This window comes from Panthera tigris, chromosome C2 (genome assembly GCF_018350195.1).
Source record: "Panthera tigris isolate Pti1 chromosome C2, P.tigris_Pti1_mat1.1, whole genome shotgun sequence".
NCBI classification, from domain to species: domain Eukaryota; kingdom Metazoa; phylum Chordata; class Mammalia; order Carnivora; family Felidae; genus Panthera; species Panthera tigris.
The window spans coordinates 75,845,169-75,917,257 of NC_056668.1; positions in this window are offsets into that span (position 1 = coordinate 75,845,169).

Sequence of the window (72,089 nt, forward strand, 5' to 3'; positions counted from 1 at the left end):
TATTTTTCAAGGAAAGGTCTTAATGATCTTTTTATCTCATGAGATAAAAGTTATTATTAATAGAATAACTAATATCTGTACTTTGAGTAGCATTAATTTTCTTGGAAGATCTCTATGCATCTGTTCCTTTACTGAAATACAAACTATGATATTCTGAGATCAGATTTCTGAAGAAAACGTAGACTTTCTAAGGAGACAAGGAGAAATGACGTGCAATGAGCCTTATGAACACCATCAGAGCTGATTGTTATCCTGACATACCGTCAACCTGTTACATGACCGTGAGAAGCCCCACTCATTTCTTTCTTTCTTTTTTCTTTTTTTATGAGAGGGGCACAAGTGAGCCATAGGCAGAGAGAGAGAGAAACAGAGTGAGCAAGAGAGAGAGAGAGAGAGAGAGAAGGACCCTCTCATTTCTGAATATTAGTTGCCTCATTTGTAAAATGGGCAGCTTGAAATCAATGATTCTAAATTAAGTGAATTAAAGTTCTAAGTTTTACTTTTTACTTTCTATGACTCTAAAATATTTGGAAGAAAGTATGCAAAACAAAATTATTCTGCACACATTGTATATGAAAATGCAGAAGAAAGGGGATTTTCCTTTCCTTTTTAGACAACTATCCTTGTGGTTTCAGTAGTTTTTTTCCCACCTGTCAGTACTTAAGCATGAAGATTAATAGTTGCATTATTTTTCTTGTGCTAGAGCTAATAGCCTCTTAATTGTTTTTAATGAGACATTTCAGAGGAGCCCCGTATTTCCCACACTACAGCATATTTTTTAGTATAAAGCCTCTGATTTAACACAGAGCTCAGCATCAGCTGGCAAAAGAGATTATTTTTAAAATAGTGAATGGTTTTAGTCAGGCAAATGTGTAATTATTTGCACTATATAATTTTGGCTCAAATGAGGATAACGTGTCCTTCCCAAGGGGACAGTTTCATACTCTAACTGGGATAAATTTTTCTTATGTATGTCGGCCCAAATACTGCTGCCTAATTTTTAGTGAATATCTTATAATGTGGAATGAAAGGAAATGATATCATAATGAAGCATACGAAAATCCTACACGGGTAAAGCAGATTGGCAATCAGATCATTTATTTTCTGCAATTTTAAACATAAATGTGCTCCCTGTCAATGAGCCTCAGCAGTGGATTAAGCCAAGAAACACAGTGGAGAGATCTAAGAAAACCATAGTCATATCTGAGTTGCACATAACAAGTATTGTGGTGGGAAAAGAATAGGGCTGAATGTCAAAGGGCTCCACTTATATTCTTCATTTATATAAAGAATATTATGGGAAATTACTTCCTTTCTTTAAATTTTTTTAATGCTTTATTTATTTTTGAGAGAGAGAAAGAGAGGGACAGAGCATGAGCTGGGGGGGGGGGGGCAGAGGGACAGGGAGACACAGAATCCAGAGCAGGCTCTGTGTTGACAGCTCAGAGCCTGATGCGGACTCAAACTCACAAACCATGAGATCATGACCTGAGCCAAAGTCAGATGCCTCACTGACTGAGCCACAAGGCACCCCTACTTCCTTTCTTAAAGCTCTTTCCCCTCATCTGTTATGAGAATTACAGTAAACCAACTTATCCGTGGTTTTACTTTCTTTGATTTCAGTTACCCTCAGTCAATCAAAGTCTGGAAGCAGATGCTCCAGATAGTAACCTAACATTATGTCACAGTGCCTACATCATTCACCTCACTTAATCTCATCATGTGGGCATTTTTTTCATCTCACATCATCATCTTAAGAAGGATGAATACAATCTAATATTAATTTTTTTTTGCATTTATTTATTTTTGAGAAACAGAGTGAGACACAGCATGAGCGGGGGAAGGGCAGAGACAGAAGGAGACACAGAACTCAAAAGCAGGCTCCAGGCTCCAAGCTGTCAGCACAGAGCCCGACACGGGGCTCAAACCCACGAACTGTGAGATCATGACCTGAGCCAAAGTCGGACGGTCAACAAACTGATCCACCCAGGAGCCCCTCTAATTAAGCTATTTTAAGATATAGAGAGACCACATTCACATAACTTTTATTATAGTATATTGTTACAATTGTTCTATTTTATTATTAATTACTGTTGTTAATCTGTTACTGTGCCTAATATACAAATTAAACTTTATTATATAGTATGTATATATAAAAAATATAGTATATATAAGGTTAAGTCATGGGGTTATGAGGTATAGCATAGTGACTACAGTTCATAATACTGTATTTCATGTTTGAAAGTTACTAAGAGAATAGTTCTTAAAGTTCCCATGACAAGAAAAAAATTTTTGTAACTATGTACAGTAATGGATATTAACTAGACTTATTGTGGTGATCATTTGCAAAATATACAAATAGCAAAGCATTATATTGTACACCTGAAACTAATAGGTTATATGTTAATATACCTCAATAATTTTTAAAAATGTTTTTAAGGTATATATGCTCCGTGAGTGTTAGAACTTTCTCTGTCTTGATCACTACTATATCCCAATGCTGAAGAACACTGCCCAGCATATAGTAGGAAATCAGTATCTATTTTTGGTTCACTAAGGGAGCAGAGTAACCTCTAAAGTTTTCTTTGGCTCTGACATTTTACAAGTGTTTGATATTTATATGAGAAGTAGAAACCATGTAAATGGCTATGTCTTTTCTACAACCATTCACTCTCTTAGTGACTCCTTAAGGTGGAATTCAGCTCTAAATTCTATAATTGTGCAAATACTTGCTATCACTTATCTTTTCTTTCTATAGTTATCATGCTTATTCCATTTAATCATTGTTTCATAATAAATCCAATCAATGTTGTAGTATAAAGGATAGGGAGACCAAGAGGAAGCAAGATCACAAAAAGATAAAACAGAGATGAGAAGCATGTCAGACCAGGGGAAGAGACTGAAGAAAGAGAACAGAATGAATGACCATGCCAAGATGGCAGCCACTGGTGAAAGGACCATCTTTCATGTTATATTTAAAGAAGGTTACTATTCTATTGAACCTAATATTGATATGCCTTAGAAAAACAGGTGATGAGGTACTTATTGATAGCTGGTAGTTTTCACAAGGTGACAAAATGAATCAAAAATAGTCTGGGAAGACAAAAAGACAGGGGTAGAATTCATTATTTGACCGGAACAGAGCTGAAAGTCACATCCTACCTTTTTCCTAGTCACATCACAAACCATAAAGTCCTGGAGACAATGCACAAAGCCTAAACTCTGGACCCAGTGCATCCCCAAACTTTATGTGCCATATAGAAAAATAACTAAAATGACAGTACTATGGTTTAGGTGAATCGATTCATAGCCCAAACAGACCCTGAATCCTCACTGTGTATATATGCAAACCACATAATGAAAGTTGGTGCTCTGTCCATCAAAATTGTTATATCACTGAGTTAAGTGAGGGACTATGCTACCTGATGGTATCCCCAGGAACAGCTTCCCCAGGGAATTATCAAGGACAACAAGAGTTAGTAAGCTACCTTATTAAAGAAATCTTAAAGAGGATGTGTCCCAAGGTTGCAAGCAGATCCACAGAGAGGTCATCAAACACTAATCATAGAGGGCTTTCCTGTGAGAAGAACAAAAATAACAGTTTGCTGAGGAGTGAAAAGAAATATGGGTCACATTTTATCCTTTAGGCCTAAGATTCTATTTTAGGCTAGGGAGCTTTTGCAATATATACAAATAGCAAAGCATTATACTGTCAAAATGTTCTATGCTTTGTACAGAAACATCTCTGTCGTGCAGAAGCTTACATCTTCATAACCCATTGGAAGTCCCAAAACAATTATAATGCTGAATGTTTGTATGTTTCTTTAATAAGAACTAGCAGTTACTGAGAGTCTAGTATATACGAGAATTTTTTTAAAAATATCGTATACACACTAACCCACTTAATTCTAAAACAACCCTTATATGTAGGAATATTATTTTTCTCTGCATTACAAATGAAGACACTCAAGCTAAAGAAAAGTGAATTATCTACTCAAATTTGCACAGCTCTCCAAGGCCTCCCTCCCTCTTAACTCTTAACTACCGTGCCAAATTTTCTAACATATTTTCTAATTAGATTTTTCTAATTTTATATATTTCTTATATATAAATACATGATAATATTTTCCATAATCCTTACAACATCCCTTAAGGGAATCAAAGAAGATTTATCCCCATTTTACAGCTATGAAAATGAAAACATATTTTGGAGAACTATACTGCCCTTCCTCCCCCAGGTAGTTACTGCCAGAGCCAGAAATCAAGAGTCCTAACTAAATAGTTTAAGTCTCTTTTTCCACAACATTAAGCTATAATATCTAGAAATCTGCTTTTCCCAATAAGAAAGTCAGCTATGTCAATGTCATGGGATTTACTCAGGAAAAACTAATAAAATGGGATTGTAAAATCCTGGAGAATTGCTGAACAATGCAGTCTACAGTGCTTCCCTTACTGGCATGCAATCTAGAAATAAATAAATCAGAGAGGCATCCTGTGTTTGTTTGTGGAGGAGAAGGGAGGGAGGTAAAACTGGTGATTCATTATGCATTGTTTCCCAGAGTAGGACACAGATCAGCCGGCAGTGCCAGAGCCAGATTTTAAAAATTCATGAGGGTGTGGGTGGCTTCCCAGAATAGGTCGCACTCCAGGGAAAGGCCTCCCACACCAGCTTGTCACAAGGTGCACTGCAATTGCACTGAGACACAGACTACAACACCCTCCAGCGGGGGAAACCCCAGGCCCCCTCAACATGGTCTTCCTAGGTTCTGCTCAGGAATAGCAGCAAAGCCTCGGAGAGATGATGGAATTAGTATTTAACACTGGGCTTTTTGCCTATGATTCTCAGCATTTGCTTTGCCTGAAAGTCGGATGCAGCTCTTTCGAAACAGCTTCAGTAATAAGCCCAGTGTTCATGATGGGTACACAAACATTGCTGTAGATATCACTTTTTGTCATTATTGTGATTTTGTTATTTTCCTAAAGGAAATTGCATTTATAAACACACACACAGACACACACACACACACACTTGGGTCCAAATAACAATTTATAACTCGGAAAAAATCCTTATGGGCATTTTATAGGAACTTACAGAATTCCAATTTGCTCAAGTAAGGTGGATTATTCTCAACAAAACACTTATATTCTAAGACCATGCAAACAAAGAAGATCAGAAAAAATTCTGCAATATACTAACTATCCATAGGCAGATTAGGTATCTTAAATGTCTTTTGAAATTTACTGATAGTGGCACACAGATACAGAAACACACACACACACACACACACACACACACACACACACACACACATTTAAACCTGAACAACAGAGAGAGAGAGAGAGAGAGAGAGAGAGAGAGAGAGAGAGGGAGAGAGGGAGAAGCAGGAAGACGAAGGAGAAGAGGAAGGTAGAGAAGAGAGATAAACAATTTTTTTCACAAAATGATACTACCATTATATGTAATGCACCCTGATATTTTCTATTATGTTCCATTTTATTCTCTTTGACTCTATTTTTCAAACTGTTGGTTATGACCTCATAAATTGTTGCATGATCCACAATTTGATCTCAATCTGCAATTTGAAAGAGATATAAAGAATTCTCTCAGGGCACCTGGGGGGCTCAGTCTGTTAAGCCTCTGACTTCAGCTCGGGTCATGATCTGTTTGTGAGTTTGAGCTCCGCATCAGGCTCTGTGATGACAGCTTGGAGCCTGGAGCCTGCTTTGGATTCTGTGTCTCCTTCTGTCTCTCTGTCCCTCCCCCTCTTGTTTTCTCAGTCTCTCTCTCTCTCTCACTCAAAACTAAACATTAAAAAATAAAAAAAAATTCTTTCAACTAAAACAAATAAAATACCTAATCACATATTAAAGGTAAGTACATATTTCTGTATGTGATTTTCCTGGAAAAGAAGCAAGTACCAAAGCTGACTTCTACCTTGAGTACATATGTATAACCCCACAGAACTGAGGTTTTATTTATATAAATTTTCAGGGTATAGATATCAGTGAATAATGCCAAGTGCCAGTAACAAGTGACAATAGAAGGTAAAATAAACCAAAAAGAACTTTGGATACTGGGTTGTTTTTTTTTTCTTTTCAGAGCTGTACTGTAAGGATAAAAATATGATAAAGACATGAAAAGAAAGGTTCAAACCATGACCAGATAAAAGAAGATTTGAAAAATAATAATTTAGAATTTCTGGAAGTTAAATATATACAATAAATGTAATTTTAAAATTTACTGGGTAGATTAACCAGAATATTAGACAAAGCTGAAGACAGAATTAGTGAACTAAAAAACAGATCCAAAGAAAGGATTCAGAATGCCAGCAGAGAGTAAAAATTGAGTTGGAAAATATGAAAGATTAAGAGACATAAATGTTAAAATGTAGAGAATGAATATATGTAATCAGAGTTTCATTTGAGAAGATAAATATAGGAATGGGAAAGAGGCAGTATTTGAAAAATTAATAGATGATAATTTTCCATTGATGTAAAGTACCAGTCTACAGACTCAAGAGGCCCAAGAAAAATACATAAAACAAAACCCATCCCTAGACAGAAGAAACTAAAATTTAAAAATAGGAAGACAGGGGGGAGTAGCCAAGATGGCCAAACAGCATGGAAGTTTTTTGTGTGTCTTGCGTCCATGAAATGCAGCCAGACCAACACTAAATCATCCTACACACCTAGAAAACTGATTGAAGGATTAACACAACAATCTGCACAACCTGAACCACAGAATTCAGCAGGTACACAGCGAGGATGGGGGGGGGGGGAGAGGGGGAGGAGAATACGGGAAAAGCACCCCTCCCCAAAAGCAGCTTGAGAGAAAGTGGAAAATTGGAAACAGCTGCAGGGACTAAACTAAAAAGGGAGAAAGGAGAAAAGAGAGGGTTTAAATTCCATTAAGACTGTAAGCAAGGGGACCGTAAAGTCTGCAACTGCTCAACTCCATAACTGGAGGTGCTCTGGAGGGAAGGGCGAATCCCCAGGAGCAGAGTGGCATCCAGGAGGTTCTTGGGTCATGGGGAAAAGCGGTTCCACTGCTGGAAGGACATTTGGTAGAGATTGTTGAAGCCACCTGGTCCCAGAAGGCCCCAGAGAACGGCCACATTCGCTGGTGCTGGAACAAGGTCATTGACGGTGAAGCCTGGTGCCAGATGTGTGTTGTGATTTTCCATAATCCCTGAAATGCTGCTGCTATACTATCTCACAAACTTTTTCTGGGGTGGGCTGGTACCTGGCTGCAGTCTCGGGGCACCAGAAGCAGCAGGGTCTAGCAAGCGTTCCTGGGTGCGGCTGACGTTCAGCCATAGCTCATTTGGCCATTGCTCGGTGAGACTCTCCCTCAGAGGGGTGGAATGGGTCAAAGCTGCAGTCCTTCAGAAGTAAGGGGCCGGGGAAAACAGCCCCATCTGAGACAAAACTCGGGAGAGAGGTATTGCTTGGGGCCTGATCACGGAGAGTGAAAAAGCGGGAAGTGGACGAAAGCTGAAGATGGAGGACGGGTGTGCAATTGCTGATCAGAGAGAATAGAGTTCCCATACTGGGTAGCTGGGTGACGCCATTTTCACTGCTCCTGCTCATGCACGTACGCACTTAGGAGCGCTACAGCACTCCACCCCAGTAGGCTAGCAGCGCCATCTAGTGGAGAACGGAGCCATTACAGAGCCCACCCAACTGGGCCAACCTTGCTCTTCAAGAACCCAAGTCTCACCACCTGCTTAGTTTATGGACTACAAAGTGCTACATAGTCTGACTTCTATGGGAAAATGAAGTAATTTCAGTCTTATTTCAATCTGTTAGCAGGTCCATCTATTCAATTTTCTTTTTCTTTTTTTCTCTAAAGTTTTTCAAATTCTATTTTACTTCCATCATTTTATTTTAGTTTACTTCAGTGTATTCACTTTTTCAAATTTTCAAATGATTTCCTTTTTTCTCTTTTTCGTTTTCTTTTTCTTGAATAGAGAAAGAGAAAAACTTCATTTTTATTTTCAATTTCTATTAAAAATATTTTTCTTGGGGCGCCTGGGTGGCTCAGTCGGTTGGGCGTCCGACTTCAGCTCAGGTCGTGATCTCGCGGTCCGTGAGTTCGAGCCCCGCGCTGGGCTCTGTGCTGACAGTTCAGAGCGTGGAGCCGGCCTCGGATTCTATGTCTCCCTCTCTCTCTGCCCCTCCCCTGTGCTCTGTCTCGCTCTGTCTCAAAAATAAATAAACATTAAAAAAAATTTTAAAAATACATTTTTCTTTAATTTTTTCACTATATTTTTTACTTTTGTGTAATTTTTTTCAAATTCTATTTTACTCCATCATTTTATTTCAGTCTACTAGAGTGTATTAACTTTTTCAAATTCTCAAATGATTTCCTTTTTTTTCTTTTTTCTCTTTTCCATTTTTCTTTTTCTTGAATACAGAAAGAGAAAAAAATTCATTTTTATTAAAAATATTTTTCTTTATTTTTTTCTACTATATTCTTTACTTTTTTGTAGTTTTTCAAAATCTACCTTACTCCCATCATTTCATTTTAGTCTACTTCAGTGTATTCATTTGTTCAAATTCTCAAACGATTTCCTCCCTCCCCTTTTTTTTCTGTAATCTATTAAACCACTTTCACCAGCCAGACCAAAACACACCTAGGATCTAGCATCATTTATTCAATTTCTTAATGTGTGTGTTTTTAAAAATAAATTTATTTATTTATTTATTTATTTATTTATTTATTTATTTATTTATTTTATATATATGAAATTTATTGTCAAATTGGTTTCCATACAACACCCAGTGCTCATCCCAACAGGTGCCCTCCTCAATACCCAACACCCACCCTCCCCTCCCTCCCACCCCCCATCAGCCCTCAGTTTGTTTTCAGTTTTTAAGAGTCTCTTATGCTTTGGCTCTCTCCCACTCTAACCTCTTTTTTTTTTTTCCTTCCCCTCCCCCATGGGTTCCTGTTAAGTTTCTCAGGATCAACATAAGAGTGAACCATATGGTATCTGTCTTTCTCTGTATGGCTTATTTCACTTAGCATAACACTCTTCAGTTCCATCCACGTTGCTACAAAGGGCCATATTTCATTCTTTCTCATTGCCACGTAGTACTCCATTGTGTGATAAGACTCGTGACGGATCTCTCTACTGAAACTTGGCAGGCCAGAAAGGAATGGCAATGAGAAAAATTTTTTTTAATTTTAATATTTTTTTAATTAAAATGTTTTAATTTTAGTTTTTCTACCTCATTAATTCCTTTTCTCCCTTGAAAATGATGAAACAAAAGGAATTCACCCAAAAAGAAAGAGCACAAAGAAATGACAGCCAGAGATTTAGCCAACACAGATACAAGCAAGATGTCTGAACCAGAATTTAGAATCACAATAATAAGAATACTAGCTGGAGTCGAAAATAGATTAGTATCCCTTTCTTCAGAGATAAAAGAAGCAAAAACTAGTCAGGATGAAATAAAAAATGCTATAACTGGGGCACCTGGGTGGCTCAGTCGGTTAAGCGGTGGACTTCGGCTCAGGTCATGATCTCACGGTCCGTGAGTTCGAGCCCCACGTCGGGCTCTGTGCTGACAGCTCAGAGCCTGGAGCCTGCTTCTGATTCTGTGTCTCCCTCTCTCTGACCCTCCCCCATTCATGCTCTGTCTCTCTCTGTCTCAAAAATAAATAAATGTTAAAAAAAATAAATAAAAATAAAAAATAAATAATAAATAAACCCTAAACTTATAAAAAAAATGCTATAACTGAGCTGCAATCACGGATGGATGGTGTGGTGGCAAGGATGGATGAGGTAGAACAAAGAATCAGCGACACAGAGGACAAACTTATGGAATATAATGAAGAAGAAAAAAAAAGAGTGAGATTAAGGCAAAAGAGCATGATTTAAGAATTAGAGAAATCAGTGACTCATTAAACAGGAACAACATCAGAATCATAGGGGTCCCAGAAGAGGAAGAGAGAGAAATAGGGGTAGAAGGGTTATGTGACCAAATCATAGCGGAAAACTTTCCTAACCTGGGGAAAGACACAGACATCAAAATCCAGGAAGCACAGAGGATCCCCAATTAGATTCAACAAAAACCGAGCATCAATAAGGCATATCATAGTCAAATTCACAAAATACTCAGGCAAGGACAGAATCATGAAAGCAGCGTGGGAAAAAAAAAAGTCCCTAAACTACAAGGGAAGACAGATCAGGTTTGCAGCAGACCTAGAAAGGAGTGGCAGGATATATTCAATGTGCTGAATCAGAATATGCAGCCAAGAATTATTTATCCAGCAAGGCTGTCATTCAAAATAGAAGGAGAGATAAAAGTTTCCCAAACAAAAATTAAAGTTTTTGACCACTAAACCAGCCCTAAATGAAAATTTAAGGGGAGTCTCTGAGGGGAGAAAAGATGAAAAAAAATATATATATAATGTATTATTATAAATAATATATAATTTATATATAATATATATAATAATATATAATATATATATAATATATATAATAATATATAATATATATAATATATATAATATATATAATAATATATATTATATATATTATAAATATAATATATATTATATAATATATATATTATATATTATATATTATACATATTATATATATAATATATATATTTATATATAATATATATAATATATATAATAATACATATATAATATATAATATATATAATATATATAATAATATATATATAATGTATAATATATATAAAATATATATAAATAATACATATATTATAAAAATAATATATTATGTATATATATATGAATATATAAATAAATACCAAAACCAACAAAGATTAGAAAGCACCAGAGAATACCACCAGAAACTCCAACTCTACAAGCATCATAAGGGCAATAAATTAATATCTTTCAGTACTCACTCTAAACGTCAATGTACTCAATGCTCTAATCAAAAGATATAGGGTAACAGAATGGATAAGAAAACAAGATCCATCTATATGCTGTTTACAAGAGACCCACTTTAGACCTAAAGACGCCTTCAGATTGAAAATAAGGGGATGGAGAACCATCTATCATGCTAATGGTCAACAAAAGAAAGCTGGAGTAGCCATACTTATATCAGACAATCTAGACTTTAAAATAAAGTACTTTCTGTAACAAGAGATGCAGAAGGGCATTATATCATAATCAAGGGGTCTATCCACCAAGAAGACCTAACAATTGTAAATATTTATGTGCCAAATGTGCCAGCACCCAAATATATAAATCAATTAATCACAAACATAAAGAAACTCATCAATAGTAATACCATAATAGTAGGAGACTTCAACACCCCACTCACAAGCAATGGACATCATCTAATCAAAAAATCAACAAGGAAACAAGGGCTTTGAATGACACAATGGACCAGATGGACTTAACAGATATATTCACAACATTTCATCCTAAAGCAGCAGTATATACATTCTTCTCCAGTACACATGGAATGTTCTCCAGAACAGACCATATACTGGGACACAAATCAGCCCTATGCAAGTACAAAAAGACCATCCATATTTTCAGACCACAACACTATGAAACTTGAAATCAACCACAGGAAAAAACTTGGAAAAGTAACAAATACTTGGAGACTGAAGAACATCCTACTAAAGAATGGGCTAACCAAGAAGTTAAAGAGGAAATTAAAAATTCATGGAAGCCAATGAAAATCATAACACCACAGCCCAAAAATTCTGGGACACAGTAAAGGTAGTCATAAGAGGAAAGTATATAGCAATCCAGACCTTCCTAAAGAAGGGAAAAAGAGCTCAGATATACAACATAACCTTACGCCTTAAGGAGCTGGAGAAAGAACAGCAAATAAAACCCCAAACCAGCAGAAGACAGGAAATAATAAAGATTAGAGCAGAAATTAATGCTATTAAAACCAAAAAACAGTAGAACAGATCAATGAAACCAGAAGCTGGCTCTTTGAAAGAATTAACAAAATTGATAAACCACTAGCCAGTTTGATCAAAAAGAAAAAGGAAAAGACCCAAATAAATAAAATCAAGAATGAAAGAGGAGACATCACAACCAACACAGCAGAAATAAAAACAAAAATAAGAGAATATTATGAGCAATTATATGCCAGTAAAATGGGCAATCTGGAAGGAGTGGACAAATTCCTAGAAACATATACACTACCAAAACTGAAACAGGAAGAAATGGAAAATTTGAACAGACCCATAACCAGTAAGGAAATTGAATTAGTAATCAAAAATCTCCCAAAAAAACAAGAGTCCAGGGCCAGATGGCTTTCCAGGGGAATTCTACCAAACATTCAAGGAAGAGTTAACATCTATTCTCTTGAAGGTGTTCCAAAAAATAGAAATGGAAGGAAAACTTCCAAAATCTTTCTTCGAAGCCAGCATTACCTTCATTCTAAAACCAGACAGAGACACCACTAAAAAGGGGAACTATAGACCAATTTCCCTGATAAACATGGATGCAAAAATCCTCAACAAGATATTAGCCAACCTGATCCAACAATACATTAAAAAAAATAATTCACCACGACCAAGTGGGATTTATACCTGGGAAGCAGGGTTGGTTCAATATCCGCAAAACAATTACCATGATTCATCACATCAATAAAAGAAAGGACAAGAACCATATTATACTCTCAGGAGATGCAGAGAAAACATTTGACAAAATACAACATCCTTTCTTGATAAAAACCCTCAAGAAAGTAGGGATAGAAGGAGCATACCTCAAGATCATAAAGCCATATATGAATGACCCAATGCTAATATCCTCAATGGGGAAAAACTGAGAGCTTTCCCCCTAAGGTCAAGAACAAGACAGGGATGTCCAGTCTCACCACTGTTATTCAACATAGTATTGGAAGTCTTAGCCTCTGCAATCAGACAACACAAAGAAATAAAAGGCATGCAAATAGGCCAGGAGGAGGTCAAACTTTCACTCTTCACAGATGACATGATACTCTATATGGAAACCCCTAAAGATTCCACCAAAAACCTGCTAGAATTGATTCATGAATTCAGCAAAGTTGCAGGATATAAAATCAACACACAGAAATCAGTTGCATTCCTGTACACCAACAATGAAGTGACAGAAAGAAATCAAGGAATCGATCCCATTTACAGTTGTACAAAAAACCAAAAAATACCTAGGAATAAATCTAACCAAAGAGGTGAAACATCTATACACTGAAAATTATAGAAAGCTTATGAAACAAATTGAAGGAGACACAAAAAAATGGAAAAAGATTCCATGCTCCTGGATAGGAAGAACAACTATTGTTAAAATGTCGATACTACCCAAAGGAATCTACATATTCAATTCAATCCCTATCAAAATAACACCAGAATTCTTCACAGAGCTAGAGCAAATAATCCTAAAATTTGTATGGAACCAGAAAAGACCCCAGATAGCCAAAGCACTCTTGAAAAAGAAAACCAAAGCAGGAGGCATCACAATCCCAGACTTCAAGCTACACTACAAAGCTGTAATCATCAAGTCAGTATGGTACTGGCACAAGAACAGACACTCAGATCAATGGAACAGAATAGAGAACCCAGAAATGGACCCACAGATGTATGGCCAACTAATCTTTGACAAAGCAGGAAAGAATATCCAATGGAATAAAGGCAGTCTCTTCAGCAAGCAGTGCTGGGAAAACTGGACGGTGACATGCAGAAGAATGAACCTGGACCACTTTCTTACACCATACACAAAAATAAACTCAAAATGGACGAAAGACCTCAATGTAAGACAGGAAGCCATCAAAATTCTCGAGGAGAAAGCAAGCAAAAACCTCTTTGATCTTCCCCGCAGCAACTTCTTACTCAACACGTCTCCAGAGGCAAGGGAAACAAAAGCAAAAATGAACTACTGGGACCTCATCAAAATAAAAAGCTTCTGCACAGCAAGGAAACAATCAGCAAAAATAAAAGGCAACCAACAGAATGGGAGAAGATATCTGGAAATGACATATCAGATAAAGGGTTAGTATCCAAAATCTACAAAGAACTTACCAAACTCAATACCCAAAAAACAAATAATCCAGTGAAGAAATGGGCAAAAGACATAGACACTTCTCCAAAGATGACATCCAGATGGCCAACTGAGACATGAAAAAAATGCTCAACATCACTCATCATCAGGGCAATACAAAGCAAAATCACAATGAGATACCACCTGTCAGAATGGCTAACGTTAACTCAGGCAACAACAGATGTTGGCAAGGATGCAGAGAAAGAGGATCTCTTTTGCATTGCTGGTGGGAATGCAAGCTGGTGCAGCCACTCTGGAAAACAGTATGGAGGTTCCTCAAAAAACTAAAAATAGAACTACCCTACGACCCAGCAATTGCACTACTAGGCATTTACCCAAGGGATACAGGTGTGCTGTTTAGATGGGACACATGCATCCCCATGTTTATAGAGGCACTATCAACAATAGCCAAAGTATAGAAAGAGCCCAAATGTCCATTAATGGATGAATGGATAAAGTGATGTGGTATATATATGTAATGGAGTATTACTCAGCAATTAAAAAGAATGAAATCTTGCCGTTTGCAACTACGTAGATGGAACTGGGGGGTATTATGCTAAATGAAATTAGTCAGTCAGAGAAAGACAAAAATAATGTGACTTCACTCATATGAGGACTTTAAGAGACAAAACAGATGAACATAAGGGACTGGAAACAAAAATATATAAAAACAGGGAGGGGGACAAAACAGAAGAGACTCATAAGTATGAAGAACAAACAGAGGGTTACTGTAGGGGTTGTGGGAAGGCGGATGGGCTCAATGGGTAAGGGGCACTAAGGAATCTACTCCTGAAATCATTATTGCACTATATGCTAACTAATTTGGATGTAAATTTATTTAAAAAAAATTTTTTTTTTCAACATTTATTTATTTTTGGGACAGAGAGAGACAGAGCATGAACGGGGGAGGGGCAGAGAGAGAGGGAGACACAGAATCGGAAACAGGCTCCAGGCTCTGAGCCATCAGCCCAGAGCCTGACGCGGGGCTCGAACTCACGGACTGCGAGATCGTGACCTGGCTGAAGTCGGATGCCCAACCGACTGCGCCACCCAGGCGCCCCAGGATGTAAATTTAAAAAAATAAAAAATAAAATTAAAAAAAGTAAGTAATAAAAAAATAAAAATAAATAAATAAATGTAAAAAATACATATAAAAATAAAATAGGAAGACAAATGTAATGCTAAATATGGTCATATCTAAAAGAAATAGTAATTTCTAGGCTATACTGAGAAATTAAAAAACCAGCATCATAAGGGAAGACTTCTAAAATTTTTTTTAAATTTTTTTTTAGAGAGAGAGAGAAGAGAGAGAGAGAGAGAGCAAGCAGAGAGAGGCAGAGGGAGAGAAAGAACCTCAAGCAGGCTTCACACTCAGCACAGAGCCCAAAGTGGGACTCGATCTATGACTGTGAGATCATGACCTGAGCCAAAATCAAGAGTCAGATGTTCAACCAACTGAGCCACCCAGGTGTCCCATAAGGCAAGATTTTTAACACAGTTATTTCAGTAATATATACCTCAAGCAGTGAACAATTTAGTAAAGCAACAGAAGATGTGAAAGCACAAAGAAAATAAATTTTATATAATTCACATAGATATAATATTGCACCAAACGACCTGGAAATTATGCATTATTGTCAAGCTTATATTAAACATAATAAAAATTGGCCATGTGTTAGGCAACAAATTTCAAAACATGGTGAATTTCAGATAGTATTTTCTGACCACAATGCAATTAAGACAGAAATCAACAGCTTAAACATAACTAGGAAAAAATCTAACACATTTGGCCCATCTTATTCATGAACAGAAAGCAAAATCCTTTAAAAAAATAGCAAATTAACCCAACAATATACTAAAAAGTTAGTACATTAAGAATGAGCTGGATTTATCACAATACAAACTGGTTTTATGCACTCTCATTCTATTGGGTTAATGTAGCCATTATATAATCTTATTAAAGTGACTTAAAGTCTCTAATCATCTGAAATGTTGAGTTAGCTCTGTTCCACCTCTATCTCAGATGATAAAGATGATCAGATGAAAAGAACTTTAGTGACTGCAAATGTGGTTTGCAAACTGAAAAACACTATAATAATGAGATGTTATTTTATTATTCACAAAAATGTTAATTTTTGCATCTCAGCTCATGTCAAAGTAGTTCATGAGCTATATTAAACACTATTGTTAATAATGTGTTCCTAAAAGAAGTAGGTGAAATGCACATGTAAAAGGGTTTATAGATTTATATGTATAATCTGAAAATAATTATAAACAGCTTTTATGCTCCATCCAGAATAATGTCATCCTCAGAGGCCTACTCTGAAACTTCCTTGATCATACCCCTTTGCCTTCTACCCAAAGTCAATCATAATTCTAAAATGTGTGTTAATTATTTGCTTGGTCTTCTTTATAGTTTTACACCCATGGCTATATTCCCTAAGTGTATGTGTGTGTGTGTGTATAGTTTTACTTGTTTTTGAAATTAAAATTTGAGGAATTGTAATACACATATATCTACATGACTTGCTTCTTTTGTTTAACCTCATTTAAGATTTTTCAACTGTGGCATCTATAGGTGCAATTAATTAATATATTCTGATTTTTAGAGTTCCCTTATATAAATATACTCTTGTGATATCTATTTTAATGGTAACAGACATTTGGGTTATATCAAGTATTTTATTTAATTGTTTCAAACAGTGTTACTGTAAGCATTGCTGTCCATGTCTCAGTGTACAAGGGTAAAACTTTATTTAGATTTTACTTCTAAGAGTGAAATCACTATATTAAAAGTACATACATTTTTTTTTTAATTTTTTTTTCAACGTTTTTTAATTTATTTTTGGGAGAGAGAGAGACACAGCATGAACGGGGGAGGGGCAGAGAGAGAGGGAGACACAGAATCAGAAACAGGCTGCAGGCTCCGAGCAATCAGCCCAGAGCCCGACGCGGGGCTCGAACTCATGGACCACGAGATCGTGACCAGGCTGAAGTCGGACGCTCAACCGACTGCGCCACCCAGGCGCCCCTAAAAGTACATACATTTTAAATATACTATGAAATTCTCAGCTAAGGAGCTTATACCTATTTGTATTCCCATTTGCAGTGGATGTGCCTTTCTGATATATTGCATTCTCAAAATTCAAGATAGAATTCATCTTCTCAATTTTTGTTGCTGTGATTGACTTGAAATGATTTTTTGAAATTTTAGTTTGCATTTCCCTTGTTATCAGTAAGATTAAGTTTATTTCCTTTTTATTTATTGTTTATTTATTTTCTTTTCTGTGAAATGCCTCTTCATGTCTTAAGAATGAAAGAGGAGAGATCACAACCAATACCACAGAAATACAAACAATTTTAAGAGAACACTATGAAAAATTATATGCCAACAAATTAGGAAGAAATGGACAAATTCCTAGAAACTCACAAACTACCAAAACTGAAACATGAAGAAATAGAAAATTTGAACCCATAACCAGCACAGAAATTAAATCAGTAATCAAAAATCTCCCAACAAATAAGAGTCCTGGGCCAAATGGCTTCCCAGGGGAATTCTACCAGACGTTTAAAGAGTTAACACCTATTCTCTTCAAACTGTTCTCTAAAACAGAAATGGAAGGAAAACTTCCAAGCTCCTTCTAGGAAGCCAACATTACCTTGATTCCAAAACCAGACAAAGACCCTACTAAAAAGGAGAATTACAGGCCAATATCCCTGATGAACATGGATGCAAAAATTCTCAAGAAGATACTACCAAACTGAATTCAACAGCCCATTAAAAGAATTATTCACCATGATCAAGTGACTTATTCCTGGGCTTAAGACAATTTTATTTTTAATCATTTCTTATTAAATACTGATAGATACAAAATAATATTTAAACAATATACCGGAGATATAAAGAATTACAATTCAATGGACACTGATACACTTTAAAGAAAAATAAGTTACCTTTTGTGTGTATCCTTGCTCATCCTATTCCCCTTCCTCACCAATGGATGTACCCACAATACTAAATCATGTACTTATTGGCTTGTTTTTGGTTTATCACTCTTTTGTATAGTTTTACATTGTTTTACTGCATATATGTCAGTTATAAACTTTTCACCTCACCCTCATGCTCAATATTTTCCCAATTAGCATTAGCTGGACTAGTCAGCATGACCCAGGAGAGTGATTCAACTGTATAAAATAAAATGCGGCTAGATTTGCCTTTGTGAGCAGCCACTTAACTGCAAATCATAGCTTGAAATTCAAAACACTAGTCCCTTTGACTTTCAATTTTGGGGTTATGTTTGGACTGACTAGGTGTTTTATTCTCTCCCCTTTGTATTGAAGAGGATATTAAGAATCATGTCTCTCATCTGATTAGTATACTCACAGTTTATCTCAGGTTCATCGAAGCAATACTGAGATAGATGTGTATTCCATTCATGTTATTTTATATTAAGGTTGCCGAAACAATTGTCACAGAACCAATTTACAATGCTACTTCATTAATTTCTATAATGTAAGAACACAGTTTCATAAAATGTATATGTAGCTAACACTTCCTCATCCTTTGGTTTCCTATGATTATTCTGTGATTGTACTTTCATTATTCTGTAATAATTCTGGTTACAGCAAGAGAACTCTTAAAATAAAAGTCTTCTAGTAGCTTTTATTCACAAAACCGTTTCAGTAAAAGCATCTAAACTTCCAGGAGTTCTATTTTTCTTAAGTTTATTTACTTATTTCTGAGGGAGAGAGAGAGAGAGAGAGAGAGAGAGAGAGAGAGAGAGAGAGAGAGAGAGAGATAGAATGCAAGCATGAGCTGGGGAGAGGCAGAGAAAGAGGGAGAGAGAGAATCCCAAGCAGGCTCCATGCTGTCAGCACAGAGCCCAACACAGGGCTCGAACTCACGAACCATGAGATCATGACCTGAGCTGAAATTAAGAGTTGGCTTAACCTGACCAAGCCACTCAGGTGCCCCCTAAAGTTCTAGGAGTTCTAGTGCCACTATGGCAGAGTAAGCACCCTATAGCCCATCCTTCTTGCCAAATACAGCCAAAAACTCTAGAAAAATACAAAATTAGCAAAGTGAGGATGAGGAAAAATGAAAACAGGATGACTATAGAATAAAGACAAAATATGAAGTCACCTGCATCAGAAGGACTTTCTTGTCTTGTTTCACTTTGTTTTCCTCTCATGGCTTTGCGCTGAGTTTTGAGTCTGAGACACAGAATTGGTTGGTGGCATTGAAGCAAAACTCAGATAGAAACTTAACTTCTTGGCCAGGGGAATTGGGAAAAGGCATTCCTGTGGGCCAGAGAGTGAGGAGAGAGTCCCAGAGGAAGAGAGCTAGTAAAGGAGAGACCTTAATCCTAGGTATCAACCCTCCCAATTCTCAAACCCCTGAGTCATATGTACATGGGACACTCATAATCCAATGAATCAACAGCTTAAAACTGAACTTGGTTTTGTGCAACAAAAAGGAAAGTAGAAATTATGCCCTCTAAATACCTGGCTAAAATAAAAACAAAACATTCTTCAGAGGATTCTACCCACCACATATTTACAATGTCCACAATTAATCCCAATTATTCAACAAATAACCAGAAAAATATGATCCATTCTCAAGACAAAATACAATCTACAAATGCCAACAGAGAGATGACCCAGAGATTGAAATGACCAAAGACTTTAAAGCAGCTGTTATAACTATGCTCTAAGAAGTAAGAAAATATACTTGAAATAAATGAAAAGATAGAATAGAATATAGAAGCAGAGAAATAGAAAGTAAATTTAAAAAAACAAATGGAAATTATAGTACCCGATATAAAAGAATGGATTATCTCACTAGCAGAATGTAGATGAGAAAGAAAAGGGTCATTGAACATGAAAATAAATAAAAATTATCATTTTTTTCTTTAAGAGAACTTTATATAGTTAGATATGCTAGTGATGAGATCTTTCAACTTGTAAATGTCTGAAAATGTCTTTATTTTCTCTACCTTTAACACGTTTTGCTAGCTATAGTTTCAGGTTGATGGCTTTCTTCTTAAGTAGTTTTAAAAGTCAGTGGTCCACAGACTTCTCATTTGCTTTATTTCCGATATGAAATTTGTTATCATCCTTATCATTGTTCTTTTGTAAATAAAGTAACACATGTTTTCTTCTCTAGTGTTTTTTAAGATTTTTCTCTTCATTAGTGGTTTTGAACAATTAGATTACGAAGTACCATTTTTCCCTCAAGCGTTTGTTGAGCCTCTTGGATTTGTGGGCTTAGAATTTTCATACAATTTTGAAAACTTCTGGCCATTATTTCTTCAACTTTTTTTGTCTGTCCCGACTTCTCATTCCTCTCATTCAGAGATTCAAATTAAATGTACATTAGCATGATTGAAGTTATCCAACTGCTGCTCTGTTCTATGATTATTAATATTCTGTGTTTCTGTATATATCTCAATTTGATAGCTTCTATTGCTATTGCTATGTCTTTAAGTTCAATGATACTTTTTTTTTCCAATGTCCAATCAGCTGTTAATTCTCTCCAACGTACTTTTCATCTCTAGAAGTTTGATTTGAGTCATTAAAGAAAAAACTTCCACATTTCTACTTAACTTCTTGAACATGTGGAATAGAGTAATAAAAACCTTTTTAATGTCTTTGTCTTCTAACTCCAACATCTGTGTTCATTCTGAACACAAAGTTTTTCCACATTGGACTAAGTTTTTCCACATTGGCAATTGTTTCCACAATTTTCACATGACATTGTGAATGTCACCTGAGTGGTGATAGTTTTGTATTTCTATAAATATTCTTGATCTTTGTTCTGGGATGCTGTTAAGTTACTTTCAAATTGATTATCCTTTCAGGCCTTTCTTTGATAATATGTGAGCCTGTCCAAAACAAGGCTCAGTACAAGGTTAAGTATTCCCCAATATTGAGGTAAGACCTTCCTCAGCACTCTACCTAATTGCCAAGGAATTATGACTTGGTGGCAAGTGAGAAAAGACATTCTTCCTACTTCGAGTGCTGGGCACTATTCCATCTAATTTTTAATCTAGCCTTTTCCCCAGTCTTGGGTATTTTCCTCACACACATGTGCTAATCAATATTCTACTTCACATTTGAGGGGGACCGTTTTCAGATTTCCAAGATTCTCTATATGTGAGGCATTCTCCTCTCTGGCACTCTGTCCAATAAACTCTAGCAGCCTTGATTTCCTTGGACTCAGCTCTACCTGCTCAACTCAGGGTGTCTGTTGGGTCCCATCTCAGTCTCTTCTCACCGTGCTGTGGTCTGAAAACACTCTCAAGGCAATACATGGGGCAAATTTAGGGCTGATCTCATTTGTTTCCTAACACTTTGTTGCCTGATGTCCAATATATTAAAACATTTTTTAATATACATTGTTTGTTTGTGTGTGTGTGTGTGTGTGTGTGTGTGTGTGTGTGTGTGTTTTAAATTTGTGGGTAAATTCAGTCCTTGTTATTCTATCTTTACCAGAAGCAAAAATCGTTCTATTCTGTATTTAGATTTTAAATTTGTTTATTTTGAGACACAGAGAGAGCACAAGCCGGGGGGTGCAGAGAGAGAGGGAAAGAGAGAATCCAAAGCAGGATCTGAGCTGTCAGCACACAGCCTGATGTGGGGCTCAAACTCATGAAATGTAGATCATGACCTGCACTGAAATCAAGAGTCAGATGCTTAACTGACTGAGCCAGCCAGGTGCCCCTATATTTTGATTTTAAACATACATATTTAGAAATCTCTTTCTGACAATTATATTTTCTCCATATCTTACAGTACCATATTATTTTTTTTTTACTCAATATTTGTAACTTTCCCTGTTGGTGGTACATTTCTCATATAACCAGTGCTTCTTACTACTGCTTCTTTTTGTTTTAAATAGGGATTCCATATACCTCGAGGTGTGGAAGTGTGGTATTTTAGTAACATACCAATACCTATGTTTCATATGTGCTTCTGCTGAGTTCCTATTAATTTCACTCATGTAGTAGTCATTCCCATTTCTAAGTTTTAAATTCATGTAACTATATGTGAATAGCATGCATTTGTATTTCACCCTCACCTACACTGGAGGCTTGTGCTTCAAATTTAACTGATGATTCTTTTCCCATCCAAGTCTCTGTCTTCCGTTTTCTCCTCCCTCTCCATTCTCTTTCTCTAATTCCAAACTACTTGTTTATATACAATAATATAGTAATTCCTGCTTTAATGCAAGTGTTCTCTCTCATGGTGAGAATTAAATGGGTTGCTGAGTTGTAACAGCTCTTTATACATTCTGAATACAGGTCCCTTATTAGATATAGGATTTGCAAATAATCTTTCCCCTTTCTGTGGACTGTCTTTCCACTTTCTTGATGGTGTCATCTAAAAAGACAGATGTTTTCCATTTTGGTATAGCCAAATTTATCTTTTATTTTTATTTACTTAATTTTTATGTATCATCTGTACTTTTAGAGTCATATCTAAGAAACCACTGTCTAATCCAAAATCACAAAGATATACTCATATGTTTTATTCTAAGAATTTTAGCTTTTATATTTGGGTCTACAGGCCATTTTAAGTTACTTTTTGTATATAGTGTGAGTTAGGGGTCTCATTTCCTTCTTTCAAAAATGTATATCCTATTGTTCTAGCACCATTTGTTGACACGGTTATTTTATCCAAAGTTGAATTGTTGGCACCCTTGCCAAAAAACAATTAGCCATAAAATATGACTTTATTTATGGACTTTCAATTATACTCCATTGATCCATAAGTCTGCCCTTATGTCACTACCACATAGTCTTGATTACTGTAGCTTTGTAGTTAAGTTTTCAAATCAGGAAGTGTGAGTCTTTAATGTTCTTTTTCTCTCTCAATAGTGTTTTACAGGGTCCCTTCCATTTCCTTATGAGGTGTGAAGTCAGTGTTTCCTATACCTTTCCTGAGCAGATGATCATGCAAGTGGCCTTCAAGGTTCCCAAGAATATGGCAATTTTTTAAAATATCTGATTTATTTATTTATTTATCTTTATATCTATCTTGAGAGAAAGAGAATGAACACATGAGCAAGCAGGGGAGGGGCAGAGGGAAAATGAGAGAACAAATCTTAACCAGACTCCATGCCCAGGGCAGGCCTGGCAGGAGGTTCCATCTCACAACCGTGAAATCATGACCCGAGTCAAATTCGAGAGTCAGATGCTTAACCAACTGAGCCACTCCGATGCCCCTAGGGCAAAGATTTTCGAAGCACCTTATGGACATCTCATTCCTCAGCTTTTTTCTATTTTCAGTCAACCTCTTGTCAGCCCCAATGGACAGTACCACCACAGGCAACTTCAATGTTGAAAAACTGCCAACAGCTGTTTCTGAAAAATCCCCTGGGAATAGGGTTGTTCACACAGAGTTAGTTCTGACTAAGGTCAAATAAGGAAAAATACCTGGAAATGAAGCTTTTCAGTGAGCTTCCAGACAGGTCAAAAAGTGACACTTTTTTGGGGATCTTCAAACCTGTTCTGTTCCCTCCAGCAGCTGCTAGGCTGCTGGTAATGCTGTTATTTTCCAGGCTTCCATAGATTTGGGGAAAGGGGATAGAATTAGGGCAAGTTAAAAGCACTGCAAGCTCAGTGTTATTACTGAGATATAGCTTTTTTTATGACACTTTTTGAAATGTATCAAGGATTTGCTTAATTTCCAGAGTTCTGAAACAGTGATTTTGACAGATTTTGCTAGTATAATGATTGCTTTTATAAAGAAGCAGATTTTCTGAGGTCTTTAATCTGCTATTCAGGAGTGCTTCTAACCCTGACATAATGTAAAATCCCCATTTCCAGCTAGTTGTGGTTCTATCTAATCTAGACTCCCCACAGGCTTTTTTCTTTTAGATTCCACCTGCTAATCTTATGCTCCTTCATTCTAGGATTTTCTTCAAGGTAGAGATTTGGTTGGTTGGTTGCTTTCAAGGTAGAGGGTTTTGTTTGTTTGTTTGTTGCCTGTTTGTTTTAATTTATCTTTAATGTGCAAGTCTATGTATTTCAGTTGGGAAAGGTACTTTTCTATGTGAATTCCATACACAATATTGGACAGAAGTGTAAAAACACTTTTTAAAATTATGGCAAGTATTTGGTAACATGAGATGATCTGAAGACCAAAAAATGTAGTTTTTACAAAGACTTAAGTGGTGGTAAGAGATAAAATCCATAACAAAGATGATGACATAAGTCTCAGGAAAAAAGCCAACCCCTTTCCTAAAATGGAAAGAATTAATAGGAATAGGAATGGCAGCATTCCAGGAAGTGTAGGATTGAGGAGGCAAGTGGATAAAGAAGTTTTTATTGCAGATATATTTTCTCTGTGAATGGAATGTAGAAAGGTTGGCAATGGTAGGATAAGTTCTTAAAAAATATGGAGACATGTTGACAGAACAAACGTGGAGGACGAGGGAGAAATCTAAGGATTCAGAGAATAACGTTTCTCAGTTTTGAGAACATAGTAAGAGTGAAGATCATAAATCTGTAATGCCAATAATCTGCACCACGATGTGATTCACTATAACACTGGCACTCTACCAGTTAGGGCTTAAGTCATGTGAAATCACTTCCATTTCTACAAATACATCAGCTCTTTCATACCTTCATGCCTTGTTCAATACCCTTCTCCAGTTCTCCATGATATATAGCATCTAGTCTTCATCTGTTGTGTACTTCTCTCCAGGAGATAGATATCTATGCCTTACCTAATTAATAAGTTGGATAAAAAGCCTTTATGCTAACTACATCTCAGATCACCCTTCTGGTGTAGAACCCTACTCTGGTGAGGCCCATTCATAAGAACAGGTCCTTCCTGACTTGTATGGAAAGAAGCAGTTCTTAGCTTCTTTCTAGAGTACTTCTTAGACTGTGAGTGTTTGAATAAATCAATTCATTTTGTAAGTTTGTAGTTAAGAAGCACATTTTTATATCTGACCCAAGCTCCATTCTCTAATAAATATTTACCAGACATGAAAAGACAGGTTGATTCCCATCTTAGTCAGTTGAAGGTGCTATAACAAATTGCCATTGAGTGGGTGGCTTATTGATAACAGAACTTTATTTCTCACAGTTCTGGAGGCTACAAAGTCCAAGATTAAGGTGCCAGCACATCCAGTGTCTGTTGAGAGCCCATTCCCTGGCTCATAGACCCTGTCTTCTAAGAGCGCTACCCTAACATGAAGTGGAGAACAAAGGAATTCTGTGAGGTCTCTTTTATTAAGGATACAAATCCTATTCATGAGGGTTCCACTCTCATGACCTAATGGCCTTCCAAATGTTCCATGTCCAGATATCATTACATTAGGCATAGGCCATCAACATGTGAATCTGAGGGGGATACCAACATTCAGCCCATAAATATCCTCTTTCGTTTATTTCAGCTGACACATTATTATCATCCTCAAATATGAGCAGGGCTTCTTTAACAGAAATTTTAGCACATCATCAGTCTTTTCTATGAACATATCTGTTGCTCTGTCCTAGACTTTAAGCACTTGGAATGCAGCAAACATGACTGTCACTACTGAATACTTAGCACCTAACCAAGGGACCAAATGTAGAAGACAAACTATAATTATTGATCAAAGTGGAAGGCAATTTCCTTATAACAAAAGGAGGAAGATTGTAGAGATTTCAGAAGCAGGCCTTCCACTTCCTATTTTTTAAATGAGTTCTCTGAAAGAAACTGCTGAATAAAGCAGTATATTGTGAAAACAAGCTTAGAGGTAAAAAATAGGTACAGCACAACAATAGATACAGTTTTCTTCCATGACTAAATAAAATGTAAGCCTTTGAAGAGCCTTTAAAAAGCATGCATTCCAGTTTTAAAACATGAATAATATCTTTACATAGTTCTATGCCATGATCTCTCAGATATATTGAAAGCAAATAAATAAGGGAGAGAAAATCTGTGTAATATGCTACTACTTACATAAAAATTGTAAATATGGGGCACCTGGGTGGCTCAATCGGTTAAGTGTCTGACTCCTGATCTCAGCTCAGGTCATGATCTCATGGTTTGTGAGTTCAAGCTCAGGCTCAGACTCTACACTGACATTGCAGAGCCTACTTGGGATTCTGTCTCTCCCTTTCTCTGCCCCACCCTCTCTCTCTTTCTCTCTCTCTCTTTCTGTCTCTCAAAATAAATAAACTTTAAAACAAATTGGTAAATATGCATATATGTTGACATACACTTTTATTAACAGGATATGCAATAAAAACTTGCCAAGTCAACATGTAATCATTATCCAGTTAACTTAATAAAGGATAAGTTTTCCTTACCTACAACCTTTGGTGGTTTTATGTTTTCCCCTCAAATGTACATGCCCCTACAAAAGACATTTGGAAAGAAGTCATCTTTTCTGATCACATTATTATCAACAAGGAATGTGTGAGCTTCTCCTTGAAGAGTGCAGGTGTTTGCATGTGAGATTTGACACTTAGGTTGCTAGGGTAACAGTCTGCTCCTTAATAATGAAAAAGAAATCAGCACTAGAGTAAAAAGATGTGCGAACAGACAAGCTAAAAAGTCCATTTGGAAAAAAAAAATAGGGTTTATTCCAATATTGAATTAAACATGGGCAAATCAGGAAATGGGAACTCACACTCATATTTTTCATCTTCTTCCAGCATCTGAGAGAGCTCTCCCAATCTACTCGTCCTATGTTCTTGGTAGCCTCCTGCTTTCTCCCTCTCTCCTCAAATGAAACTCACTCTCTTATTTGCTTAAAGTGTGATTATGTATAGCTTGCAAAGTGTAACATTTCCCCCCAAAATGGTTATCTTCCATATTAAAAAGGTAAAAGGGAATTCACCCTCACACTCCCTCTCCCTCTCTCCATCAACCCAGGACTTTTCAAGAAACACTGAAATGGTATCACTTAGATGCTCCAATACAGACAATTAGTTTATTGGTCCCATAATACTGTTGCCTGAATATTACTATTCCAAAATCATCCTTCCTGAATTTGGAACATACACTCTGAAATGAAGAATATAATTTCAAGAAACATACAAAATTAAGTTAAGAGATTAATCAACAGAGTCCTAATATCCCACATTTACTAATAATGACTCGTTTAATCAAAAGCAACCCAATACTTTTAAAATTCAGTTCAATCTCTGAATTGAGTTAGAAGGTGGAGAAGTTAGATTAAAGGTTGTTCAGTGTGGTGATCACGTGTATTTTCTTGAATACGTTATTTTTAGTCTTCTCAGATTTTCATTCAGACAATGTGAACTTGGTATCTTCTGAGATATTTTTGCTCTAGAATTTTGTAAGTCACTTTTTACAGCAACTTCTTTTTTAATTAAAAAAGAAAAACACTACAGGGCACCTGGGTGGCTCAGTTAGTTAAGTGTCTGACTCTTGATTTCACCTCATGTTATGATCTCAGGTTTCATGAGTTCAAGCCCCGAGTTGCGCTCTGCACCAATAGCACAGAGCCTGCCTGGGATTCAATCTCTCTCTCTGTCTCTCTCTCTCTCTCTCTGCCTCTCCCCTGCTCATGCTTGCTCTCTTTCTCTCAAAAATAAAAAAAAAAAAATAAACATTTAAAAAACAAAAATAAAACCACTATGATGTGATTTGCCCTACATGATATTAAGATATATTTGAAAATCAAATAATTTAGGTATGATATTAGATCATGAAAGTTCTAATGGCCCAAAGCAGCAAAATTTCAATGCAGATGTTGACTTTAGTTAGTGTAGAATTCAGAAACCCACTAATAGGACAGCAACAAAATTAAAAAGGAAATAAATCCATAAATGGTCTGAGATTAGAAGAGAAGGATACCAGAAATCCAATAATTCTTAGAAATTTTTGGAAGACTTTGGGAGCATAGAATTGTTCTGAGAGGTGAAATGGAATTAATTAGTGAACAATAATGCCTTCTTCAAAGTTAAATATAATTTGAATTAAACTTCTCATTATCAACATTAGACAAAGAAATGGCTTCAAAGCAAGTATTAGAGCATAATGTTTTCAAATGCAATAGCTTAATAAAGCTTCTATATTAAAAGGCAATCTCCCCATCCCCAAATGTTTCTATCATGCAACATTTAGGTAACAATAGTCAATAACTATCATACCTTTTTAAAATGACATGTAGATTCTTACACCATTCTTGTTCAGCATCTTCCCTCAGCTTTCTTCTTCTGTAATACGCAGTGCACAGTGCAACGAGTGATGCCTAAAATGCATGAGAGATGATGCTATTAACATGACGGATCATGCTCAAATTCTCCAAAGTCTTCCCAATATCTATGAATTAAAGCCTGGACTCCCTAACATGGACTACAAAACCGACATGAACTGGTCACCACTTGGACCTAGCCTTGTCTTTTCCCATTTAACTCCTTTTTCTCCAGTTTCATGCATTGTGCAGTTTCACATTTAGGTCATGCCCCTGGGCCTTTGTACAGATGACTCTCTTTGTCTGAAACCTTTCCCATGTTTCTACCTGCTCCCCATTGCAGCTGGATCAAAACAGAATATAATACAAAATATTCATCCCATGTGAAGGCCCCACAAGAGCTAGTTCCTGCCCAGTCCTGCAGTCTCATCTCAACCTATTCTTCTTGTTCCCTAGTTCCAGCCACATCAGCCCACTTCATACCCCTGTAGGCACCGAGTTCTTTACCACCTCCGGCTCTCCACATATGCTATTCTGCCTACCTAGAAGTATGTTTCTTTTCTCCATTTTTCACCTACTTAACTTCTATACATCTTTCAAGTCTCATTTCACATACCATTGCTTCAGGAAAAATCTCCTCAAATTCATTCCCATAATGGACCAAGGACTCTGTCTAATGTTAGCACAGCACCCTATACTTTTTCTTCATAGTTCTTATTACATTTTCTAATCATATGCATTCATGGGTTTCTTTTTTTTATTTTTTTAATGATTATTTATTTTTGAGAGAGAGAGAGAGAGAGCATGAGCATGAGCAGGGGAGGGGCAGGGACAGTGGGAGACAGAATCCAAAGCAGGCTCCAGGCTCCCACCTGTCAGCACAGAGCCTCATGCCCGGACTGAATTTACAAACTGAAAGGTCATGACCTGAGCCGAAGTCGGATTCTTAACCGACTGAGCCACCCAGGCGCCCTGCATTTATGTGGTTCTTAAAAATTAATATTCATCTTCCACTATGAGACTTTAAAATCCATGGAGGCATGGTAATTTTCCTTGACAAGAAATTGAATCTTTCTTCTAGACACTTCAGCAGCTAGCAGAACACCAGATATACCAGCTATTTGATAAACCACTGTTTAAATGAGTTGTATTGGGGCACCTGGGTGGCTCAATCGGTTAAGCGTCCAACTTTGGCTCAGGTCATGATCTCACAGTTTGTGTGTTTGAGCCCTGCATCAGGCTGTCTGCTGACAGCTCAGAGCCTGGAGCCTGCTTCAGATGCTGTGTGTCTCTCTCTCTGCCCCTCCCCCACTCATGTTCTCTCCCTCTCTCTCTCTCTCTCTCTCTCTTTCAAAAATAAAAAAAAATAAAAATAAAAATAAAACATTAAAAAGATAAATATATGAGTTGTACTACTAACTTGTAGTTAAGGAAATTATTACCTGATAAGAAAAACATTGCCATACATTGTACTTTCTCATCACAAAAATATACAGTAGACCAATATGCTGCTTGCTTTCACAAAGCTCATTGGCAGATTAAGTGACTAATACATGTAAACACGTAGACTGGCTCAGTACTCAGCACATGATTGGAATTCACTTCTCATCACTTCTCCTGAGTCATCTGCTTTCACACGATGTAACATAATGAAGATTTTAATAAAACAGTCACTCTTTTCATTGTAATTGTGCATAAAGCGTTGTTGGTAAAGGATTTAGGAAAGGATAATTTAAAACTTTCACTTGTCTTACCATAATTTTTCTCCAAAAAAACTAGCCATATTCAGAAAGTGATGAAAATCAGAATTTTGGTCTCCAGAATCACTGAACAACTTTGGCAAACAATTTTTCTATGAATATCAATTCCTACTATATTTGAAGATGATCAGACCCACAGGTTTAACATTTACATTTAATTGTTCTCTATGGAAGTCATGTGCTAAGGAATGCACAGAGCCTCAGGGTTTCATTTATGCAAGTACATGTTTCCCTCTGTGATTTTCTTGGGAAATTGTATATTTGAATGTGCATGCTACAAACACATTCTCTATATTAAATGCAGACAACTACTTTATTTTCATAGAGATAATAGCTCTCCCTCGCATCAGTACTGTTTAAGAATATATCTTTTCAGATTCATACCACAGAATTCTGAATATTAATGTTAAGTCTTTAAAGTATTTTGACACTTATCGTTTTGGATCTTCAAAAATTATCAAATATTGTTGGACAGGATACAAATTTCTATCTGACACATGAAGAATTTAAAATCAGAGGGACTGATTTGCAGAAGGTTGTTTTTGCAATATAGAATATAAGGTTGAGAAGTAGATTCTTATTTTCTGTTCCATGATATGTATCCTAAATTGTGTTACAAATTATAAATATGTGCATATATATTTCAAACAACACAAATTCCCTTCTCTATAGAGTGTGGGTCTTTAAAAAAAATCTTGCTTTCTTCTGAAATATAGGGGGAAAATGATGGTTTGCTGTGGGAGCATTTTCTTTTGTAAGCTTTTACAAAACCAAATGTTTATTTCTCCTTCCACTGACATGTAGGCTGTGGTTCATCTGTAGTTTTGCTCAGTCTATAGATATACTTCATCTCTACCCTTCAAGTTTTCTTATTCTGGGTTCCAGGCTAAAGGTTCTTCTCCCTTGCTGGCCAGGTATATTCTCTTGCTAATGGACCAAAGAGCAAAATGATTGGCAGGAACTTGGAATGCCTATAAGAGCTTCTGTTGATCTGTAGAGTACATCATATTTGCTCATAAACCATTGGCCAAAGCAGCTACATGCATAAACTATGTCAATACATTGATTATGTAAACTCCTCCCATACAAGGTATTGGAAATTAACACAGCAATTTCTGAACAAGAATCCTCTTCCAGAGAAGAAGTTAATGATTGGCAAAAATAATGTGATCTATCAAAGACCTCTCTTGATCACAAATATTTTCTTCTTTTTTCTTATTCTATTTATTTCCCCAAAAAAGATACCCTAAAATTTTATCCTATCATGTTCTCAGCCTTGAAGTCCAAGATCTCATGATAGTCTTTAGATCAGATCCTGGTATAAGCCCCTCTTGGTCCTGAGACCTGTGAATTAAAGAGATAAATTTTCTCTTCCCACATACACTATTGCCCACTGCGTTTTGTAAAGGGGAGAAGGGAAACATCCAGAAATCTTTCCATCTCAAAAATTCTTAAATTCCATTAGGCAAATATTATTAAATGCCTTACCCTGAGGGTTGGTAATGTACCTTGACTGGCCCCAGGTCCTACTTCCTATAACTGACTCCACAGTTCATTATTTCCCATAAGTTTTTACTCTGACCTCTGAGAGTTCCTTTATTTTCCTTGTCCGAACCAAAAGAAAGCAATGAAGAACATGACCTACATAGAAATTGAGCAATTGTCTCAGCTTACTTTATGCCTGTAGATATTTGAAAACTAATTGTTTCACACCACAGTCACAATCTCTTTTAATACAGGTTTGATTTCAGTGAACTGCTTACAGTACTATCCACACACACATCACTTTTCAAACACTGCATCTCCCAAACCCCAAGATTTTCTCTAGGAAAACACTTTTAATCTCTTCTTGAGCCATCATGTCCAACCAAAGAAATGTACTGGGGCCCATTACTAATCTACAGAGATATCTTAACAAAGGGAATCATGGTTGTGTATCCTTGATTTGGTTTATGCCTTGAGATTGAATGTGATTATTTGAATAACTACTCTATTTGCTATTTTATCTATTGGACATGAGTAGGAATTTCACATCTTAGTCCCATAAGATAAAGGATTTCTGGATTCTTTTTTTCCTTATATCTCTGCTTACATATGGGCCAATTCTTTTCTGAGCACATATAGTAGTACTTGTCCTGTTTTATTTGCCTAAGGTAGCTAATAAATACAAATTGTAGTAAAATTTTGTATCACTTTTGTTTCATAAAACTTACTCTCCTAAATCCACAAGCTTATTAGGTATACTGTTTGCCTTTCAAGTTTTCAATACCTTCAGTGTAGAAATGTTTACCACTGCTGATATTTACTGACTTTTTTCCACTGTCCAATAAAAGTCCCATCATTGGCCTGCTATATATTTTTAACAATATAGCTTGGGGTATTCGTCAGGGCAGCACCCATTTCTAGTACCACTTTATTTGTATACCACTCAACTTTGCTGTGGAATAGCATCAAAACCTCAGTGGCTTACAGTTATAAACTTTCTTAATCATATTACATGTAGGTTGACTCTGGCTGCTATGGTTTTGCTTGTCTTGGCTCCATAAGAGTTTTCATCCCAAGAAATAGGCTATAGAAACGGCTTCTGTCTAGAAGAACATGTCCTCCTTTGGAATTGTGCAGTTGTTTCAACCTACCTTATGTCTGTAGATATTTTAAATACCAGTGATTGTTTCACATCACAAATAGTCACCATGTATCCATTCTCATGGCAGAGGAAAAGAGCAAGAAGTATCATAGCATTTTAAGCAGAAATGAATGTCTTAGTATGCAAGTTAGAGTCCTAGATTTTTTTTGAGCATGTTTTTGTGCTATAACAGAAGTCCTTGTGTTATTACTCTGAGTCCTCTACTGCAGTGAGGATCTGTAGTAAGTGACTGTGAGCTGTTTTGCTGTTATTCATCAAATCTTACATTTGCTGGAGCTCACAGACCCTCAGAGGATAAATAGGCAATCTTATTATTACACAAATGGAGACACCAAAGGCTAAAGAGGTGTCTTTCAAAGGGTAATGGCCATTGAAAAGGCACTTGTTGGGACAAGCACTGGGTGTTGTATGTAAGGGATGAATCATGGGAATCTACCCCAAAACCAAGAGCACACTGTATACACTGTATGTTAGCCAATTTGACAATAAGTCATATTAAAAAAATAAAAACACATGGGACAGAATTTGGCTCTTCTCACTTTTAATATAGAGTTTTGCCCACTACTTTACCCTTCCTTCTTCTGAGGGATCAGGAACTTTAGTGAAACGGGTGGGGTTTTTTTGTTGTTATTGTTCTGTTTTGTTTTTGTTATTATTGCTGTTTGTATTATCAACGTATGTAATGAAGGACTATGTCTTCAGCTCCTTTTTTTTCAGCCTCATATTCACATGTACTATGTCAGCTTATGCTAAATTATGTAGTATGTCTATATCAGTTAATTTAGGTTAAATTATGTTCTAGTAACAAATAACTCCAAAATCATAACCGTAAAGCAACAAGGATGTATTGCTCCCTCACATTCATGTGCATTTCAGGGTGGGCTGTAATTGTTCCATGGCAGTAAGAAAGTTGGCAGAACCATGCAATAGCTCTAATTTTTTCATTGGGAAGTTATCCAAATAACTTTGCCTATGTATCATTGGCTAGGACTGATGTTGATGGGATTGATAAAATAATCTTTGCATAAATTAAGGTTCAGAGCAGAAGGGAGGGCAGGAAATAATTTTTTGACCATGGTACAATTTCCATGCACATACAATACCTTAGAGAAAGTTAATTTGTCTTTCTTCATTGCTTTATTTTATTGGAATAAGAGGTTTTCAAGGATGTTTGATTGGAAAAGGGCTGAAATATGTGGAAAATGGAACTCTTTTTGGCTTTATCACAAAATGTATACCAGCATTCTGCTCCTAGTATATATAGAGAGGAGTAAGCTCCTAATAAACCAATCTTCACACAAATAAGAGCTATTGATTCTCAGAAGGCAACTACTTGAGGGCCCTGGAGATGGAAGCTAAGCAAGCATCCTCAGAAGAGGAATTGAAACTTGGAGCACGTACCCAGCAAGAAGGAAGTACATTGGGTTTTTTTTAGCTGCTCTACACAGAAAGAGATCACAAATCACAGCAGCGGTTACTGGGCATAGGGTGGCTATAACTCTGATACAAGACAAACAAACAAACAAACAAACAAAAAATGCCTCACCCTCTTTTTGTCAAAAGAATCAGGGAGAGAGCCCAGGGAAACTAGGCCTTCTTGAAAGGAAAAATCCAAAGAGGAATACTGAAAACCTGAATCCTCGACCCTAGAAGTATGCATGCATGGGCAAGCTGCAAGAAACTAGGAGCTAAGGTTTAAAGAGCTAAAGTACAGTCTGAGCCTCTGCAACGACAGGTGTGCAGTCTTTACTTTGAACCGAATTTTCTTCTAAACAAAACCATCAACAGTATTTAAATCACCATAACAAAATTAAGAACTTACACAAGATAATATTCATAATGCCCCAAATCCACTCCAAAGTCACTTCATTTACGAAGAGCCAGACACAATGGACCTACTTTGAAGGACAAAGAAAATCAACAATTGTCAACCCTGGGAAAACAGATTTTAGAATTATCAGGCAAGAACTTTTTTTTTTTTTTCAATATATGAAGCTTATTGTCAAATTGGTTTCCATACAACACCCAGTGCTCATCCCAAAAGGTGCCCTCCTCAATACCCATCACACATCCTCCCCTCCCTCCCACCCCCCATCAACCCTCAGTTTGTTCTCAGTTTTTAACAGTCTCTTATGCTTTGGCCCTCTTCCACTCTAACCTCTTTTTTTTTTCCTTCCCCTCCCCCATGGGTTTCTGTTAAGTTTCTCAGGATCCACAGAAGAGTGAAACCATATGGTATCTGTCTTTCTCTGTATGGCTTATTTCACTTAGCATCACACTCTCCAGTTCCATCCATGTTGCTACAAAGGGCCATATTTCATTCTTTCTCATTGCTACGTAGTATTCCATTGTGTATATAAACCACAATTTCTTTATCCATTCATCAGTTGATGGACATTAAGGCTCTTTCCATAATTTGGCTATTGTTGAGAGTACTGCTAGAAACATTGGGGTACAAGTGCCCCTATGCATCATCAGTACTCCTGTATCCCTTGGGTAAATTCCTAGCAGTGCTATTGCTGGGTCATAGGGTAGGTCTATTTTTGATTTTTTGAGGAACCCCCACACTGTTTTCCAGAGTGGCTGCACCAATTTGCATTCCCACCAACAGTGCAAGAGGGGTCCCGTTTCTCCACATCCTCTCTAGCATCTATAGTCTCCTGATGTCTTCATTTTGGCCACTCTGACTGGCGTGAGGTGATATCTGAGTGTGGTTTTGATTTGTATTTCCCTGATAAGGAACGACATTGAGCATCTTTTCATGTGCCTGTTGGCCATCCGAATGTCTTCTTTAGAGAAGTGTCTATTCATGTTTTCTGCCCATTTCTTCACTGGGTTATTTGTTTTTTGGGTGTGGAGTTTGGTGAGCTCTTTATAGATTTTGGATACTAGCCCTTTGTCCTGTCCGATATGTCATTTGCAAATATCTTTTCCCATTCTGTTGGTTGCCTTTTAGTTTTGTTGGTTGTTTCCTTTGCTGTGCAGAAGCTTTTTATCTTCGTAAGGTCCCAGTAATTCATTTTTGCTTTTAATTCCCTTTCAGGCAAGAACTTTAAATACAATTATTATAACTATGCTCATTGAGATAAAAAAATAAAATAAAATACACACTTGCAAGAAATAAAAGATAGGCATTCTCAGCCTAGAAACAGGAAACATGAAAAGAAACAAAATGGAAATATTAGAATCAAACAATACCAGATCTAAAATATGAATTTTTCAGGGGGGATTCAGTAACTGCGATGACAAAAGAATCTATGTGAACCTGAAAACAGATGAATAGTAGCCAACCAGCTTGAAGTGAAGGACTGTGAAAAAATATAACCTGGGCCTTAGAAAGCTGTGGGTAATTTCAAAAGATATTACACACAGGTAATTACAGTCACAGAAAGAAAGGAGCAAGGATGAGGCAGAAAGTTTTTGAAAAAATAATGACCTTAAAGTTCCCCTAAATGGTAAAAGACATACATTTAGAGATTCCAAAAGATCAGCAAACCCCTCAAAAAGACAAATTTGAAAATAATCATACCTAGGCACATCATCATAGTCAACTTGCTGAAAGCCAAAGATATGGAGAAACTGGAAAGTATTCACAAAATAAGAACACTTTACATACAGGGTAATAATGATCCAAATAATGGTGGATATGACATTGGAAACCATTAAGGACCAACAACAGAAGAAAAACATATTTGAAGTCTAGAAAGAAAAAAAACAATGGTTAACCAATAATTCTGTATTGGGTAAAAATGGAAGAGTTTTTTTTTTAAAAGAACATTTTCAAATAAAATAAAACTATGGAAAATGCAAATAAGATTATTTAGGCTCAAACAGAATTCATATCAGAGGAAAACTCAAATCTTTGGGAATGAATAAGGTTTAAATGAGTAAAGATTAAAAATAGTAAATATAGAAATATAAAAATAATTTTCTCATAATTTCCTTAATACATAAGGTTAATATAGAAAAATCAACTCCATTTTACATACTTGCAGCAAACACATGGAAAATGAAATTTTAAAAATTCATTTTGCATTTACCCATAAATCATAAATTTCCTAAATAAAAACTTAACAAAATATGTGTATGAAATTTACACCATAAACTACGGAGAATGAGAGAAATTAATAAAAATTTAAATAAATGGAGGGATATTATACATTTATAAATTGGAATTTATTAAGATGTAAAATCTCTCCAAAGTCATCTATAAATTCAATTAGATGTCAAAAAAAGTCTAGAAATTTTCTTTTACAGATATTTACAAGTTGATTTTAAAATGTATGTAGATCTTGTATTAGTAGGTACCTTTGTTAGAATTAATAAACTAATATTGATACATCAAATAAATAAATAAATAAATAAATAAATAAATAAAATCTATATAGAAATGCAAATGACCTAGAATAGTGAAAGCAATGTTAAACAAAAGAAAACCTGGAAGACCTACACTATGAGACCTTTGAAATTACAATAACACTGTAATAATCAAAACAATGTAGTATTGGCTTGAGGACAGATATATAGATCAATAGAACAGAACAGAGTATCCAGAAATAGATTCAAACATATATGATGAATTATTTTTCCTTTTTTTTTTATGTTTTTATTTTATTTTTGGAGAGAGATAGTGGGGGAGGGGCAGAGACAGAGAGAGAGAGAGACAGAGAATCTGAAGCAGGCTCCAGGTTCTGAGCTGTCAGCACAGAGCCCAATGTGGGGCTTGAACTCATGGACTATGAGATCATGACCTGAGCTGAAGTTGGATGCCCAACCGACTGAGCCACCCAGGCACCCCATATGATGAATTCATTTTTAACAAAGGTGGCAAACCAATTCAATGGGGGAAAATGTATTTTCCAAAAATGGCATTGAACAACTTGATATTAGTTTGAAAAACTGAAATACAAATAATTTCAACCTTAACTCACAAAAGTTAACCCAAATGGGTTACAGACCTAAATATAAATGCTAAAACTCATAAAACACCTATATTAAACAAAAAAAAAACAACCATAATCTTGGAGATTTAAAGGCAGGCAAGCACATCTTAAACAAACATGTATGCATAATTATAGGGGAGATATATATATATATATATATATATATATATATATATATATATATATAACATAAAAGACTACATATAGAATATATATGTCAACTTTTATTTAGACAATACAAACAACTCTTACAATTCACAGAAGACAATCCATTTTTTTAATATTCAAAAGATATGAATAGGTAATTTACAAAAGAAGATATATTACTAGTCAATAAATACACAGAAAGATACTCAACATCATTAGTCGTCAGAAAAAATGCAAATTAAAACACAATGAGTATATGTACCACCGGTTAGAAGGTAGAGGAGGGACAGTAAAGTATCCTCCAGACTGAGAAGACACTTTGAGACTGAAAAACAAAGCAAGCCACTCCATATATCATTTACACAGACTTTTATTCAGGGCAATTTACTGACAGTGAGATCAGGCAGGCAACCATCTGGGTGCTATGCGGCCTTCTTTGCCCCCATCCAGACCTTAATTAACAGCTTTTATAGAGCAAGAAGCATTGTGGTGAGGTCACAGTGTGCCAGAAGATCATAGGAGCTCTACTATACCTAAAGTGGCACCATCTGTGTGCCAGTCATCTTTACTAGTTATCAAAGTGGCACCTTCAGAACAAGCTTCTCTGAATTCTGGGTCAGTGCAAACATTTATCTCCATGTGGCCTGGAACATGCAGCCCAGAGAGAAGTGGCTGTGTCAATATGAACAAGATGGAGTCAGTGTTGTCAGCACTCATACACCACCCATAAAAATAGCTAAAATTAAAAAGACTCACAATACCAACTGTTGGCCAGGATGTGGAGCGACTGACAATGTCATAAATTTCTGATGGAAATGTAAAATGATGCAACTGACAAAAACAGTCTGTCAGCTTCCTATAAAGTTAATAATATGCTGGCCCTATGACTCAACCATTTCACTCCCAGATAGTTACATAAGGCAATAAAATCCAATGTCCATGCAAAGATGTATACATAAGCACTCATAATATCTTCATTTTCGATACCCCAAAATTGAAATAGCCCAAATATTTACCTTTAGGAGAATCAATAAAGTAAAAAGCAAGTGTCATCCATTCAATTGAATAGTACTCAACAATAGGAAGGAATAAACTATTGATACATACAACAGTACAGATGAATCTCAAAATAATTTTGCTGAAATATGCCAGACCCCAAAGGTAATATGATGATTCCCTTTATAAAAATGCAACCTAATCCATGGGGACAAAAATCAGGTAAGTAGCTGCTTGTAGCAGAGGGCTGAGGGAAGGACTGACAGCAAAGGTACAGGAAGGATCTTTTAGGGATGATGAAAATGTTATATATCTTGATGATGACAGCAATTTTATGACTGCATACAGCTATCAATACCCATTGATTATACACTTTAAATGAATGTGATTTCTTGTATGGACATTTTTTCCTCAAGAAAGTTGATATGAAAAATATATTTATAGGTACCACCAATTTTTGCTTTGTTTTGCTACCACAGAGCCTATGAGTAATCATTTCTATTCCTGGTAATGGTAGCCTAGACTAGTGACTATCAACCATTCTTCCAAGAATATCTAGAAAACATGAAAATAATGTTTCAAAACGTCTACTTGAAGGTATAACTGTTATCTCCTAAGTCATTAGACTTGCAGGACCAATATGTTAGAAAGGAGAGAAGCCCAAAAAGTTTGGGCACAGCATTCAGCACACTGACTTTTTTCTTATGGAATTTGTTGATATGAAAGCTCCTCTTGGAGGCTGAGGCAGTCTAATGGGGTTCACCAGGTTACATACATACATACATGCATAATCAAACCACCAGGTAGGTCTTTAGTAACCACTCTTGGTTTGCTTATTTGGCAAGACAATTAACATGTACAGGGACAGCAAAAATGACAGTATTAATAAAGATACAATAATTCTACTTGGAGAGAAAACCACATATAATAGATGATATTGATGCTAAGCTTTGAATAGGAGTTGTATTTTTCTCACTGGAGTTGTGGAGATGATCTCTCTCTCTCTCTCTTTAAATTTATTTATTTATTTTGAGAGAGAGTCAGAGAGCAGAAGTCAGGAAAGGGCAGAGAGAGAGAGGGGAGAGAGGATCCCAAGCAGGCTCCATGCTGTCAGCGCGGAGCCCAACACAGGGCTTGATCTCATGTTTTGTGAGATCATGACCTGAGCAGAAATCAAGAGTTGGACACTTAACCGATTGAGCCACCTAGGCGCCCTAGAAATGGTATCTCTAAGCAGAAGACATAACAACTAAGTCCTTCATAAAATTCCTCAGAGAGCTTCCTTCTCTCAGCACAGCACACAGCAGGAGGACAGACAACAGGTAGGTTCAGGAGGATACTGAGGAAGTCTCAGCCTTTTTTCAGAAGAGACAATGAATCTCTAATTGATTGGTTTCTTTACCATAGTCAATCTACACTCTTCCAGAAGCAGAGTAAGTCCTAGAGAGACTGCCATTTTCAGTGTGTAATAGCTATTCAATATGTAATTTTAAATACCAAGACAATGAGCATCCCTCTTTCAGAAACTCTTTATATTTAATCTATAGTATACTGCTTTGATACATTTCAAATTGTTTTAACTTAAGTTGTTTTGATCCACTTGTTTATGACAAAGATAAAAAAAATGTTTTTAGAAATAAAGTTCTGATATAAGAATAAAGTAAGCTGTGTCACCATGTCATCTGTTCTCACTGATAAGAACTCAGTATCTCAGCTGCTGAGGGGTCCCACTGGGGGTCTGTCAATAAAAACATATGAAGAAGCCACCAATTACAGTCTAAAAGACATTTAGACTATAAATATTGATAGCTTGTGAATACCATCCAAGAGTCAGTCTGGGCAAGGCTCCACTTTGTTGATCTAAATAGCTCTCTGAAAACCTTGAGACAATTAATGCCTGCCACAGTAAAGGCAACCCTTTTACCTACAGTGGCAAAAACCATGCAGTGGTCCTGCAAAGATCATCTTGTCCCTCAACATAGGCATCGTTGTACCCTAGCAACATGCTGTAGCAACAAGGGACTTTAACCTTTGTGCTGGCAGCTAGACATCAGCTCTTGGTTGGCTAAGTTGTCTCTTGTACCAAGTCCTACAAGGATACACCTCAACAAAATTTTGACTTTATTTCTTTCACCTCCCCTTGCCTGGAACAGTACTATGCATAATCTATCATTGATTTGGAGTATTTTATTTCCTCAATGGTTTATTAAGAGACATTATCATGTATGCTATTGGCTTGTGAAACTCCCACAGTGAACCAGTGTTAAATAAACTATTGGCAAAGACAATCTGAGTCTCTGAGCATCAAACTGCCTTCCCAAAACAAACAAAAACATCATTCTTCAGAATGACCTAAATTTCAGGTAAATATTGAGCAGGAAAAAAGTCATTAGCTGGCTTTTTCCAACCTCAATGCTGAGCTTGCAGGTCAAAAAAATGAGGTTTTGTTCTTGTTCTGCTTCAGGTATGATCTTGACCAGTTATTTCACCTCTCTGAGCTTCAGATTCTGACAAAGTCATCAGACTAGCATATCATGCCATGAATGGAATGCCTAAAATGTCACAAGTAATCTTGATTACAATGCCAATCAATCTATTTGCTCTATACCATGATGCATGCAATAAAAAAAAAACCTACATTCTGCCTACTGTGTGAAAAGTTCCATCCTAAGCATGCTATTATTAAGGAGTTACCCAGAAACATTGCCTATATCATGATAGTTCCTGCGAATCTTAAAAGACTGAAGGTTTTCTGTATTAAACATTGGGAACATGTACAAAGGGAACAGCTTCTCATTACTTTTCTTCTCAAACTTCATCATTAACCTAGCTCTTTCCTTCCCTGGATATAAAAGCAGCAGAGGCAAAAGGGCCACATTTATGGTACGGTGATGAGTTTTACAGAATCATTTTTTTTTTTAATTTTTAAAACGTTTAACTTGGAAGGCAAGAGAGGCATGCGATTAAAACAAATTACAACCAATAACAATTATCTACAGGAAAAAACATTCTCCTGGTACTTCCGGTATTGTACATCTCTTGCAAAACCAATTCCAAGTTCCTTTGCATTCACTTGTTATCTATAGATTTTCTGCTGTTAATATCCTCCTACAACAGGGAAGCTTTCCTGAATCCCTTGAATCCCTTGGCAAAGATCAATTTTGTGATATCAATCTTGAGCCATAGGTTACAGTTTGTTCTAATTTCAAGTTTCCAGAATTTTGAGGCATTTCATTAAAAATTTCTAAGTGACAGTCACAAGTACATGTAAACATACACATCCATACAAACATATCCACCAACCACAGATATATCCTTTAGAGTAAGGTAAGAGATGGTGATTGTCATCTCTTCTGTGTGTCTGTGTTTTCAATTCTTTACATTTTAACCCAATACATGATTTCCCTCTTAGTTGCCTCCCGTAAGACATCAACTGCAAATCCTCATTTAAAAGTTGTGGGAGGAAAATGAAAAGAGGTAATTTCTTTCATTAACTCCTTTGCGGGGGGTGGAAAATTGATCCAATGAGAAATAAGGAGCTATCAGTCTGATTGGAGCTTCCTTGGGGGAGATTTTTCGGTCTGATAAAGAAAAGCCCCTGCTTAATTGGCTTGGCCTGCTCATCCTGTCTTGAATACAGGTATGTAAGGTCTTGCTTCCTGAAGCTGATGTAGCCATTAGGCAATAAACTTAAAAAAAAAAAAAGTCAACATTCTTAGTATGGCAAAATAGAAAATCAGTAAAGGTCCAGGCAGTTGCTATCATCGAAGGTAATCCAATCTGGAACCAACTACTTGAAGCTATTTTGTTATATTAAGTTAACAATATATGAATAACAAAGTTGTGACAGCTTATTAGGTTAAGCTATAATATCTCAGGTAGTCTGACACCTACAGTCTAAATGCATTCTAGACACACCCTAGACAAAACATTATTAACCCATTATATGATCTGATGTCTGAAGAGCATTTAGACCTATGCCTGGCATACAGTAAGGGCTATATGATTTTTTTCTTGTTTTTTTAAAATTTTTTTCTTAATGTTTATTTATTTACTTTTGAAAGAGAGAGAGAGAACAAGCAGGGGAAGGACACAGAGAGAGTGGGAAACATGGAATCCGAAGCAGGCTCCAGGCTCTGAGCTGTCAGTGCAGAGCCTGATGCATGGCTTGAACTCACAAACCAAGAGATCATAACCAGAGCCTGAGTTGGAAGCTTAACTGACTGAGCCACCCAGGCGCCCCTCTTCGTTGTTGTTTTATTACCTGAGATGAAAATACTTATATCCACTCAACCTCTTCATTTGGATATCTAAGCATCTCAAATTTAGTATATACAAACTTAAATTCCTGATTTTCTAACTCCAACCTTACTTCTCCCTGTTTCCCTCACCATTAGCACTGTGGCTTATGCCAAAAACCTGAGACATTTTCTATTACTCCTTTCTCTGAATCCTTACATTCAACAAATCAATATACAATTGTTGGAACTACCCTAAAAATCCATCCAAATCTGATTATTCTCCATTATCTCAACTGCTATCACTCTCATTCACGCCTCTACTATATCTATCCTGACCCCTGCGCTATTATGCCTACTTTCACTTTTTTGTACTAAATTGCATGTTCCACAAAGGAGCTAGAATGATCCACTGAAAACAAATCAGATCATATCAGATCATCCCTATTCAGATTCCAATGCCATTTTCACTGCTTTTAGAATATAATTCAAGCACCTCCCATAATCTGAGGGACTACGCAATCAGGCAGCTGCCCATGTCTTTAACTTTCTCTCCTTCCATGTTTTTTCTCTCTCTTTCATCTGACTTCAGAGACATGACACTTATTGGTATTCCTTGAAGACAATTCTTCCCTGACTCAGGGCCTTTGCACTTGTCTCCTCACCCTGACGTGCCCTTTACCCACACCATGGTATGGCTTGCTGCTTCATTTCATTTGGTAATCTGCCAAATATCATTTCAAAAGATGCTGTCCCTCAATGGCCCTATTTAAAATAAGATGGTAGAAGCAGGAAGTAGTAGACTTGGGTTAAAGTACCACAAAATCTTGAGATTTGGTTAGTATTTTTTTTTTCAGTGAAGAAAGGATTTTACTCTTTTCAATAAATTCACCACCCCCTGAATGTTATGTAACTTAATCAATTTAACCTCTTCCCACTAATGGGACAAAAAATGTCGCCTGTTTTTGCAGATACAAAAGAATAGCAGCAAAGACCACATCTGTGCTTGTACTTTCGGTGAGAATGTTCATAGGATAAGTTACTGGCAGTGCAAGTATTTGGTCAAGGGCAAATGTATTAGTTTTATTTGTTTCATTTATTGAGGTAAGGGCAAATGTCTTATTTTAACAGTTATGCCAACTTGCTCTCCAAAGAGGATGTGCCAATGGATGATCCCAAGAGCAAAGGACAAAACTCACATACTCATCATCACTGTTATCAAGCTTTTTAGTCTGACAATCTGACAGGTGAAAATGGACTTTCATTGTTACTCTTACTGTATTTCTTTGACTGAGGCTGAACACTTTTTTTTTTCATATTTGCCATATGATTTTCTTTTTTTCTGTCTTTTTTCTTCCTTTTTTTTTTTTTTTTGTAAGTAATCTACTGGTCAAATTTTTCAAGTCCAAATCTTAGCTTTCTTCATCCTAGCTATGTGACCTTGGGTTATTTACTTAAATTTGTTGTGCTTCCATCTTCTCTGTTAAAATGGGAATGATAGCACACACTGTGCTGAAGAGCTATTGTGAGAACTTCATTGATTAATAGATGCAAGGTGCTTAGGACAGTGGCGGGCACCTGTACAAGAAGTATTCTTCAAACAGTAGCTCATATTATCCATATCCACTGCCCACTTTCCTGCTGCATTATCTTTTTCTTATGGATTCATATATTCAGGAAAGTAGCCTGTTGGCTGCCATTTATGCTGTTTTCTTGTCTTTCACTATTTGACTTAAAAAAGAAACGTATTACATTCCCTGCAGAAATGTTAAATGGTGTTTGTTATGATTACAAACATTTGAATTCCAAGATAATGAAAACAAATCATGTCTTTTTTCTTCTTTAGAAATCAGAGCCCCCTGGGGCACCTGGATGGCTCAGTTGCTTAACCATCAGAACACCGAAAGTTCTGAAAGTGCAGCAGGGAGCCAAAAGAAAGTCTCTTGCACCTCTGGAAATGGGCAGCCAGTTCCTCCTGCGGGGACTGTAGGACCTCAGTGTCTGCCCTGAGGACCTAGGCCTGCTTGTTGGTTCAGAGCAGAGGTTCAAGGGTGTGGTAGGATCCCAGCCAATCTGGGGGAGGGCCACTGTGGGTTTGTTTGGTGTGCTGGTGCATCATTGAACACTGCAGAGATGGGGCAAGCACTGGGACAGGAAAAGGACAGCTGGGAAAGGATATGAGGATTAATTTGTTTTAAGATTCTGCCCAGAATGTCCTAAGGGGATCTCTGTGAGGCCAGCAGAGACATGAGCTGGGGTGGCAGACTGAGTTTACATGACCCTCTGTGCTGTGCACTAGTGCAGGCAGGAATGGAATCCTTGGCTTGTTGGTGTTGATGGGAAACATGTCATGAAGCCCTCCAGAGGGTGTTTTTGTGCACAGCCTGGCACGGCGGCATGGGCTCCTGGTGCTGGCCTGGGTAAGCCGATCTGCCTGCGCCTAGCAGATAAAAGCAGCTGGCTGGCCAGAGGTCAGCGAGTTTGGCCCCTCGCACCCTCCGCTAGGTCCAGCCCAGTCCAGCCTGCCTGTGCATCCACTTAAGCTCATGGGTCTTCACCTCCCGCTCTGCTGCCTTCCCTGGGTTGCAGAACCTGAGCTCCATGTCCCCACTGCCTTCAGCAGCAGCAGCAGCAGCAGCAGCAGACCCTGTGGAGTCCAGATTTGATTGCTATTATTGAGAAAAATCACTGAAGACTTTTGCATCTCACTTTTCTCATCAGTCAAGTGGGGAAAAATAATGCATGATCATAGGGTGTGGCAAAATTCTGAGGACATGTCTGCATGAAAATGGCTCATTAACTGCATAACAGTAAAGATGTAAGATTCCATTTTATGAGGGACTGTAAATAATTGAGAGCAGTATTTGACAGTGCGTCATGGCAAAACCATATATACACCTATACTGGTATGATGCTTTGGATTTTGTAATTTTGCAAATGGATATACAGTGATCCTCAAAACCATTCTATAGTAATGTAAAAGATATAAATATATATAAATAAATTTATATATATTTATATACATAAATATGTATTTTTAAGATATATAAATATGATATATAAAGATATCTATATTTATGTATATAAATATATATTTACATATAAAGATATAAATCTATATTTATGTACATAAATATATAAATATATATTATATATAAATATATAGATTATATATAAATATAAATAAATAAATAAATATTTATATAATATTTATAATATATTTATAAACATATAAAATATAAATATATATTTATATAAATATATATTTATAAATATAAATTATTTTTATCTGAGAAAACTGAGGCCCTCAAGAGCCAAGTAACTTCCATTCACATCCTGCGAGTATTGGATGTTATACTTATTTCAACATTTTTACAACCAATAATTTAGTACATTTTGCATAACACCATACAACAGATTCAAATGCCAAAAGGGAAGATATAAATCTAAACAGTCTATCTAGTTAAGATCCATGCTGATGAATTATCCAGTAATTTCTAATGTGTTGATACAAATACTAAACCATTCCTGCTTACACAAAGAGAGAGATCTTTTTTCATTGCTACAGTTATAAAAGCAAAGAAATTGCAAAATACTTTTGAGAGATTTAACAATAAATACTCGGAGTGTCAGAGTTCCTCACCACAAATGAGAAGCTCTAAAAGACCACATTATTAACTTCCTCCATTGCCAACTGCCCAGCTGCATGACAAGACAACCTCACATATTTGTTAACTGGATGAAGCAAACTTGCTATGTTTTTCATTCCTCCTCACTAGCAACACAAACTGTGTTAAGCTTTCCAAAGGAAAACCCCCCTTGACAAGATTTGTTCCTGACAAGCTGTCAAAGCAGCGTAGGGCTATGGTTCCAAGGTGTAAATATAAATGAATATTGCCACTCCAAACACAATATGCTATCAGAAGATTTCTCCAGGTCATAAATCCTTAAGGTATATGCTTCAGAGATTTTTTAAAATACATTAGTATTCTAGACATGAGAAACATTGTGGGACTGCTCAAACCTTATTAACAGTTGTCCAGGAAAAATAATACTTTAAGTACAATGGTTCTAGAATACCCTTTTCATGATCATGAATTCAAAGTTTAGTACATTATAATCAGAGAAATCAGCACACCATGCGAAGTTTTCAGCTCAAAGCTGTATGTCTTGGTTCATTGTTTAAATATTTATTGATTCCTACTATGTGCTAGGTTCTGTATCTGATAATGAGGAAAACACAGAGTGTTGTTTTCTTCTTTGTAGTGGTTATGGTCTAGTAGGAGTGATAAGACATTTATGTAAATAACCATAGCATAAAGATGAAGTAAATCATGTCTGTCAAAGCAGAAGAAAGTATCAAGTTTGGGGAATTTGGAAGAATGATGACTTGTGTCATAGATTCTAGGTTTTAATCTGGAAGATAAAGATTATTTAGTTTATTATCCTCATTTTTGACATGAGGAAATCAGAACTCTGCATGAAAAAGTAACTATCCTAGTTCACCTAACTAACTAGTAACAGACCCAGGAGAAAAGTAAATTCTCTAAGTTCCCTGTCTTTTGATACTTAAAGGAATCAATGTTCACAATGGTTAAGAATAACAGCCATGGTAAGGGAAACAAACACAAAATTAAACTACTGGGACTACACCAAAATAAAAAGCTTTTGCACAGCAAAGAAAACCATCAATAAAATGACAAGGCAACCTACTGAATGGGAGAAGATATTTGTAAATTATATATCTGATAAGGGGTTAATATCTAAAATACATAAAGAACTTCTACAACTCAACAAACACACAAAAACAAATAATCCAATTAAAAAGGTGGGGAGAGGTCCTGAATAGACATTTCTACAAAGAAGACATAAAATGGCCAACAGACATGAAAAGATGCTCAATGTCACTAATTGTCGCAGAAATGCAAATCAAAACCACAATAAGATATCATCTTATACCTGTCAGAATAGCTAAAACCAAAAAGGTAAAGAACAACAAAGGTCAGCGAGGATGTAGAGAAAAAGGAACTCTGTGCACTGTTGGTGGGAATGCAAATTGGTACAGCCACTAAGGAAAACAGTATGGAAGTTCCTCAAAAAAATTAAAATTAGAATTACAATATGATCCAGTAATTCCACTACTGGGTATTTATCCAAAGGAAATTAAAACATTAATTCAAAAAGATATATGAACCCCTATGTTTATTGCAGCATTATTTACAGTAGCCAAGATATGGAAGCAACCCAAGATTTCATCCATAGATGAAAGAATAAATAAGATGCAGTGTGTGTGTGATATATATATATATATATATATATATATATATATATATATATTCCATTATATTCATATATGTGTGAAAATATGTAAATATATATATATATATATATACACACACACACACACACACAGGAATATTAATCAGAAATAAGAATGAGATCTTGCCATTTGCAACAACATGAATAAATCTAGAGGTTATAATGCTAAGTGAAATCAGTCAGAAAGACAAATACCATGTTATTTCACTCATATGTGGAATTTAAGAACGAAAACAAATGAACAAAGAAAAAATGAGACAAGCAAACAAACAAAAACCCTTAACAGAGAACAAACAAGTGGTTGCCAGAGGGAAGGTGGGTAGGGGGATTAATGGAATAAATAAAGAGCATTAAGACTATACTTATCATAATGAATACTGAGTAATGTATGGAATTGTTGAATCATTACATTGTACACCTGAAACTAATGTAACATTGTGTGTTAATTATACTTCAATTAAAAAAATTATACACACACACACACACACACACACATACATACATATACATATATATAACAGCTTGGGGCTCAGAAGAATTGAACACCTGTATGTATTTAATGTCAGGGAGCTAACTAGTTGCCACGTTCACTGTTTAGAATTTTGGCCAGCCTCTCATGCTGCATCCAACTCTGACTGATCCAGGGGGAGCTCTTCAGTGAAACACACCAGAGCATTAGAAAAAGAGACAAGAACCAGTATCAACTTTCAATAATCCTTAAAACATCTAACTCTTAAATTGTATCATGGCTCAGGATTCTGCCTCTTCTCAACCTTTAATACCAGAGCCTTGAACTACTGCCATTGTGAGACATAAATCCCAGTATCTTGACCAGTCTTCTCTTCAAGACCCAGGCTCATACTATCTATGGGTATCCAATTTGTACCTCGGACACAAAACATTTAAAGCTGATTTAATTACTTCTCTTGCTTTGATATGCTTCTCCTGTTTTATTCACTCTCTCAGTGTAATTGAAATCCAAAATTCTAAAATAAATTGTAAATTGAGTTTCTTTATTAATAATTCATTTTCTATCCTTGTATCATCCTCTGTGAAAGATTCCCTGGCTCTTTTTTCTTTTAAGCTCTACCAATTCCTAGATTTGACAAGTTCCTTAAAGTCCCTGGGGGTCAGCATCTTCAGTTATAAAACAGGGATGGTGATTTCACTTATCCTAATAAGATTGTTATGGTGGGATCATGGCTTTTTCTGGTTATTTATCTTCAACTTACTTCCTAAGTTTTCTACAATAGGCATGTATTTACTGAAATTATAACCAAAAAGCTCACAAAATTAATGCAAAAAATACATCATGAGCACTTTTTTATGTCACATTTGTGATTATTATTATGCAAAAATAATGTATGGCATTGTTCTAAATTCACAACAATAATCACTGATTATACAATAAAAAGCCCCTCCATCCATGGCAGAAATCATACGTTCAGCAAAATTCATTTCCCCTTTTCCCTGAACACACAACCAACTTACTATATTTTCAGCCTCACTGACAGGTATAGTCCCATGAGTTTCCTGGCCAATAAGGAAAAGGGTAAGGTGTTCCCTCCAGGCCTTCCCAGAAAAACGTCCCACCTGCAATTCTTCACGATCTTTGCCCTTCTTCCAACTGAATTTCAATATCAAGGAAAGCTTTAAAAGCCACAGGGAGAAGATGCTACAAAGTGGATCACCTTGAGTGACTGACTGTATGAAGAGATGCCATCATTACAATTATTACAGAATCTCCATAGATGAATACATGTGCAAAAAATTGACCTCTGTTGCATTTGAGCTATGATACAATTTGGAGTCTATATACTAAAGAGTAAGCCAATTTTAAATACATTTGGCTTCTCAAATTAACTGCTTATAGTAATTACAATAGACTAGGTTTGTTTTGTCATAAACAAAACCCCAAATCCACAATGGTTTAACACAGTAAAATTTTATTTCTTCCTGAAAACTCTTTGCCAGTCCTCATGACCCATGGTCAGCTGTCTTACATGTGACACAGCCATCCAGACCGCCATCCAAAGGTTGTGGCTACACCCCTGCAGCATAAGACCTCCATGAATACAGAGAGAGACTGGGGAGTTTGCTTTTCATTTCTGCCTGCTGCAAACTCACTGCCAGGCACATTTTATTTGCCTGAACTAGTTTCATGTCTTTAGGTAACTGCAAGAAGTTTGGAAAAGATAATCTTCCATATGGCCAAGAGGGAAGAGAAAACCGAATGTAAGTGAATACCAGTCACGTCAACCACACAACTGTTTTCTATTTCTTATGTATCTTACCAAAAAATTGGTAACATGCTAGCATATTCAAAGAATCTTAGAACAATGAGGGTCTACTCTAAACAGTGTTCTCAACTCTTGCTTATTTTATTTAACATATTTTGCAGATTAGGAAACATTTCTTTTTAACTGTACATTTATTTAATATGTTCCATATTGGTAGACAGTTATGTTTCCACATATTTTCTATTGTAAATAATATTGCAGTGAACATTGTTTGAGTACATAAAAAATATCTAGGGGATATATTCCTAGAAATTAAATAGCTAGGCTATATTTGAATTTTTAATTTTGATATGTATTTTTGTAATTATGAATATATATAAAACCTCCTTCCAATGAGTTTGCATCAATGTACATTCTTACCAACAGTTTACAAGAACAGCTGTTTTCCTCAAAATCTCTTCTTGTGGCCAACCACCCTTAACTGTGCCAATTCAGGTTCTTACTTTAATTTTGGTAGAACTTGGAGTAAAGAAGTTTTTACTTCCTTTAGGGCTTGCTTAATTGAAAGGAAATCATGCTGGGGCTGCTAGGATCATATCTTATTTAAAATAAGATGAATTGGGGTGCCTGGGTGGCTCAGTCACCTGGGCATCTGACTTCAGCTCAGGTCATGATCTCACAGACCATGAGATCGGGCCCCACGTCGGGCTCTGTGCTGACAGCTCAGAGCCTGGAGCCTGTTTTGGATTCTGTGTTTCTCTCTCTCTCTGCCCCTCCCCTGCTCATGCTCTATCTCTCTCTGTCTCAAAAATAAATAAAAACATAAAAATAAAATAAAATAAGATGAATGAATGAATGAATGAATGAATGAATGAAATCAAGCATAGATAAGGGAGGGGAGGGGGAGAGGGAGAGGAGGTAAAGAGAGAGAGAGAGAGAGAGATAGAGAGAGAGAGAGAGAGAGAGAGAGAGAGAGAATATTTAGCATGCTGAGTGCTTAATCCTGTCCTAGATGTTTCATTTTTCTATAGCTTTTTCTTTTAACTTCCAAACTACCCTATTCTTCCCAGTGAGTTGTTTGTTTTTGTGTAAGTTAGTTTGAGTGAAGTTCCTGCCACATGCAACTGAAAGGATACTATGCACACATGAAAACAGCACACTTAATATCCTTCTCTGATACTTTGCATCCTGATAACCAGAAGGTCACTCAGCCTATTAGAGTACAAGTCTCATTAAATTTTATAAAGAAAGCAGGATTAGATCCACAAGTGCCTCCCAAATAATCAAAGGAAGAGTTCTGCAGAGCAAGGTATGATTTTAATATCATTTATTTGATTGCCATGTATTATTAAAAGTTGGTAATTCTTTGGGGATATAAATGATCATTTAAAATTTGATAAGCCAAAACCTAATAGCCTCTATCATGGCTGGGTAACTGCTTTAGAAGTTTGTTACTTGGTACTTTTTAAGATGAAAATAGAAGTCAACAGACTATCTTATGAGGTAAGCATTAGACTGAGAAGGAGTCTTGCATCTGGACATTTAACCAACCTTTAAGGCTTTACTAATACAAGGTAACTAGTTGAGTAACATTGAGCAAATCCGTTCACTTCAGTTTCCTCATCTATAAAGCACCTCATTTACATTATTTCTAGAGTCTGTCTCAGTTCCCAAATTGTAATTAATATTACTTTGGTAGTAAAGTTAATTTCAAAGTAGCAAGTCTATTGCTAATCCGATACAATGTATGTTATGACAGTAAATACATGCCTTTGATTTATTCCCCAATTTGTATAAAAACAGAAATTTTAGAAATCTTCTATTTTATCTACTTACTTCATTTAAGTCAATGTTGTGTTTCTTAATAGGTCAATTAAAGCACTATATTATTTGACTCTTTTTTTAATGTTTATTTATTTATTTTGTGAGAGAGAGCACAAACAGGGGAGAGGCAGAAAGCAAGAGGGAGAGAGAGAATCCCAAGCAGTCTCCACACTGTCAGCGCAGAGCCTGATGCAGGGGCTCAATCTCACAAATGTGACATCATACCTGAGGGGATGTCAAGTTGGATGCTTAACCGACTGAGCCACCCAGGGGCACTCACAGTTTACAATCATAAATAAAATAGCTATATTTTTGATGGATTGACTACTCTGTGATCAGATGACATCTATGCAAAAATCCCATAATTCTATTAAAAATTTGCAATTATATGTTTAGATTTTTTACAAGAGCTCTAGTTTTAAATCTCTTATTTACATAATCTCACCATTTGCTAAATTTCATTTGAATACATAAGGTAATTTTTTAGAAAGGAATTAAATTAAGTTTCATCTGGGATATAATTGCTTTCCCTTGATATGGAGTTTTTAAGTTAGCATACCAAAATTCTGGAGTTCCTTTTTTTTTTCATCTATCCAAGTACCCATGAAATGAAGTGATGCTACAACAGAAACCACATTTTCCAAATACAGTGAGAATAACAGTTCCAATTATCTAGTTAATAGCCACATTAATGCATTTCTACTAAAAAAATTGAGTATTTATGGTATGCAAGACCATGTGTCAGATATTACATAACATAAAATGATGAAACAGAAACAAGATTGTTCTCAGGTTAAGGCACTGCCTAGTATAGTGGATAAAACACATACAAAGAGATTAATTCAATCATTGCATATTTATTGAGCATCTGTTGTCTCTAGTCACCATTTTCTTTTTTCTTTTCTTTTTTTTTAATTTTTATTTTATTTTTGAGAGAGAGAGAGAGAGAGACAGCATGTGAGTGGGAGAGGGGCAGAGAGAGGGAGATACAGAATCCCAAGGAGGCTCTAGGCTCTGAGCTGTCAGCACAGAGCCCAATGTGGGGTTCAAACTCATGAACTGTGAGATCATGACCTCAGTGGAAGTCAGATGCTTAACTGGCTGAGCCACCCAGGTGCCCCCCTAGCTACCATTTTAAAGTGCTGTGAATACAGTAGTAAAAGTTGTAGGCAAGGTGTCAGCAGAGAAGGAACATATATTTCAATGAAGGAGACATACAATAACTTCAAAAGATAGTGCTAGAAAGAAAATAAAATATGATGATAAGAATAGACACTGATTGGGAGAGGTTACTCTACTTTGGTGAGAGAAGATCTCTTTGCAGTGGTGGAATGTAAGCTAAAATTTTGATGACAAGAAAGAAACAACCACAGGCGCCTGGGTGGCTCAGTCGGTTGAGCATATGACTTCGGCTCAGGTCATGATCTCACAGTCTGTGAGTTCGAGCCCTGCGTTGGGCTCTGTGCTGACAGCTCACAGACTGGAGCCTGCTTGGATTCTGTGTCTCCCTCTCTCTCTGCCCCTCCCCTGTTCATGCTCTGTCTCTCTCTGTCTCAAAAATAAATAAAAACATTAATTTTTTTTTTAAAAAGAAAGAAACAACCAGAAAGATCTGAAGAGAGTATTCCAGGAAGAGTAAAAGATTGTGCAAGGCCCTATGTATTAACAGAAGAATGTGCCAAGGTGCCCTAGGACATGGGGCTATGGAATTTAGAGCTGGAAGAACATTATGTGGAAGTGGAGATAGGGTATTCCTGAAAAAATTCAAATGAGCCTCAAGATTCAGTAGGTTTTCATCAAATGGACATGTATGTCAAGGTCAAGGAATATAGCCCAGGTTCTAGAGATCTGCTGAATAACACAGAGCCTATAGTTAACAATACAGTGTTGTGCAGTTTAAAAATCAGGAGGGCATATCTCATGATCTCACGCTAAGAGGTCTTAACACACACACACACACACACACACACAAGTACACAAGCACACACATGGCAAAAAAATGTAAGAAATCTTTTGGAGATAATGAGTATGTTTATTACCTTGATTATGGTAGTGGCATCACAGGGGTATGCATATATCTAAACTCATCAAAATGATATACTAAATATCTAAATTTTTGTTTAAGTATACCTCAGTAAAGCTGAAAAAAACATAAATTAAACATCTCTAATACACAATCATAATCTTACGCTACGTCATGTAGTTAGGTTTCATACTAACCAAAACAAAATGGAAGAGTTAACATCAGGAGGTCTTATTGGACTTTTTCCCAAAGTATCATAAAAGAACACAGGGTCACTTTTTTCAGAGTTTTAGTGCAAACAGTTCTCTTTAATATCAAGATAATAATTTTAGAAAAGAAATCTAATTTTCATTCTTAAAACTTGTAATTATATCTCTCTTTCTTTTGCCCTGTGAAAATGATTCTTAATAATCATTTAGAAAATCATACTATCTCTCAGAATGTTCTAGGGAATAACTGGAATTGTTCGAAAATTAGTCATGAAAACATCTGTATAATCAAGAGCAAAAAAGACCCTGAAGATCACCTAGTTCAAAACCCTCATTTTACATATGAAGAAGAGGTCCAGAGAGGTAGATCTTGCCCAAGACTACAAAAATAACTGCAAAAATAGCCAAGAGTTAAACACTTTCCTCATGATTCCCAATACAAAGCTTTTGTACCTTTCCTCCGTCTCCATGCGTGGGGTGCCAAATCAGACTTTCTTACTTTTGGTCTGTCTGAGAAACAAAGATATATCCTCACCACCTGAAACTCTGAAATAATCTGTGAAATGATAAGATATAAGATGTAGTTTGTTAAAATGAAAATTTAAAGCATCCAAATAAATGAATTATTTCATAGTTTGCAGTTAGAGATGATTCAAGTTCACTTGTTTAAATATTATCACACTCATTCACTTGTATCCAGATCTGCTGAGAAAAAGGGTCAGAGAAAAAAGTGGAACTTAAAAGATGTGGTGCCACATAGATAGTAATCTATCTAAAACATCATACTGTCCTATAGTTCACTCAGCATTTTTGAAATTTAGATTTAATTCTGCCTAAAAATACAACATAAAAATGTACAAATGCAACTTCTGAATATTTTGTGAAAAAATCCAAAACTCAGTAAGAGTTCAAGGGGAGTTACAACACCATTTTGTCTCTCTCTACTTTGACTATGATGATTGAAAAAACATATTTTAATTAATTTTTAAAATATCAGGATATTTACATGAAAGCACAGCAGATGTTCTCAAAGGAATGATTGATCAGCTTCTATTTTAAAAAAATCTATACCTCCTTGGGGCACCTGAGTGGTTCAATCAGTTGAGCGCCTGGCTCTTGATTTTGACTCTGGTCATGATCGCAGAGTCATGGGATTGAGCCCTGCATTAGGTTCTGTGCTGAGTGTGGAGCATGCTTAAGATTTTCTCTCTCTCCCTCTGCCCTTCCCAGCTTGCACATGCACACTCTCTCTCTCTAAAAATAAGAAAAAATAAATAAATCTATATCTCTTTTAAAGCTGTTAACATTGTGAAACTTGTACATGGCTGCCTAATCTTCATTTCACTGGATGTAAATAGAGGGCAAAAAATATATTTTATTTATTCAGCTTATAAATTGTCTCACAAACTGTGGTTTGTGTATGAGTCATCTCATTCATCACCTAACAATCTTTTGGATAGAATGCCTAAACCCAACAATGGCAACACCATAAGAATTCAATTTAATGAGAATGCTGTTGTTGGGTGATGAAAAGTAAAGCAAGAACAACAAAAACTTGACCAGGTCCTAAGAATGCATTAATTTCCTTTGAATGCCGGCTGATCGATTTTTAAGTGTTGCCCTAGATGTCTCCTTTTATTCTACTAATCTGATTTTCCATTGCTCTTTCCTCCCTACATTGGATTCTTTTCTCTTGTAAGCATCATCATGGCAACTTTCAAAAGCAGAAGTACTTTCTAGTGAGTTGGGCTGGACTGAGGTTGGTGCTGGTGCTTCAAAATATGGTTCAAAATATGATAACAAAAGACACGAGAAGAGGTGGCTTAGTGAAGTAGAATAACACCATGGGAGGACAGAATAACAGTCCGACCAGCAACTGTCTGAATATGAAACAGACAATTAAATTTTCTAAAGCTGGCAGTGTTGTAAAATTAGAACACTGGACTCACCCATTCGCTTCTAACATTGTTTTGATCTTATGATCATGAGCTTTTAGAATTACAGTGTTAAAGTAATTTACAGATATCTGAGAACCATGGATTTCTAAGTATTCCATAAACATCCTGAATTGGATGAAAAGTCTTTATGTGTTTATTTCCACAGAGTGGCTCGTTAGAAGCTTCTGCCCCACCCCCCACAGACAAATTTACAAAATCACTCCTAATCTTTCAAGAGTTGGGCAATTAAGGTACACATATGAAAATGACTCCTCCAATTCATGTGTTCAGCATGGAGGCCTCAGGAGATTCTTACATTTTTCCAAGAAAATGTAGACTGTTAAGTGTTTCCTCAGTGCCTCCTTTGCCTTCCCTTTAACCTCCCCTTTTTATCAGATCAATTACAAATTCTCTCTTGTGATTTACAAACATGTTTTGAATTTTTGACCTTAATTATTTTTGCCTCAGAAGCACTGATCAGGTAGAAGAGAAAAAGAGAAAGAAATTAGGGGAAAAGCTTATATCTTTTTTCTAAAGAAAGTAATGTTTGTTGGGGAGGTAACAATTAATATACCTTTCAAATATAGTACTCCTTATTGAGAGAAAAAACAAATAAGTAGTTAACACACTGCTCCCAAAATGAAATAAAATTTTCAAAAATCAAAATATTTATGATGCTTTCTCAATTGTTTGTTTTTAAAGAAAGGAGACAGTATGCTTGGCTCTCCCAGTCAGATGGCGATGTCTCACACACTGTCCTTGCTAAGTTTAATAAATCTGACACTCGTCCTGCTGAGCTGACGTAATCCACATCTCACCTCACTTCAATTTGTCTGAATTTTTTTTATCACAAATGCCATATATCCTGATGTTTTTATTCATAAATAAGAAAAACATTTTGGATGCCACCTTCAGCTTCCTTCCAAAATGCCAAGAAGATGACACATTTTAATTCAACAGCCAACCCTTCTGTGTTTTAATCATTTCAAGTACATTCTGATATTTTATATATTTTAAGTTTCTAATAGCTTTCTATCCTTTAAAAAGCATACTATTTTTCTTCCTGTAATCAAATTGCCTGTCTTTCACTACGGTAGAAGTTCTTACTCATCCTCTTATAAAGCAAGGAAGTTCAAAGCCAGGAGAGCCAGGGTAGCACTTTGATCACACCACTCTGACATCTGAGATGATTACCACAAAGTGTGGCTTTAAAAGATCCAGATACCTGAGGTAAAATGTTGGGGAAAAGTCCATGAACAACTATTCTGTTTAGGCCACAAGTTTTTTTTCTTAACTTTGTCCTTAAACTTTGAGATAGATATAGGACTTTGACATTCTGTGAGTTTCTGATTGGGATATTAGTTTGCTATTGGGAGAAAGATGTGTTCATAAATCTCTTCCAGAAGAACATGGCCATTTCAACTGTCAGAACTAGAAATTGTGTGATGTAATTGTAGGAATACATGTTCAACCAGCTTTTCCTTGCATGACCATAAGTAAATCATGTTACCTTTCTCATGCTCATCTGTTTTTTTGCTTATAGAGAGGACATTAAATTATCTCTTTTGTTCTTGCACGGGAAGGATAGCATGAAAGAAACAGCATGCTACGGTACTGCAAGTGACGGCTAAAAAAGGAGAATGCAATAATAGAGACAGAAGTAAGAACAAGTCAAACCTAAATAGCCTCCAAAAAAGTGCTAAAATGTGGCCAATGGTGTAGGTTTCAACTGACTATAATGTATACCATTATTATCTTTAAAATGAGACAGATCTAGGTCTTTAATTGATGTGGCTGCATTGTTGTAAGAGTCTCCACTCCTAGCTTACAAAACTTTTCATCAGGCATGTGTAATTACTATTTCTACTCCAGAAGTCATCAGGTTCCAGGAAAATAAATAAACAAGACATAGACACATCTTAAGACATTCTGAGAAAAATTAAATAGCTTCGTTAAGTCTAATACACAAATGTTATCAACCTTATACCATATTCAACTGGCAAATAAAGTTATATGTGGTGGTTTTCTGTCCTAGCCTTTGTACCATTGGCTGTGTTAGTTATCAGGATAAGATACTAGCCCAGCAAAATTGCTGAAATGTTTTTATTCACTTCAAAAGTAAAACTGAGTAGAGCACATAATAGCCATTGTCACTGTGAAGAAACTTGATAATGGTGTTCTCTATCTTTGAAACAACTAACCTGAGTCATATCACAGTATTTCCTTTGGTTGAAACAAATGACCTCTCCAATGTCAGATATTACAATGCCATCATATAAATGCTTTTATATACTAATATCATTTTTATTGACTAGTGTTAAATAGCACTACATATAGATTAATCTCAACAACTAAAAATTAGTCATAGAAATATATAGGGACTTCCATTTTAGCAATATGGCAGACTAAACATTATTTGAAACACCTTGCACAACAGCACAACTAAAGTTGATGATAAAATGCAAAAACAAAAACCCTATCCACCACAAAGAAGAGAATTCTGTGAGCACTGGAGCTTGCATTAACCTGGGGCCAACTGTCCATCACTGACAGCCTGCAGCTTCTATTATAATCAGCCAAACGCACCGGAGAGAGGAGACAATCACCAGGGTGCTAGCTGGATGGCAGTTCAGTTAAGAGAAATTCAGAGAAGAACAGGACTTTGGAACAGTCATAATTCAAAGTAGGTTAAAGCCTGACTGGAGAGAGTTAGCAGAAATCTTTACCTGTCTCTATTTGATTCCAAGTGGAGCTGAACAAAAAGGAAAAATAGTCTCCTTTGAGAATTATTAAGAGCAAGCCTGCATTTATATGAGTCTGGGGACAGATTTCCTCCTACCACTTCTGGTGCAGTAATCCCCAAACTGGAAATTTCCTGTAAAGTGGTTCCAGGTTGGTGTTACCTTTAGACTCCTGAAAAAAGTAAAAGTTTTTTTTAGTAGAATGCGCTTTAAAACCAAGTCTCAAGGAATTCACACACAATTCTAGTAATACGATGAAGCTAAAATAAAAGGCAATATATATAAACAATTAAAGGGAAAATATTTCTGTATTTCTCTCCATGAGAAACAATCATCAGGAAAAAAGAACCGAGGTGTCAAGCCCACAAAAGTTGTGGGTATTTTAATTATCCAACAAGAATATAACGTTAGTATGCTTAATATATTTAAAGAAAGAGGATGCCTGAGGGGCCTCGGTGACTCAGTAGGTTAAACATCCATCTTCGGCTCAGGTCATGATCTCACCACTCATGAGTTGGAGCCCAAGTCGGGCTCTAGGCTGACAGGTCAGAGTCTGGAGCCTGCTTCGGATTCTGTGTCTTCCTCTCTCTCTGCCCCTTCCCTGCTCACACTCTGTCTCTGTCTCTGTCTCTCTCCCTAAAACTAAATCAACGTTAAAAAAAAAAATGAAAACAAAAAAAAGAAAGAGGATGCTTTAGAAAGTATGGACAAGTAGATTTAAAAAGAATAAATATAAACTCTAGACATGAATGTCATAACTGAATTTATAAGGTTAATAGAAAAATGCAGTACAGCAGGAAGATCTTAAGATTCATCTTACATTAGCAAAATGGAAAATAGAAATGAAGAAATTAAACAAACTGAAGAACATAGAGAAAATATATGAAAAATAAAGAGAAATTATAACCTATGTTGGACAGGGTAAGAAAATCTCACATGACCTAGAATTCCAGAAGGAGGTAACATGAAGGATAGAGAAAAAGCAATGTTTGAAAAAAACAGGCTGAAATTTGTGGATAACTAGATGTAAACCATCACTCCTCACATTTAGTAACATAACTAACCCTAAAAATAATAAATATTTGAAAATTCAAATTAGGAACATCATAGTAAAATACCAAAGACAAAATTAGAAGCAGTCCATAAGAAAATACAGACTAACTATAAAAGATCTATAATTAAATATTGGCAACATTAAAATCCAGGAGACAGTGTGATTACATCTTTACAGAGATGACTTTTTTAAAAAAGTATTCCTGGAAATCTATACCTCATGGAATTCACTTTCAGAAATTAGATAAAATTAAAGTATTTTCAGACAGACACAAACTGAAAACATGTTCTAGACTTTGACTAAAGGTACTTCAAAAGCATATTTTTTACTAAGAAAGAAAAGCAATTCCAAAGTAAAATCTCAGGTGCAAGGATAAATTTTGAGGTAAGAAAATGATACAGGTTAGTAAAATTAAAAACAAATTAATTATACCAAGCAACAATAACAGTATCCAGTTTACAAAATTAATCAATTAAAATATAAATAAATCCTGTCCAACAAGTGGAAAAAATGAGATCATGGTAGTAGAGAATTGGACATAATTCTGTCCGTGTATTTTTTGATAAGAGATTAGCTTTAAGATATATATATGTATATATGTGTATACATACATATATATATGTATGTATACACATACATACACACACATCACATCTTTATCCATTCATCCATCGATGGACATTTGTGCTCTTTCCATATATATACAATGGAGTATTATATGGCAATCAAAAAGAATGAAATCTTACCATTTGCAACTACGTGGATGGAACTGGAGGGTATTATGCTAAGTGAAATTAGAGAAAGACAAATATCATATGACTCCACTCATATGAGGACTTTAAGAGACAAAACAGATGAACACAAGGGAAGGGAAACAAAAACAATATAAAAACAGGGAGGGGGACAAAACATAAGAGACTCTTAACTATGGAGAACAAACAGAGGGTGGTTACTGGAGGGGTTGTGGGAGAGGGGATGGGCTAAATGGATAAGGGGAATTAAGGAATCTACTCCTGAAATCATTGTTGCACTATATGCTAACTAATTTGGATGTAAATTAAAAAAATAAAATTAGGGGCACAGGCACCTGGGTGGCTCAGTTGGTTAAGCGTCCAACTTCGGCTCAGGTCGTGATCTCACAGTTCGTGGTTTTGAGCCCCACGTCCAGCTCTGTGCTGACAGCTCAGAGCTTGGAGCCTGCTTCGGATTCTGTGTCTCCGTCTCTATCTGCACTTCCCTCACTCATGCTCTGTCTCTCTCTCAAAAATAAATACACATTAAAAACAAAAGTTTAAAAAAATAAAATTAAAAAATATATATATATATATGAATTTTACAAATTATAGAAAAACTACCAGATCTAAGATATAGATTATATACAAATTCCAATACAGTATGTAGAAAAATCATGACTGAAAAAAAAGAAAAGGATAAAGAAAAAACAATTTTAAATGAACCAACAGAAAGTTATCAATGTAGGACTAAAATGAAAATTGTCAGACTATATATATATATATATATATATATATATATATATTTAAATGTATGGAAAACAAAGTATTGAAAGTCTAAGAAGAGAAAAAAGTATACCAGACAAATTGAAGTGAAATAAGTATATTGGTCATATATACTTTAATATTAGATAAAATACACACTAAAGCAAGAGAATAATAGAGTAATCAGCCATTGAGAAAAGATTCAATTCACCAGAAAGATTATAAATGTGAATGAAGCTAACAACAAGGTTTATTGTAAAAACTTCTGGAAGACAGAAATGTAGAAGTAGCAGAAGAAAGAGAATAGCAGAAGTAACAGGATAAAATATACATAAAGGGAAATGCAAAGGGAGGAAAGGAGATGATTTTCCAGGCAGGAACCCAAAGATGCCCAAATCTGAAAGTCTACAGGTGCACAAAAATTCCAGCAGAAAACTGGAAGTTAATTTAAAGGCTACCTGAAAATACCTGGCCCTGAGTTTAAAAACTAATCTTCCATCAGATTTTAAAACTATAATTTATCTCCATTATTAATTTAGGAAAGAATTAACATAATAAAGTACATGCTGGGAAAAAAAGCATACAGTAAATAACACAACGGGGATTTATTTTACTGACATTTCATTAAAATGAGAAACAAGACACACATACTGTTCAGGATACAATAGCTCACAGAACGTATCCTTTACCCTTTCCTAGCGAGATATGCTGAGGCATAAAATAACATTTCTGGCCCTTCCTTGCAGCTAGTATATGAAAGCAAAATAAAATCTGCCAATTAGGTATCCTCCCATAAAGTTTAAAAGATACAAATAATGTGACAGAGACCACCTTTCTTTACCGTTTGGCTTTTCTGCAAGCAAATATTGACATAAGAAAGCAAAAATATTCTGCAGCAGTGTTCCAGAGTGTCAAGAGACAGTTACAGTAATGAGAACAGTGGCATTCATGTCAGTGGAAGTTTCCTACTCCAGAATTTTTATCCCTGTATCTCAGCTAAGAAGACCCATGCTTTCTTTCCTGTGTGTATTAGAGGTATGGGAAATCCCACTGTAGCTAGTGGAATCTTTTTGCTCAGTTGTGTTCTTAGAAATAGTACTCCTAGTACTCCTAGTACAAAATTGAGGCAATTTTGCATCGTGCTGAGTGCCATTCCGGGAGGCTTAGCCTACAACATAGTCCTTGGGCCCTTCCTGTGATTCTGTAACTGCCACCTTCCTTTCTTTAAGAAAGAAGAAATTTCTTCTTTCTTAAAATACATGGAGTAGTTTCTGTTATTCCTGAAAAAGGTATCCATTATCATTCCTTCTACTTAACTTTTCTTTTGGATATCTTAGCCAATATGATAATATAATAACTAAAAAAATACATGAGAGGGGTGCCTGGGTGGCTCAGTCAGTTAAGGGTCTGACTCTTGATTTTGGTTCAGATCATGATCTCATGGTTCCGTGGGATCTAGCCGAGCCCCAAGTCTGGTGACAGTGCAGAGCCTGCTTGGGATTCTCTCTCTGCCCCTCCCCTTCTCAGGCACATTCTCTCTCTCTTAAAATAAATGTTTAAAAAATTAATTAATTAATTAAACTGGTTTGCCTTAAAATTACAGATTAGGCAAAATTTTCAGGATTACAAAATAAGTGGCCTGGCTTGGATTTCATAGGCAGACTGCTAATCATTGTTGATCCTCATCCTTCCTCAGATCAAAATAGGAAGCTTACTTATGATGCATCAATTCTGATTAGCCCCTCTCAATCATTTCTTATTCTTTATATTTTAATTCTATATGTTAAGATCATAGTCATTTTATTACTGTTTTCTCTATCAATATTTGTATAGAAATTATCTACATTCTTATTAATTTTCTTATTTCTTCCTCTACCTCAAATCTTCTAAGATCACTGCAACCCAACAGGAACAATGATTTATGGGAGTCTTTTGGTAAGAAATTCCCTGTTTCTATTTGTCTGATTTTTTTTTTTAATAAAAATTAGTTACTCCTGGAATGACACTATAGATTTCTTTTATTCTTTCAACACTTTGAAATTTTTTTCTCCTATGTTTGGGCTTCTTTTGTTGCTGATGAAAGTCACCTATCTACATAATTATTACTTGATAATAATCTTCTGGGTTTTTTTTTCTGTTATCTGCTCATAAGATCTTTTTCATTGGAGTTCTTATAGTTTCACTACAAGGTGAACAAGTGAGGATTACTTGGTATGTATCCTACTGAGATTCATTTGGCTTCCTGAATCCAAAAATTGGTATTTTGTAAAAACTTACAGGAAATTTTTCATTCTTTCTTCAAATATAGATCTCTCCATGTCTCCCACTGTTTCCTTCAGGTGATTCATGTTAGATTTTTCTCATTTCTTCTTTATTTCCTAATCATTCATACTATCTTATTTTTCTTTCTATGATTCTGATTAAGTTCTTGAATCTAACTCTAATATATTAATTCTCTCACCAGCTGGGGCTAGACTACTGATTATTTCATATAATTGAATTATTAGTTATTTTATTTTGTATTTTTAGAAATACTATTTGGATTATTTTTCAAATCTGCTTGGTTATTCTTGCAGTCTTGCTATCCTTTTTCATTTTTTTCAAATGCTTTCAACAAATTTGATTTCATACAGCTATAAATTATTTAAAAAGATGTTTTCTCTTTCCATCCAATGTCAAGTTTTAAGACATAAATCTCCCTTGCAGGTCACTACTGAACTTTCCACTTATTGCAGATTTGTCCCTGTACTTCTTGAGGCCATAAAACCCAAAGGTTTGTTGTCTTTGATTTGGCAAATGCCATCAGGTAAAAGCCAGTGTCAGTCTCCTTTTACGACATGGAGTTCTGTTGTCAGAATTCCCAGCTTTCCTATGAGATTCTCTGCACTTTTAGAAGGGTGGGTTTATCTAGTAAATGCAGTTGATTTCAGTTTTCAAGTCTACACATTATCAAAAATATAACTTGACTTTCATTATTTATTATACTCTCTGCAAATGGAAAAAGGTGTAAGAGGGACTTGGTGCTTGGCCTGTCTTAATCAGCATTATATCCTGAGCACATAGAACACTGTCTAGAACATAATTAATATTTATTGAGGGAATAAACAAATTATAAGTATTTCTACTTCATTTATTTTTTGTTTGTATTACAGGATTTTGATCAAATACAGGAAATGTTAACAGTGATTAAAAGTCAGTATATATCTAACATTTTTTCTGTTTTCTAATTTTTCACCAGTGAGTTTGCATTACATTTTAGTAAGAAGATATTTTTAAATTGAGAATTTGAATGTCATAATAAATATACTTAAAAATGTAAAACTATCCAAAGAAAATGACTGACAGGAAGCAGAACTACAATTGAATAGTGGCATCTATTGAGTAGTGGGGTATCATTTGTTGGGGCTTATAACATTTATTCTATCCCTAATTTTTTATACAATTACATATTTTTTTAATAAATTAAATAATTACTTTAAGTCAGTAGATAACCCATATGGTCTAAAAATGTTACTTTCTTAAAGTTTCTATGTAAAATTTAAGCTTGTTATTCAATTAATTTTCAATAAAATATTTCCCATTTCACATAAGAAGAAATTGAGTAAAGCTAAGGAATGGTCCATGGTCATTCATGCTGTTAAAGATCGTAACAGCAGAGAAATGACAGCTGTCAGGTAAGAGATAGAGCTGGAACCCTTAGACATCTTGTGTGATTTCTATCCAAGCTCGAAGTCATATATTTAAACACTGTACTAAAGTGCCTTCTTCCCTTTGTAAAAGCAGGTGTTCCTATCCATAAAACATCAAAGGGACTTTATGGAAGATATAATACTCTGCTTGTATTAGTTTGCTAGGGCTGCCATACAAAATACCACAGACTGGGTGGCATTACAGAAATTTAATTTCTCAAAGTTCAATGCTAGAAATTGGAGTTCAAGGTGTCAGGTTGTTTTTTCTGAGGAATCTCAACTTTGGCTTGTAGACAACTGCATTCTTGCTGTATCTTCACATGGTGTTTCTTTTGTGAAACACCATGTTTCTTTTCTGATGTCTCTCCATTTGTCCTAATTTTCTTTTCTTGTAAGGACACTAGTCACATTGGTTTAAAACCTATCCCAATAAACTCTAAAGTTCCTGTCTCCAAATACAGTTACATTTTGAGGTACTAGGGGCTAAGACATAACCATATGAATTTTTAGGAGGAAACAATTCAGTCTATAACACTGCCATACTAAAAGAAGTAAGCAGAAATGTACTTCCATATTAATCATAGTTCCTAAGGATACCTTGAGGCTATACAAGACAAAATTTTCACAATTATATAACATATAATCTTTTATTGACATATATGGATATTTCTATCTTGATTATGTTGACATTTTCTCAATCTATATATATAATTTGTTGTTGCCATAAAAATTTGTTAGAATTTGATAGTGTGATGGTTAACTCTTTTTTTTTAATTTTATCTTTTTTAGAATAAAGTTAACAACAAGGAGGAAGATAGAGATTTCCCAAGTAACTTCTGCGCCTACACATGCATTGCCTTCCTTGTTATCAGCATCATTCACCAGAACAGTGCATTAGTTCCCAATGATGAACTTACATTGATATATCATACTAATCCAAAGTCCCTAGTTTACCCTAGGAATCACTGTTGGTGTTGTACATTCTGTGAGCTTGGATGAGTGTATAATGACATATCAATCATCATAATTTCATATGGAGTATTTTCATTGTCCTAAAAATTCTTTATGCTCTACTTAATTACAATTCTCCTCACCCTCATCTCATCACCCCCGTCTCCAGCAACCATTAATCCTATTATTGCCTATATAGGTTTGCCTTTCTACAATGTCATATAGTTGGAATCATACAGTATATAGCCTCTTCATATTAGCTTCTCTCACTTTCTAATATGCTTTTTGGGGATGTCCATCTTCTCCTGTCCTTGCTCATTAGAGCTCCTATTTCTCAGGGCTTTTAATAGAGGATTTATATCCCTCCACTCTCCCCATATAGCTGTTCCCCATCCCTTGAGTATTTGGCCTCAGATTTGTAGTTACACCATTGTGTCCCATGGTTCTCAGGTCTTTGGACTCCAAGTGAATTGTACAAATAGCTTTCCTGTTTTTCCAGCTTGCAGACAGCATATCCTGTCACATCTTGGTGTCCATAATGATGTGAAACAATTCTCATAATAAATCTCCTCTTATGTATCTTTATCTCGATCTTCTTGGTTTTGTTTCTCTGAAGACCTCTGACTAATACAAATAGTTAAATTCAACAAGCAGCTATTATGTTTTCAGTTCTGTGGCACATTTAAAATCAGAGTACTTAACTCAATATTCAAGAAGTTTACCATATAATGAGTGTGGGAAAAGAAACAAAAAAACATGTATATTAAATATTGTAATAGCAGTGAAGTCACTTGATAATGACAGCTGCCAAGTAAATACGTTTTAAGAGAGATACAAAATACATTGGATATAAGAATAATAAATAGATTTCATTTATTAAGGGAAACATAGTATCAATTCACTTATTGTTTTAATTATGTAGTAGTAGTTCATGTTGACTATGTTTTTTCCCCTGTGATTTAAACAAATGAAGAAACACTAACATACTTTTTGGGCAGGCTATGTTTGTTCAGATGTGATTAAAACTCATGTGAAAACATTTATTGGTTTTATGGTGTTTGACCATTTGACAAGGAAGAAGATACCTTGTAAATTAATATTATAAAATAGAGAGACTAAGGTTTCCTTTAGTACATAATGGAATATGAGGAGGAAAATTATTTAAGTCACATAAATAAATATCAATTGAAAAAATTCAAGGTAAGATGATGCTGTGTTTTTTTTAAAGATGTAAAAAATAAGCCATTGAAACTAGAAAATTAAGCTGACTGGAAAAAAACAATATAATAGTGTCAGAAAAGGATTATCAATTAATATTTTTTCACAGGAAATATTGTCTCTTATCTGGATTGTGTGGTGCGAAGTCATTTTTTTCTCTAGCTTTATTGAGATTTATTCGAGATATCAAAATTGTATATACTTGAGGTATACAATGTGATCATTTGAGATACCTATATAATGTAAAATGATTATCACAATCAAGCTAATTAACACATCCATCACCTCACATAGTTTCCTTTTTTTATGTGTGGTAAAAACATTTAAGATCCACTTTCTTGGAAAATTTCAAGAACATAATATACTATTATTCACTATATATATTCTACTTTATAGTATATATAATATATATTATTTATTAATTATATAGTATTATTAACTATATACAGTCACCATGTTGTACATTAGATCTTCAGAACTTATTCACTTTCTGACAAAGTTTGTGTCCTTTGAATAACATCTCATTTTCCCCCACCCCAGCCCCTGGCAATCACCATTCTACTCCTAGCTTCTGTGAGTCTGACTTTTTTAGATTCCATGTACAGGTGAGACCACACAGTATTTATCTTTCCCTATCAGGAATATTTACTTACCATAATGTCCTCCAGGTCCATGAATGCTGTCACAAATGGCAGGGTTTCCTTTTTTTATGGCTAATATTACAAATTGTGTGTGTGTGTGTGTGTGTGTGTGTGTGTGACATTTTTCTATTTCTTCATTATTCAAGATTTAAATTGTTTCTATTACCTTGGCTATTGTATATACTGCTGTAATAAAAATGTGACACCTCCTGGAGATCCTAATTTCATTTCCTTTGGATACATTCCTAGAAGTGGAATTGCTGAATTATACATTAGTTCTGTTTTTAATTTTTTTAAAGAACCTGTTTGTTTTTCTATAATGACTATACCAATTACATTACCAATAACTGTATACACAGTTCCTTTTTATCTACACCCTTACCAACACTTGTTATCTATGTCTTTTTGATAGTAGCCATCCTAACAGTATGAAGTGATATTTCATTGTAGTTTTGATTCATATTTCCCTAGTGATTATCAATATTGAGCATCTTTCCACGTATCTATTGGTTGTTTATATGTCTTCTTTGGGAAATATCTATTCAAGTCTTTTGCCTAATTATAAGTCACGTTATTTATTTTCTTATTATTTTCTTCTTCTTTTTTTGGCTATTAAGTGGTATATGTTATTATATATTTTGGATATAATATATCCAATATCATATATATAATATAATATATTATATTATATATAATATATAATATAATATATTATATATTATATAATATATATATATAATATTAATATATATAATATATTATATATAATATAATATTATATATATGATATTGGATATATTGCAGGCCATATATATATATAATATATCCAATATTATATATATATAATATTACATATATAATATTATATTGGATGGATTATATTGGATTGGATTATATATATATAATATTATATATATATATAATATTATATATATATAATATTATATATATTATATTATATTGGATATATTATATATAATATTATATATATATAATATTATATTGGATATATTATATATATATGGCCTGCAATTATTTTCTCCCATTCCATAGACTGTTTTTTCATTTTGTTAATTGTTTCCTTTGCTGTGAAGAATCTTTTTTTGAGAGAGAGAGCACATGCATGTGCATATACACAAATGGGGGAGGGGCAGAGGGAGACAGAAAGAGTCCTAAGGAGCCTCCACACCCAGTGAGAGCCCGATGCAGGGCTCAATCTCTCCTATCTGTGAGATCATGACCTGGGCCAAAATGAAGAGTCAGATGCTTAACCCACTGAGTCACCCAGGCACCCCAAAGTTTTTAGTTTGATATAGTCCCACTTGTTTATTTTTTTTTATTTTGTTGTCTGTGATTTTGGTGTCATAGCCAAAAAAAAATCATTGTCAAAAATAATGTAAAGAAGCTTATATCTCATGTTTTCCTCTAACACTTTGCAATTTAAGATCTTGCATTTAGGCCTTCAATCCACTAATTTTTGTGTATGGGATAAGTGACTAATTTCATTATTTTTCTTGTGGGTATCCAGTTTTCTCAACACCATTTATTAAATGTACTGTTTTTCCCATTGTGTATTCTTAATGCCCTTTCCATGGATTAGTCAACCATATATGGGTGGTTTATTTGGGGGCTCTCTATTGTGTTTCACTGGTCTGTAGGTCTAGTTTTATGCCAGTGGCGTAGTCTTTTGATTACTATAGCTTTGTAATATAGTTTGAAATCAAGAAGTATGCCTCCATCTTTGTTTTTCTTTCTTAAGATTACTAAATAAAAAAGGCAGGAACATTTCCAATTCATTTTATGAGGCCAGCATTACCCTGATACCAAAGTCAGATAAGGACCCTACAAGAAAGTTATAGGTCAGTATACTCAATGAACACAGATGCATAAACCCTCAACAAAATGCTAGAAAACCAAATTAAGCACCACATTAAAAGGATCATACACTACCATCAATGGGATTTACCCTTGAGATGCAAGGATGGTTCAGTATACACAAATCAATAAATGTGATATACCACATTAACAGAATGAAAGATAAAAATTATATAATCATCTCAATGCAGAGAAAGCAGTGACAAAATTGAATCTCATCTTATGATTAAAAACTCTCAACAAATTAGGTATATAAAGAACATAACTTAACATTAAAAAGTTCATATATGGCAAGCTCATAGCTAATATCATATGAATGGTGAAAAGCTAAAAGCTAATCCTGAGAAATCAGAAATAAGACAAGAGGGCCCACTGTTACACTTCCATTTAACCTAGTAGCGGGGTCCTAGCCAGAGTAATCAGGCAAGAGAAAGAAATACAAGGCATCTAAATCACAAAGGAAGAAGTTAAATTGTCTCTATTTGCAGATGGCATGATCTTATGAATAGAAAACAGGAAAGACACTACCCAAAAACTGTTAGAACTAATAAATAAATTCAGTAAAGTTGCAGGATTCAAAATCAACATACAAAAATCAGTTACATTTCTATATACCAGCCACACACTCTCTGTAAAAGAAATTAAGACAGCAATCTCATTCACAATAGCATCAGAAAGAATAAAATACTTAGCAGTAAATTTAACCAAGGAAGTGAAAGTCCTGTACACTGAAAACTATAATACATTGATGAAAGAAACTGAAGAAGTTACAAATAAATGGAAATATATCTTATGTTCTTGGATTGGAATGATTAATATTATTAAAATGTCTATTCTACCCAAAGCAATCTACAGAATCATTATAATCCCTATCAAAACTCCAATGGCATTTTTTAACAGAAATAGAAAAAGCAATCCTAAAATTTTTATGGAACCACAAAGACCCCACGTAGCCAAAGCAACACCTTCACCCTATAAATACTATACCAGTTCAATGCTAAAGCAATTGAAGATGCTAATAAATTTCACAACTTGGGAAAACCTGAAAAACTACCAGTGAACCTCTCTGGTAATACATGTTATCTGTTTGCAATTCAATTAGTTGATAGAAATCAACTGATAGAGATTTAATTTGTATGTCTGTTTTCCTATCTTATGACCACCTTTGATTAATGTTACTGGTTTTCATGCTTTGTAACAAAACAGAACAAATCTTTATTTTTCATACTTTAAAAACAGTAGTTAAGTTATAAGTAAAGGTCCCCTTTAAGAATTTAACAAAAGCTTATACTCTTTTCTTAGGAATATTTATTTATTTGTTTAACATTCAATACACATGCATTGAATTTTACTGTCAAGCATTACTTAAAACACTGTAAATATAGCAATAAGCTGAAATAACAAGATCCTTTTTATTCCACCAATAGAAGCAAGACCAGTAGAAAAATAACAAAAAGATTATTTCAGATTGTGATAAATGCTCTGGAGGAAATAAACAGATTAATGAGATAGAGATAACTACAGGAGAACTACTATGAAGGCAGTGGTAATTAATCCACAATTAAAGTTTACTGGGATAGTGTTAAAAGCTAGTAAGCATAATCCTACCAACATTTAAAAATATATCCATCTCTTTTTGTTGTGTGTGGGGCAAAAGTAGAAGCAAGAAGATTATTTGGTAGGTGATTTTTAATTGATCAGAATGTGAGAAGATTGTGGCCATGGGCTAAGGTGGTAGTTGTAGAAATAAACAGAACTGGAAAGATTTGGGAAGTTAGAGATACCTACAATTTTTTCTGGAATTATGTGAAAGATGAAACAAAAGAGGAATCGGTTTATTACCTAGATTATTTTCTAAAGTAAATATTTGATGGTAATAGTAGTTCTTTTTACAAAAAGACAGCCTGGTGCAAGAAGGAAAAAATTAGAAATTTCTATTTTG